This window comes from Primulina tabacum, chromosome 6, assembly GCF_025594145.1.
Source record: "Primulina tabacum isolate GXHZ01 chromosome 6, ASM2559414v2, whole genome shotgun sequence".
Classification (NCBI taxonomy): domain Eukaryota; kingdom Viridiplantae; phylum Streptophyta; class Magnoliopsida; order Lamiales; family Gesneriaceae; genus Primulina; species Primulina tabacum.
Window position 1 is genome coordinate 9,869,147 of NC_134555.1, and position 72,089 is coordinate 9,941,235.

Here is a 72,089-nt window from a genome sequence, read left to right on the forward strand (position 1 = left end):
AGCTCGACTTAAGGTCAGGCTACCACCAACTCAAGGTCAAGACGGACGATATTCCGAAGACAGCCTTCCGAACAAGGTATGGACATTATGAGCTCATGGTGATGCCGTTCGGATTGACAAATGCTCCGGCAGTATTCATGGATCTCATGAATAGAGTGTTTAAACCGTTTCTTGACAAGTTTGTTGTGGTATTCATCGACGACATTCTGGTATACTCGTCAAGTGAGGAATACCACAAAGAACATCTTCGTCTCACCCTCCAGACACTGAGAGAAAAGGAACTGTACGCCAAGTTCAAGAAATGCGAATTTTGGCTAGAGAGCGTCACATTCTTGGGACACATAATATCAGCAGCAGGAGTATCTGTGGACCCTAAGAAAGTAGAGGCAATCTCAGATTGGCCTAGACCAAAGAATGTGACAGAAATACGAAGCTTCTTGGGACTAGCAGGCTATTATCGAAAATTTGTTGAAGGATTCTCTTCAATAGCCATACCCCTCACCAAGCTCACACAGAAGAACTCTAAGTTTCAATGGAGTGAAAAATGTGAGCAAAGCTTCGAGACTTTGAAGAAGAAGCTTACATCCACACCAGTACTGGTATTACCTATGGAAGGTAAGGACTACACCGTCTACAGTGATGCATCTAAAGAAGGTTTAGGATGTGTACTCATGCAAGAGGGAAGGGTGATAGCATACGCGTCGAGACAGTTGAAGCCGTATGAACAGAATTACCCAACACACGACCTCGAGCTAGCGGCAGTGGTATTCGCACTAAAAATTTGGAGACATTATCTTTATGGAGCCAAGTGCGAGATTTTTACCGATCATCAAAGTCTCAAATATTTGTTTTCTTCAAAAGAAACTAAATATGAGACAAAGACGGTGGATTGAACTCATGAAGGATTACGACTTGACGATAAGCTACCATCCAGGCAAAGCCAACAAGGTAGCAGATGCTTTAAGTCGAAAGAATGTGAGTAAGGTGATCCTGACATCACTTTCAGCACAACCATGTCTTCGAGAGACAATCAAGATAAGTCAGGATAGAGATTCGCTTTGGTGAAACTAAAAGAGCAAGTTAAAGAAGGAAAATCACCAGATTTCGAGACAGATAACAAAGGAATCTTGTGGATGAAAGGACGATTGTACGTACCAGACATCGATAACATTCGACAAGAAGTAATGTCTGAGGCACATAAGTCAAAATTTTCAGTCCATCCTGGCAGTACCAAGATGTACAGAGATTTGAAGAAAAATTTGTGGTGGAATGGAATGAAGAAAGACGTGGCAATGTTTGTTTCCAAGTGTCACGTGTGCCAGCAAGTCAAGGCAGAGCACCAAAGACCTGGAGGACTTCTTCAACCATTAGAAATCCCGGAATGGAAATGGGAACATATTTCCATGGATTTTGTAGTTGGTTTACCCAAGTCGAGACAAGGTCATGATGGCATATGGGTAATCGTAGATAGACTCACGAAATATGCGCATTTCTTACCTGTTCGCATGAACTATAATTTGGACAAGCTAGCCACACTGTGCATGAATGAGATCGTACGACTACATGGAGTTCCAGCTAGTATTCTATCAGACAGAGATCCAAGGTTTACATCCCGATTTTGGAAGAGCTTTCAACAAGCTATGGGGACTAAGGTTACTCTTAGTACGGCTTATCACCCTCAAACTGATGGCCAAACTGAGAGGACAATTCAAACTCTAGAAGATATGCTGAGAGCATGTGCTCTAGACTTCAGTGGTAATTGGAGCGAACATCTGTCCTTAATCGAGTTCGCTTACAATAATAGTTACCACAGTAGTATTGGAATGGCACTATACGAAGCTCTGTATGGACGAAAATGTCGATTATCACTGTATTAGGATGAAGTAGGGGAAAAAGCCATTGTTGGACCCGAACTAATCCAAGAAACAGTGGATAAAGTTGCTGTGATTAAGAAGAGATTGAAAACTGCACAAGATCGACAGAAAAGCTGGACTGACTTGAAAAGAAGACCCGTGGAATTTGTAGTTGGCGAAAAGGCATATGTAAAAGTGTCACCCATGAAGGGTGTTATCCGATTCAATAAGGCTGGGAAACTGAATCCCTGATACGTCGGACCATTTGAAATTCTTGAGAAAGTAGGAACACTTGCTTATAGATTAGCACTTCCACCCGACATGTCAAGAATTCACAATGTATTCCACGTCTCGCAGCTGAGGAGATATATTTCTGATCCAAGTCACATTCTGGAAGCTGGACCACTTCTGGTTGAGAGCAATCTAAATGAAGAGCTGAATTATGAAGAAATTCCGATTCGAATTGTAGATTTCAAAGACCAAGTACTGAGGCGACGAACTATTCCATATGTCAAAGTACAATGGTCCAACCATACCGAAAGAGAAGCTACTTGGGAGTTGGAAGAAAAGATGCGAGCACAATACCCTTATCTCTTTGAAGATCATGTATAGCCAAGTTTCGAGGACGAAACTTCTCATAAGGAGGGAGGGATGTGAGAACCTGAAATTTCAGTATTACTTAGCAATTTGCAGCAGCTAGTAATATTCAGCAGCAGTGCTAAATTTTCAGCAGAAGCTAATAATTCAGAAGCTGGTATTTTCCAGCAGATTAGAATCTAGCAGCAGACAACAGATAAAATCAAGCAGCAGCAGCACGAAATTCCAACAGACAGTTACTAATTCCAGCATTTAACACGGAATAAAGATTGTTAATGGCAGATTATGGCCATTAATTGTGAGGCTAACAGTCAGAATTTTGGCTATATATAACACCCTCAAACCTCTGAATTGGTGTTACACAAATCTTGAGTTATCACTTGAAATATTTGAGATAAGAGAGTGCTTATTTTCGGGCAGTAGAAACCAGTAGCGAGAGCAAGCCTATTTCCAGACTTCAACCGAAACTCTCCAGCAAATTACAGTAAGTGGACTTATATATAAATATCTTGAAACCCGTTTGATGATTTCTGTTTTAAAGCAAAGTATATTCTTGATTTCTGATATCTGATTTTGAAACACTGAAACTTAGTGAACTAATGGTAGGAATATATATTTTGATTATTACTGATTACTGATTACTGGCCTCACCCCTTAGAGGAGAGAACATATAGGGGACTGATATCAGTTTAGCCATGAAATTCACGAACGTGCTCAGTGCTTACTTGTCCAATTTCTGATTACTGAATACTGAATATTGAATACTGACTTCTGTTATGAAAATAAGAATTTCTGTATATTATTCGTATTACTGTTTCTATATGAAAATGATTTCGAAAACTGGGAGTTATTTCCGCCCCCGCTTACTGAGTGACAATCATATCACTCACCCACCAAACTCATCTCAGATAAGAACGAGGAAGAGTTGTTAGAGGAAGAGGAGCAACTTCAGTTTCGGGGCTGGTGATGAAGATCGTTGTTCGTAGTTCTGATTTATATTTTATATTCCACTGCGTCTGTTCAGACTATCGTATTTTTTGGTTTTACATTTCCGCTGTAAAACATTTGTATTAGACAACGATCATTATGAATAAAAGACTGGTTTCTGAATTTTGTACTTCTGAGGCTTGTTGTTTTCGAATGTAAATTTGAGAGCAACGTCGGTGTCAACCAACCCCCGTTCCGGGGCGTGACAACCGTTGTCGATTAGCATGAGTATAGACAAAACACAACAGTATTTAGCGACGGGTTTGCTACAACCGTCGCTAGTGTTAGCGAAGGGTATAGAGTAACCGTCGCTCATTTAACATTAGCGACGGGTTATTTACAACCATCGCTGAAGTTAGCTACGGATTAAAATAACATCATCGCTAATTTAAAAGTAGCGACGGTTTTTCTATAACTGTCGCAACAATTAGCGACGGTTTTAGTAAACTCGTCGGTAATTTCAAAAATTCGACACTTTTGAAAATACCGCCTAAAATTCGCTCCATTTTCTTCCACCCACTCTCTATAAATACCAGCAAATTCGCTCCATTTTCTTCCACCCACTTCACAACACATAAAATTGTTCTCTCTTACACAATTTTACAAATTCACAACACTTAAAATTTTTATCTTTTACACGATTTTACCACTTCACAACAATTAAAATTTTTATCTCTTACACGATTTTATCACTTCACAACACTTAAAATTTTTATCTATTTTACCAATTCCAACATAGATTTATTAAATTATTAAAATTATTTTTTTTATTTTACCTAAAATATTAGCGACTGAATTCATGCAAGCGACGGTTTTTGCATGACGTCTGTCGCTAATGTTAGCGACGGGTTTTGATAAACCGTCTCTAAATTTAGCGACGGTTATGTAGAAACCGTCGCTAAGTAGCGACGGTTTTAAAAAATCCGTCGCGTATTGTCGTAGGGTATTTTTCTTGTAGTGCTTATTCAATACATGATCTCGAATGAAATGACGATGGATGTCAGTATGCTTAGTCCGATAGTATAAAACCAGATTGTATGTGATGACTATTGAACTTGTATTGTCGCAGAAAATTGATAACTCTTTGGCATTAATTTCATAGTCTTTCAGTTATTGTTGAATCGATAGCAGTTGGGCACAACAGCTTCTAGCAACTAGGTATTCAGCTTATGCAGTAGAAGTAGCAATTGATTTTTGCTTCTTACTGAACAAAGAAATCAGTCAATCTCCAAGAAACTGACATGATCCGCTTGTACTATTCCTATCAAGCTTATACATTGCATAGTCTACATCAGAATATCCAATTAAATTGAACGATTAGTCTTTATCATACCAAAATCAAACATTTTGAGTTCTTAATATATTTAAGAATTTTTTTCAGCTGAGTAATTAGATTGTTTTGGATCTGACTGAAAACGTGAACATATACAAATTACAAACAAGATATCAGATCGACGAAAAGTTAGCTACAATAGAGAGCTTATCAAACCTCGATACGATATTACCTCAATTGATATTCCTCCTTCATCTTTATCAATCTTAACTGATGAGTTCATGGAGATTGTTGCTGCTGAGCAAGACTCTATTATGAATTTCTTAATTATTTTTTGGTGTACTTTGTTTGACTGACAAAGATTTCAATATCCAACTTCTTAACTTGCAATTTGAGAAAGAAATTAAGTTTACCTATTGTGCTTATATCGAACTTATCTTGCATAAGAATAGCAAATTTCTAGTAGATTTTTGAGTTAGTGGATCCGAATATAATATCATCAACATAAATATGAACTAACAAAGTATTATCATTTTTAGTAAATGTGAATAAAGTCTTATCACTGAGCCTATTATAAAATCATGATTAACTAAGAATTGTGAAATAGTGTCATACCAGGCATGTGGTGCTTGTTTTAATCATTCCAAGACTTTGTTTAATTTAAACATTGGGTAAAATATGATTAATAAAACCTGGAGGTTATTCCACATATACTTTCTCCTGCAATAGTTCATTCAGGAAGACACTCTTCACATCCATCTGAATACTTTAAAGTTTATATGTGCAAAATAAGCAAGAAAAATTCGAATAGCTTCTAATCTTGCCATTGGTCTAAAGATTTCGTCATAATCAATTATGTCTTCTTGTTTGAAACCTTGTGCAACCAGCCTTGCTTTATTCATGATAACAATACCATTTTCATCAAGTTTATTCCTGTAAACCCACCGGGTTCCAATTAATATCTGATGAGATGGTCTGGGTACCAAGTACCAAGTGATAGGATCAGTTTTAACACCAACAGGGATGTTTCAAACACAATATCCTCAATGAGCTACAATAGCTTATGTTCTAAAATATTAACACCGATGAATCAAATCGAGTTTGTTTTTACACCAAGCAAAAAATACTCGAAATTATCCTTTGTGAAGAAGAATGAAATAATGCAAGGATCAGTTTGAGCTTGTATCAGTTCAGTTATAATGAGAACTGAAATGATATCAGTTCAATTGATCAAATCAGTTTTAAAATAGATACAATGCAAAACAAGCAAAAAGGACATAATTTTTTTATGGATGTTCAGAGATGAATCTCCTATGTCACTCATTCTACCTCGCGAGTAGGATACACTAGAAAACTTTGATTTATACAACTCTTTGTATAAACCCACTCAACTTAGGACTTACCCTACTGCCTAACTGAACTCCTAGCACTCAACTAGACTGAAGGCACCACCTCTCAGCCTGCACAAGTTTAACATCTTTGTGCGAAGACTACAAACACATTGTCTGACGTCTTTGTGTCAAGACTCACTCAACTAAACTTTAAGGATCAACTCTTTGGATTATGTGAGTTATTGTGTGTACATGTGTGAGAACTGATCTATGAATACAACACGAATTTGTTCACACACACTGAGGTATTTGTACTTCTAATCTAAGCTGATAACACATTGAAGTGGTCTCTCAAATCTGGGCTGGCTACTTCTTGTAAGCTGATGTGAGTTATGTGTGTCATGTCTTCTTCCTTTTACACACTTTTATTCTTGATGGTTTTCTTCTTGTATTTATAGATGCGAACGTGATCGTACATCAAGACTCATCAATTATGTCTGTTGCAATTTGAATTTGTTTCCTGAAAATGTGTCTTCACTTCTTGACAGTCATTCTGGAAACTTTTCATTTTAAACTCTGTTGCAATGTTCATTATTGTAGTTTGATCGTACAATTGTTTGAATCTTTATACAAAGCTGGATTCCACCTAAAAAGCTAGATGCGATCTGCGAACTAGTCTGCTCCAAACTGATGCTCTGAACTGGTTAGCTAAACTAATCTTCGAACTGGTCTTGAACTGGTTCTCCGAACTGGTCAGCAACTGATTTTTGAATTGGTCTGGTGAAATCAGTTGGCTCGTTACCTGGACTAATGTCATTGATTCAGTTGAACCGGTCTTTGATATATCGTTTGACTGGTTCAGTTTGGGCAATTAGTTGGCACTTTCAATTTGAATCTCGATAGCTTCAGTTTTGGTTCGGTAACTGATCAGTTCGAAGCCTTATCAGTTTCGACTTTATGCGCACTTATGTAAACTTATTAGAAACAAAATATCAAGTTTTGTTAACATCAAAATCAAGATTGAGAACATGAAATATCCTGACAATCTCTCATTTTTTTTATAATCACAAAACTTGAGCAGCTAAAACATCTAACACATTGCAATATCATAAAACTTGTAAAACCACACCTACTACTTTAATTCAATTTAAACAAAAAGAATAAAGAAAATACGAGTGAATTACATTTCTAACATATTTGTTACTTTGAATTTGATTGCTTCTTCTCAGACCCCACATCTCCAATTTCGTCATTTTGAAACTCATGTACAGATAATAATGTTCAAGACATCATCGTCATTATTCAAAGTCACATACATCTTCTCATGAGTAGCTATGTATTGCAAAAAAAACATCTCTGGATTAATCTCCGAACACTTTGTTGACAGCCTAAAAAATAACTCCAGTAAACTAGCATAATCGTTTAACGATGAATGTTTATAGTAGTGACAGCTGCCACAGATCTCTTCGCTCGAAGAACTACCTCCCGAACCCTTCTATGTTGTGCTTCTACAATCCCTTCAAATCCATACAACTTTTAAAGAAAATCATACAACTTTCAAAGCAAAATGTGTTGATGTCCTCAACTAATCTATGTTAACCAAGATACGAGGTGGGAGGGTAAGAATTACGAACATCGAGTAGTATACAAATTGAACTAATGCGAAAGATAAATCAACCCTTGCACAAACATAAATATTGAGCCAAAATCTAAAAAAAAATCGAACCTTTCGAAAAATATACATCAACATCACACACAAAATGCATACTACTGTCAAATCCTCAAAACCAAACCCCCGAAATAATTTTATGGGTTTAGGGTGCAACTAGATCTGGGAAAAGTAAAAATAAAAATAAAAAATAAAAATAAAAATAATCTGGGAAAAAATAGGCTCGAACAACCTGAAAAATGAAAAATTAACTCAAATATGCACATAGATTAGCTTAAATCACGAATATTAAAAACACATTGCTTCCAAGAATGTGTTCGGCGTTGAACAAAACCGTCGATACCAAAGGTCGTTGGTGTGGACAGCGTCGGAAAGCAGCTATGACCAAAGGAGAAAATTTGTCGGAGGGGTATTGGAACATCGAGGTTGGGAGGATGGAGGGAGAAAGATGATTGTTACACACTTAATTAAAGTAAATTATTATGTTTTAAACTTAGAAGCTTAAAATTGTAGGGTCATCGTTTTTCTCGTGTCCAAAACGCAGCGGAAGTTTAAAAATTTTTATTTGACATTATAAATAATTTTGGACACTCGTATGGTTTAAATGATATAATCATTCATATGGAGTTGAGTAATATACCTTTAGTGAGTTTTTCACTTGGCACCAGCTACTCTGATATTAGCGGACGTAGCTCTTGTTGTAAATCTCTACGAACATTTTTCGATCTCCGAATCAGGTCCATGACCAGATTATTGTTCTTCTTCTAACTTACACTATAAAATTATAAGATATTTTACATAGAGATCATGTAATGTACCGTATTTTTTGAAAAACTTTAAAATTTGAGGAAAAATAAAAATTTTCTTAAATACAAAATAAACTTTCAAATCGTGTTAAAATAACCTACTCGTCTAAAAACATTTGAAATAAACAACTACAACCCAGTTTGTCAAAAGTAGTAGTCGTTTAAACGTCGTAAACCACTTCATAAAAATCACAGTATTTGAAACAACGTGCATAAAAAAATATTCTTAAAAACATGGGCTGTCCTCGGGTTTAGCCTCCTGCACAGACCGAGTTGGCTCACTGATCCCCACCCCTCGTCTCCTCATGCTTGTCCTCATCTGCATCGATCAAGTCTAGTGAGTCTAAAAACTCAACATGTATAAACTGGAGATAACGAGTAATACGTAATAAAACCACATGCAACTTAAAAGTAGAACGTACATACATAAACTTGAACGTAATAACATAAACATAGACGTGCCATCATCATAAAACTTTTCTTAAACATTCTCGGATCATACATACTTGAACACGCATAACTTCATCATTTTGTGTAGAGATAAGTTTCAAAGCAAGTGACCCGTACATAAATGCGCCTGATCAGACTAAACCATAGTACTGGGCTGGCAGAGATGTCCACTACCACAAGCATAAGATCCCCGGTCATACTTTACCGGGTGGATTGGTCCATGGTCATACTTTACCGGTTTCCAATCCTGATCAAACTCGGTCATACTTTACCGGGGTGGAGAGGTCCTCGGCCACGTTCACCGACTTCCAAACCCGTTCATATTTGGTCAAAAGTCATTTAGCATACTAAAAAATAAAATATTTTCTTTTGCACGTCGAACATACTTAAAAACGTCGAAGGCTTCAAGAACGCATTTTCATAAAATCGCAGTTTGAGCAGTCCCATGAAAACGATCATAACTCACTCATTTCTTATCCAAAAATTACGAATTTACTGTCAAATCGAAGATATCAAAAAGTCATTTTATATGTCGAAATTTTTTCCAGAAAATCGACTTAAAAGTCGCAGTATTTAAAATGACAGAAATTTCGAGTTTTGAGATCCAAAAATCATTTCAAAAGCGATCCAAACATTTTTGTTCAAATTTTTGCATAACATACATATGTTTTTCATACAATATACATCAAAATTATTACTATGACAAGATCGATACAAAAACGAAATAATATACATGCCTTGATGATTAAAACTCATGAAATGATGATAGTGACGCGGTGAGGATGCGAGGGCGATCCGGAATGACTTGCGGCACTTTTCTTTCAACAAAAATGATCGAGACTTGCTGAAATGATGAAGGGGAAAGGGTGGTGCTGCTACTCTCCAAGAACCCTACTCGTATTCTTAAAAAGATGAAAATGAAGAATGTGTGTGTGCAAATGAAATGTGTGTGACTTATGGGTGTGGTGTGTGTGAGGGGGGGTGGGATGTCGAAACGTGTAGGTAGGGGTGTCAATCGGGTGGGTTGGGTCGGGTTTCGGGTCAACCCACGAAATTTTTTTTTATTTTCTTTCAACCCGAACCCGAAGCAACCCGAAAACCCCCAACCCGAACACGAACCCGTATAACTCGACTCAACCCGTCTAACCCGCCTAACCCGAATTTTATTTATTTTTTTAAAAAAAATTAATGAAAAAATTCAAAAAAATAAAAAAAATAATACTATTATTTTAATTTAAACACATAATAACAAAATTTCCGATTTAAATTTGAAATTTTAACCGTAGAAAATTAAAAGTATATTTAATAAATCAAATAAAAAATTGTTAAAAAAATAAAAATATGCAAAATAAATATTAGATGATGAAAATTTATCATATAAATATACAATAAATTTTGTTCAAACATACAATATATAAAAAAATAGGTAATATTTTAAAAAAAAAAGTTCGCGGGTCAACCCGCGACCCAATCCGAAACCCGCCTAACATGGCACTAACCCGAATCAACCCAACCCGAACCCGAAAAACCCCAACCCGAACCTGATTTTTTTCGTGTTGGGTCGTGTCGGATTGTCGGGTCGTGTCGCATTTTGACACCCCTACGTGTAGGGGTGTGTGTGTGTTGATTAGGTTTTAATTAGGAGAGTTAATTAGGGAGGGTAGTTAATTAGGAGTTAATTAGGTTAAAAAAATACTAATAACTAATTAACATGCTAAATAAAATGCTAATCTCCCACTAATTTAGTAGCACCCCTAATTTAAAATAAAATATACAAGTGTCAAATTTTCAAGATTTAAAATCCCCAACTAATCAAATTAGTATTTTTGAAAAGGTTAAAATCTTAAAATCACCTAATAATTAAATCAGGCTTTAAAAATGCTAAAACTTAATAAATCGTTTAAATGACATTTTCTTGACTTTAAATAAAATATCACATTCTCAAATCGCCTAAATCGTCGTCGGTCTCATTTCCTCGATCCCGCCTCGAAAAATCGCCTGAAACATAAAACTCAAGGAAAGCATTTTAACGTGGATCAACTAAACATATTATAATTTAAAATAATTTAAATTCATAAATCATAAATTAAAACCCAAATTAATGAAATAGCCATGCATTAAAACCATTTAATACAATACACAAGGAATTTAATAACTTGCATGCATGTGGTTCACATTGACTTCAACTTTTCGGGTCGTCACAATCTATCCCCCTTAAATCGAATTTCGTCACCGAAATTCGTTTATCCTCGATAATCCAAAATTTTAGATTCTTAATTCTAGTATCCCAATAATCTATGTTTCCGCTGCGCTACTCTGATAAAAATTTAAGTCCTAAGCTGTCCTTACGTCTCTTCAATCATAATTAAATTGCCTATCAAAAACCTCGTTTGCGAATCACAACTTAAAGCGACTTATGGCGTCTTAGTTTTACTTTACTGCGACCTCGAGTTCTGACTTTCTCACAATTCCTAATATTAGAAATGGAGGTTCAAACTTATAGTATCTCACTTTCCTTATACTATACCCATAACGTTCATCGATCTATTACATTAGCATTTATGCAGTTCAACCTAAGAAATTTTAGCACCAAAAGTTACTGATCAACTTCTATCCTTGGTACTACACTCAAAAGTTAAATCTTATCTTTACCCCATGATAATATTGACCTATGATCCTTGAATCGAATCTTTACCTTACGACATCAAACTTACATAACTTAGCTATTTTCAAGTACATCCCAAATATAAAATTGTTGCTAATCTTAAATTTCGAGTAACATTAATCCATAAAACCCCAAAATATACAATATCGATCTTCTGCTTAAATAATAAAATCTTTCTAGCATCAAACACATGCTTAAACTATTTTATTCTCAATTACATTATAGTTGAGGTCTAAGATACTTGGACCTTCCTCATTGGAACGAATGTCACACTTTGACGTATCCTCAATACTTAATTCACTCTAACGTATAAAACTTAATAAGTTTCCCCTGTTAATGATGGACTAACTCTAATAAATCAACTTCACTTATAACCCATAGAATTCTAGAATCCTCATATAAAGCTTTTAGATTTCTTACTCGATAAAAAAATCTTAATATTCGTCTATTGATAACCTATGTTGAATACAACTAATTTCCTTTTGTTTTTATTTCACCCAATATCCCCGTATGAACACCTATTTCATAAACTTGAAATTCAAACTTACACAACCCAAGTAGTCTTATATAACCTAATTCCAGTACTCATATCCACTTAATTCTAAGTTTCTTAATGACTTATAAAGATTCCTCAAGACAAAGTATCTGTCTCACTTCATACATGTGTTTAAAAAGTAATATAACCAACAATCATATGCAACTTTCTAGAAAAATTTAACCATAACAAAGGTATAACTTTAACTGTTAAGATCATGATTAAAAGTTATGTTACATCAAACCTTAAGCTCCCAAAAATAAGTTAACTTACTGTCTAATCTTGTAACTTAACTAATTGATCAACTTTCTCTTAAATTGTTATCACTCTAAATTCTTAATTTGCCAATGTATTATTCCACTAACACTTAGATTTTTAAGTCCAATATTGATTCATCCTACAATGCCCTTGATTACCATTCCTTAAAACATTATAACCAAGATATTTCAAAGTTAAATCGGCGAAAACTCCTATCATTCAAACCATTCAATTCTCACTTATTATTAAACTAGTCCCCAAATTCCTTAACAATTGCAAAAATAAATTCCTAATTTCCTCGATAATACCCAACTTTGTACATAATTTTGAAAATCCTACAATTACCCATAAGTTATTGGCGTTCCTACTTCCATTTTATAGGTTTTCCGCATCATAAGTTCAATAATCTTAAGCTTATTAAATCTAAAATAAATTCTTATAACCAATCTTACATTTTCATCAATACTTAAAATCCCAAAATACACAATTTTTTTTATACTGCTAAAGGTCGTCGCAGATTTCGAGTCATTATTCCTTATATGAAATTTTCAAAAGTTAACTCAACTAGTAACCACGAATCATCAGTATTTTAAAAATCTACGTCCTGAAAGCATTCAGAATTTTTCATTATTAACTTATGACTAAGGGAGTAGAACATCAGTACTTACTAACCAAAAATCGATATGCTCAAATCATTAATAGCAATTCGTAACGCCCAATATTCGAATTCTGAAGCATGTCCAATACCACAAAGCCAGCATGCATGAAAGTTATATAATTTCGCATTTCATGTCGTAACATGCATAAAAACTTTAAAGATCCAATCTCGGTAAACATGTACTCTATAATTTCGCATTTCATGTCGTAACATGCATAAAAACTTTAAAGATCCAATCTCGGTAAACATGTACTCTAAAATGTATGTCATGTAAACATACAAGTGATAGCATTAAAACATGCACATGCTGAAATCATGACTTGATGCTTACTACTTAAAAGACTTTAAAACTTACAGACTTGAGGTGTGACTTCGTGAGCTTCTCGCCACTGGCAGTAGGCATAACCCTTTACAAGAACACCGCTCTGATACCAACTGTAATGTATCGTATTTTTTGAACAACTTTAGAATTTGAGGAAAAATAAAAATTTTATTAAATACAAAATAAACTTTCAAATCGCGTTAAAATAACCTACTCGTCTAGAAACATTTGAAATAAACAACTACAACCCAGTTTGTCAAAAGTAGTAATCGTTTAAACGTCGTAAACCACTTCATAAAAATCCGAGTATTTGAAACAACATGCAAAAAAAAATATTCTTAAAAACATGGGCGGTCATCGGGTTTAGCCCCTTGCACAGACCGAGTTGGCTCACTGATCCCCACCCCTCGTCTCCTCATGCTTGTCCTCATCTGCATCGATCAAGTCTAGTGAGTCTAAAGACTCAACATGTATAAATTAGAGATAACGAGTAATACGTAATAAAACTACATGCAACTTAAAAGTAGAACGTACATACATAAACTTGAACGTAATAACATAAAGATAGACGTGCCATCATCATAAAACTTTTCTTGAACATTCTTGAATCATACATACTTGAACATGCATAACTTCATCATTTTGTGTAGAGATATGTTTCAAAGCAAGTGACCCATACATAAATGCGTCTGATCAGACTAAACCACAGTACTGGGGTGGCAGGGATGTCTACTACCACATGCATAAGATCCCCGGTCATACTTTACCGAGTGGATTGGTCCCTGGTCATACTTTACCGGTTTCCAATCCTGATCAAACCCGGTCATACTTTACCGGGGTGGAGAGGTCCTCGGCCACGTTCACCGACTTCCAAACCCGTTGATATTTGGTCAAAAGTCATTTATCATATCTCAAAAATAAACATTTTTTTTGCACGTCGAATATATTTAAAAACGTCGAGGGCTTCAAGAATGCATTTTCATAAAATCGCAGTTTGAGCAGTCCCACGAAAATGATCATAACTCACTCATTTATTATCCAAAAATTACGAATTTATTGTCAAATCGAAGATATCAAAAAGTTATACGTTTTATATGTTGAAATTTTTTTCCAGAAAATCGACCTAAAAGTCGCAGTATTTAAAATGACAGAAATTTTGAGTTTTGAGATCCAAAAATCATTTCAAAAGCGATCCAAACATTTTTGCTCAAACTTTTGCATAACATACATATGTTTTTCATACAATATACATCAAAATTATTACTATGATAAGATCGATACAAAAACGAAATAATATACATGTCTTGATGATTAAAACTCACGAAATGACGATACTGACGCGGCGAGGATGCGAGGGCGATCTGGAACGACTTGCGGCACTTTTCTTACAACAAAAATGATCGAGACTTGCTGAAATGATGAAGGGGAAAGGGTGGTGCTGCTACTCTCCAAGAACCCTACTCCTTTTCTTAAAAAGATGAAAATGAAGAATGTATGTGTGCAAATGAAATGTGTGTGACTTATGGGTGTGGTGTGTGTGAGGGGGGGATGTAGAAACGTGTAGGTGTGTGTGTGAGGGGGTTTTAATTAGGGGAGTTAATTAGGAGTTAATTAGGGTAGTTAATTAGGAGTTAATTAGGTTAATAAAAATACTAATAACTAATTAACATGCTAAATAAAATGCTAATCTCCCACTAATTTAGTAGCACCCCTAATTTAAAATAAAATGTACAAGTTTCAAATTTTCTAGATTTAAAATCCCCAACTAATCAAATTAGTATTTTTGAAAAGCTTAAAATCTTAAAATCACCTAATAATTAAATCAGGCTTTAAAAATGCTAAGACTTAATAAATCGTTTAAATGACATTTTCTTGACTTTAAATAAAATACCCCATTTTAAAATCGCCTAAATCGTCGTCGGTCTCATTTCCTCGATCCCGCCTCGAATAATCGCCTGAAACATAAAACTCAAGGAAAACGTTTTAACGTGGATCAACTAAACATATTATAATTTAAAATAATGTAAATTCATAAATCATGCATTAAAACCCAAATTAATGAAATAGCCATGCATTAAAACCATTTAATACAATACACGAGGAATTTAATAACTTGCATGCATATGGTTCACGTGGACTTCAAATTTTCGTGACGTCACAGATCAAGAAAACAAAATGGTTCAAAAATCCTTTTGAGAGCAAAAACTTTTCCTGCAAATTCTAGGATTTTGAGAGCAGCACCCGAAATTGGGAAGCGCCAATGTATATCCTTTTTTTTCAAAAGCTTTCGGTTGCTAATCTTTTAAAATAAGAACCAAAATCATTATTTTATTTCTAATCCTTAATTTACTTAATTAGATTAATTAAGTTAATTAAAGATATATTAATTAAGTTAATTAAATATTCTAAAATGGATGCCAACTTTCTGCCAATCTCGATTAAAACTATCGAATGCATGCCGTTCAATTAGAATAAAAAATATTCTAATTATATTTCTAACCTTTCTTTTTATTTAATTAATCTAATTAATTAAATTAACTAAAGATTCTAAATCCATGCCATATTAAATGAAATCTCAAATATTAATACATATATTTTGAGAATATCATCCATTAATATTATTTTGCTTTGTATGCAAGTTTCTAAAATTATGGTATCATGAATATTTTCATATTACATAAATCAATGTCATATTTTATTAAAATTTAATGGGCTATATTTTAACTTATTAAAATATAATTTAATTATTAAAGCTCATCTAAACTTTAATAAATTTGCATGATTGGCTTATACTCTTGCAAGCCCACGATCCATGCCTACATTATATTAATCTCATCATAATCTCGATCGACGATCTAATATCATCGATGTGACAATTTCAACTTGTTCGTTATTATGTTGCACACTTTAATTTCAAGATCACCAATATCTAAATAAGGCAGGTACTCTCCCTTTGACTGTTTTAGCAGTCATACTCTCAAAATTTCTATAAGCTTTTATAAACTTTATTTATAAGCTTATCGATTGATCATATCAAACTTATTTCTCATAAATTCAACTCATTAAATTTATTATCTCAACGGTACAAGTAAATCAGTTCTTGTGTAACCATCAATGATTCAGAGATACAGCTAGCCATGTTCTAACAACTCTTTGTGATCCAGGACAATTTTCTTTATTCAGGCTTACCCTAATTTGCCCACATTCCATGCACCAACATTTGATCATGAGAATGTCAGAAATCAATTTCTGATTAAACTCATCGAATCATGGTAAGAGCGTCTAGTAGCATCGCCCCATGATTCCCTAGGTATCACTGGTAGTGGCTGCAAGAACCAGTCGATTATGATTAACGTACAGTACGGTCCTTTCATCTCATATATCCCGATCGAATCTGCAATCATTAGTTCATCGAGGGTTGCAAATTAATTCGATAGCTATGTGATACAATCATGAAATATTCATAGTGTCATCGCATGCACAACTAGGGAACTCTTTCCCTAATGTACATCTCACACTTTGGCCAGAGATTTCAGGCACTATTATTTTGTTAGATCATATGATATCCACACCCGTAGGTGAGCGGTGAATTCTCGACTACAATGCACCGGCTTCTACACATTTCACAATTACACCCAACCTCGCCACCTTGTGACCCTCGCGGAGTCGGCAAACGAGTCAAAGAACAATCCTAGTATGTAGAGTTTCAGTGTTGTCCCGACTCATAAGGACTAATCATGTACAATCACAATCACGGACTTATCCTCTCGATGAATGATAACCACTTGGAACGTCCGATGGAGGGTTGTTCGGTACAATCATCGTATGATTACACATCTGCATGATTGGACATCTCTATGCCCTTACCATGAAACACGGTACACAACATCATAGATGTTAGTGTCAAGCTCAAGCGGCCTTTATCCTTATTTTTAAGCGGCTGAATCGACTAGGAACGAATTTAAAATATAAAATTCTTACAAATGAATTTCAAGATCGAATTACGATTCATTTGTATTAAAGTATAATTAAGGACTTTATCTATGTTGATTGCATGGATATACAGATAAAATAAAATGAAACCATAAGAAGGTTAAATTATATTAAAATAAAGATTGTTTATTACACTTGAGTTAATAAATTCCCTAGCCAACTATTAACTTGCAGGACATCTACTCTAACAAAAATGTAACGTTTAATTGTATTGGAGAGCTAGAAATAAAACTTTTTGACAATAGGGAGTCCTTAATAAATAAATATAAAAAAAAAAAAGTAATAACCCGAGACGGATTCATAAATTGAAACTATTGGTGGAGATTTTAGACTAATTTACCAATTTTTAACACAAGTACCTAATCCAAAATTTAAATAAGAAATTGTCCCAACTATTATTTTTATTCGACAAAATGAATGAATACCAATTCAACTTTCCAGATTTTTATTGTCGTTGGCATATCAATAAATTTGAGCACAAGACAAAATAGAGTTAGTCTTTGCTACACCAAAAACAAAAATATTTCTCTTCTTATATCAATACTATTATATAATGTGTGTCTATCATATTTTTAAGAAATTCAAAATATATGTTGATGATCTAAGAGTTAACATTTGATCACATCATTGAAGAATAATTATTCTAGGTGTAACATAGAATATTCCGGGAAAACAATCATTTAAAATATCTATTATAATAATAAATAAGACAAAACTAAGCTAGTTGTGAATGAATATAATGCATGCGCATATGAAATTAATGCTGCTCATTCCTTTGAAAATTGAAACTAAATATTATTGTTGAAAAAATGGACAAATCTTGGAGAGTCGGTGGACATGATCTTGTTTTTGTGTGCGAATAGATGCCTATTTAATTATTTTGACTAAAATGAATAAGGTGTATGATAAAAATTCACGTGCAATGTATTAAAAAACTGAAAAATTAGAAGACATAAAATCTAAGAAAATATGTTGTAAATGTAATTTTCTTCGTTAGATCTTCGCTTTCGGAGTCGCGTTAGACCGAGATCTTTGCGAATTTCACCAACAAATATTGTTGAATTAATTCATTTTTGAACAATATATAAATCATTTCAACACTAATTTTTATTTTCGTGGGGAAAAAAACAAATTATTGGGGATAAAATGAAGCTAAGATTTGGATCCAATATTGTTGTTGACTATGGTTTTCGGCTGCAAACAAAATTAGAAATAATGAAGACAAGCAAACAAGGTGTTCGTCGGCTGGTCGCCTCATGTGATTTAGCTTCTCTGCACCTTTTTTGTCCTAAAATGAGTTGGCAAATATCTTTATTGACAAATTTTCGGTAAATTACAAAACAAAAAACAAATATTCTATGCAGAGACATCAATTTAATTTGATCCATTCCGCTAGAATAAAAATAAAACATGGAATTTGAGATTTGCGTGAATTTTTATTGTGATACTTCAGAAGATCCCGTTGTTATTGATACGAGATCGGTTCAATTGATGACTGCAATTTAATGGATCTATCGCTCAACGGTCATCGATTCACTTAGGAAAGAAGCAGAGGTACTGATGACTTCGTGAAAGAAAGGATTGACCGAGCAATGGGTACATCGACGTGGGCGGATAAATTTCCAATGGCAAGACTCCGCAATTGTAATGCCCGAGATTTTATTTTGTTAATCCGAGATTATTAATTGATGAATTAATGTGATTATAGAATGACCACTCTGAGCAAGGAATTGAGAAAGCTTGAGTATTGCATGGGCGAGGACAGAAGGCCTCGCGCATATGCGCGGAGACGAGGCGCGCATATGCGCGAGCTGCTATATGCCAAGACAGTAAGTCTCGCGCATATGCGAGAGACGGGGCGTGCATATGCGCGAGCAAGATGTATGTACAAGCGCAGAGACAGTAGGTCTCGCACATATGCGCGAGACAAGGCGCGCATATGCGCGAGCATGTAAAATATCAAAGTGCCGAGATAGTAGGTCTCGCGCATATGCGCGAGCAGTTGAATTGTTATGCGTGGACGCGCATATGCGCGAGACGTCGAAACGTATTTCCGGTATCTCGAGATTGTGCTGTTATGCCGTCGAAACGTAATTAGATTGAGAATTCTTGCCTTGGGTTGTATATTGATATTGTACTTCTCGAATATGGCATTCTAGAGTTGGTATTGAAGGCTTCGAAGAACGATCAGAGCCAGATTGATATTTGATTTCGTTGACCAGACTGATCTACGAAAAAAAAGGTATAAATCAATGTTAAACCGGAAAGATAGAACTCGAGTAAGAGATAATTTGAGTTTCCCAAAACCACATACTTTATTGTAATTGCTTTTATGTATTTGCAATTCTTGAGATTGATATGCTTAGTCTATAGAGTTATAGCAGTATGCATTGAGTCTTTGGCAGAGGTGTCAGGTCACTGGACGTTGGTGTATATCGATGTGCTTAGGAGTAGATCGACTCCTATTGTAGAGATTCGATATAGAAGGCCAATGTCTGGGAATAAGAACGTACCACCATCTAGCTGGGAAGAGTAGGTGGGAGACTTGTTGCGTTCTTATTCAACCGGGATCTCTAGATAAGAGTCGAGTCAAGATTATGAGTAAAGAGTTTGATTTATTACTTGTATCGATTTATGCTTTCGTAGACTACAATGCATATTGTTTTCCATACGTTATATGCTTTTGTATATGTTTATATGAAATGCATGTATACGTTGTTTATACTGGGAATATATTTCTCACCGGAGTTATCCGGCTGTTGTTTTGTTTGTATGTGTGCATGACAACAGGTGGGACAGGATCAGGGTCGAGAAGAGGATGAGCAATCGAGATTAGAGTGGAGATCCGGGCTTAGAAGTAGATTGGGCTTCCAACACTTGATATGTAGTCGTTGAACCCTAGTTTGTAGTGATTGTATATTGTACAAGACTTGTACTTTTGATATTGTTGTAGATATTACACTTGACTTGGTAATTCAATAAGATCATGCATAACTTGTTGAAGTACTTTGTACACTTGATTATAAAGTGTTCAACTTTAAAAAAAAATATTTCGACCTAGTTTAGTAATTGATCCACTTAATCCCAAAGAAGATTGAAGAAATGAATTAGTGTCCGGGTCCCCACAACAGGTGGTATCAAAGCCGTATGTTACTTAGACTGGGAGACAAGCGAGTGAGCGGGGTAGATTGAGTTTTCTTTCTTGCTTTTGTAATGCTAGCATTTTTTATTCGCTCTTGAAAATACATGTTTACCTGATTATCTGATATGATTGGAAACGTGTATTATTGAGAAATGAATCAGAACCGATTCTTGATCAGAGGTATGATGATCAGAGGAGGACTGAGACATATCTGTTATATTTGGTTACTAACCTTTTTGATAATCAGATATGCCTCCTCGAAGAATCCTAGAACAGGGTAATACTTCTACAAATCCGATGGATGTTACAGCGACACCCATGGAAACATTGCTGAAGAGATTTCAGTCATTTAAACCGCCGACCTTGAAGGGCACTGAAAATTCTATTGATTGTGAGAGTTGGCTTGATGATATTGAGATGTTGTTTTATTCCCTTGACTACACAGATGAGCGAAGAGTTAGACTGATTGGGCATCAATTGCATGATGTTGCAAAAAGCTGGTGGCTCACGACTAAGAGAGCGTTGGAGCATCGAGGTACAGTTATTACTTGGAAGATTTTTAAAGCAGAATTCTATCAACTATTCTTCTCAGTATCGTACAGAAAAGACAAGGATGCGGAGTTTGCTAATCTGAGACAGGGTCATCTGAATATTGAAGAATATGTGGCCAAATTCTCTACCTTGCTACGATTTGCTCCTCATGTTGTTGAGAATGATGAAGCAGTGGCTGATCAGTTTATTAATAGATTGAATCCCGAGATCTTTACACTGGTAAATGCAGGGAGACCGAATAATTTTGCTGATGCTTTGAATAGAGCAAAAGGAGCGGAAGCGGCCTGATCAGGCAGAAAGGAGCTTCGTATGTTGCTCCAGCACCGAAACAGCAACAACCCTCAGCTCAGTTCCACCAACCCCTCCCAAATTTGATAGTGGTGGTAGCAGCAGTGGAAAGAAAGATAATTTGAAAGCCCGAGGGAAACAATTTAAGAAGTCTGGTAGTAGTTCATCTAGCTCCAGTGGTTCACCGACAGAACCAGAGTTACATAGGAGTCTATTGCAGAACTTGTGGAGGAAGACATCCCACATAGCAATGCCAAGGAGTGTTTGGTAGTTGCAATATCTGTCGACAGCAAGGACATTTTGCCAGAGTCTGTCCACAGCGAGGTTCTCAACGATCCCAGGAAGCAGAATCATCTGGATCAGTGGTTCAGGCTGATAAACGATCATCTGTTGTTCACTCTTTCCGGCCACCCACTACTCAGTACCAGCCGAGGCCAGGAGGAAGCCAGACTGTTAGCCAGCCTCCGAGACAACAGGTCAGAGTGTTTGCATTGACTGAAAAATAGGCACAAAAAGCACCTGATGATGTTGTTGCAGGTAACTGTTCTCTTTGTGGTTACTCTGCTTAAGTATTGATTGATACGGGTACATCCCATACTTTTATATCTGAGCGATTTGCATTGACACATGATTTGCCTGTTGAGTCATTATCTGCTGTGGTATCTGTCTCTTCACCTTTGGGGAGAGGTCTTATATCAGTGAAGTCTGTTAAACATTGTATACTGCAGTATTGTGGGAATGAAATTGAGTTAGATTGTATTGTACTCGATTTGTCTGATATTGACTGCATTATCGGTATTGATATGCTGACCAAGTATAGAGCTACCGTAGATTGTTTCCAGAAAATTGTAAAATTCAGACCTGAGATGGCTGATGAATGGAAATTTTACAGTAAGGGTTCCAGAGCTCGAATTCCTGATATCTGCTTTGTCTATGACTCGATTATTACAGAAAGGAGCAGAAGGATTCCTGGTGTATTCAGTAAATGTAATGAAATCGAGCCCGTCATTGGCAGATTCGCTAGTTGTATGTGAGTTTGCTGATGTCTTTCCAGATGAGATTCCGGGTTTGCCTCCAATCCGAGAAATAGACTTCAGTATTGAATTGATACTAAGTACAGTACCTATTTCTAAAACTCCATACAGAATGGCACCGATTGAATTGAAAGAGCAGCTAGAAGATTTACTAGCCAAGGGTTACATCGGACCGAGTGTTTCTCCTTGGGGTGTTCCAGTATTATTTGTCAGAAAGAAAGACTGTTCTATGAGACTCTGCATTGACTATCGGCAATTGAACAAGGCTACGATAAAGAATAAATATCATTTGCCTCGTATTGATGATTTATTTGATCAGTTGCAGGGTTCTTCTGTTTATCGCAAGATCGATCTGAGATCTGGATATCATCAGCTGAGAGTCAGAGATTCTGATATAAAGAAGACAACTTTCAGAACCAGGTATGGCCACTATGAGTTTATAGTCATGCCATTTGGTTTAACAAATGCTCCAGCTGTATTTATGGGTTTGATGAACCGTATATTTCAGAGATATCTTGATGATTTTGTGATTATCTTTATTGATGATATTCTGATTTATTCAAAGAATATGTTGGATCATGCTGAGCATTCGAGAACTGTATTGAAAATTCTGAGAACTGAGAAATTGTATGCAAAGTTGTCTAAATGTGAGTTTCGGCTGAAACAAGTGATATTTTTGGGACACATTATATCTGGAGATGGTATTTCTGTTGATCCTAGCAAAGTTGAGGCTAGGCCGACATCAGTGTTGATCCTAGCAAAGTTGAGGCTGAAACAAGTGATATTTTTGGGGACACATTATGCTTTCGTAGACTACAATGCATATTGTTTTCCATACGTTATATGCTTTTGTATATGTTTATATGAAATGCATGTATACGTTGTTTATACTGGGAATATATTTCTCACCGGAGTTATCCGGCTATTGTGTTTGTATGTGTGCATGACAACAGGTGGGACAGGATCAGGGTCGAGAAGAGGATGAGCAATCGATATTAGAGTGGAGATCCGGGCTTAGAAGTAGATTGGGCTTCCAACACTTGATATGTAGTCGTTGAACCCTAATTTGTAGTGATTGTATATTGTACAAGACTTGTACTTTTGATCTTATTGTAGATATTACACTTGACTTGGTAATTCAATAAGATCATGCATAACTTGTTGTAGTACTTTGTACACTTGATTACAAAGTGTCAACTTTTAAAAAAAAATTTCGACCTAGTTTAGTAATTGATCCACTTAATTCCAAAGAAGATTGAAGAAATTAATTAGCGTCCGAGTCCCCACAGCAATCTTAGTGGCACTGGTGTCGTGAGATTTTGCTAGAAACAGAGGTCAAGGAAATAGCTGTCATAAGCACCATTTCTGTTTTGAAAACTTCTGCACCAAAAAATTTTTTACAATTGAATTTATATAATAATTTTTACAACACAACAAATTCAATACAAAAATTCTATTTATCAAAATCTCACGACATTAGTGCACGGAGTCTTGCCATTGGAAATTTATCCGCCCACATCGATGTACCCATCGCTCGGTCAATCCTTTCTTCCACGAAGTCATCAGTACCTCTGCTTCTTTGTGAATCGATGACCGTTGAGCGAGAGATCCATTAAATTGCAGTCATCAATTGAACCGATCTCGTATCAATAACAAAGGGATCTTCTGAAGTATCACAATAAAAATTCACGCAAAATCTCAAATTCCATGTTTTATTAACTTTGGCCTTTCTTTTTTTTGGGATTATTTGATTCTCTGGTGAGATGAGGATTTATACCAGCACAAAGATTTTGATTATTCTTTAAATTTCAAATAGAAACAAAATGGCTTTATAAAAATTAAGATTTTGATGAGAACTCAATAGATTCCTTACAAAGTTCAAAATTATATTTTTCTCATTTCCTTCTCTCAAAAAATTTTAAAAATATGAAAGATTGAAATACAAGAAATATATAACAATATTTGAACTTGTAAAACCCTGAGTTAAACGCGAGAATTTTGTATTAAAAACACCATCATTCATGCATGTACGTAAAAAATGATATAAAAGTAACATGTTAATTAGAATATATTAAAATGAATCGAAAGCCTAGAAAATCCGACAACAAAGAAACAGAAAAAATACTTTATCTTTCCCGAAAACAATAATATTATTAAATTTAAGTTGTAATAAAGAACATTGAGATCGAGATTCATATGAAGTAATGTACATGAGGTTCGATCAAATCTCTCCACATTTAAGCTCGTGTTTCATCTCATATCTATGTAAATGAAGCATGAGATGAATCAGCGATAGTTCATTTACTCGACGATGCCAATAATAGAAAAAAGGTGGAGATTCTACCTCATCGGCACAACTTTCTCAAGCCTTTCTTTTACTTTCTAATGGGGGGAAAAATTAATCTGTCAACCTATTTGATTCAGAAACCAAAGGGCGATTTTCTCCGGCTTCCTCCTTCACCATACCGGTCATTCCATTTTCGTAGCTCATTCATGCTTGCTGCATCGTATGCGACTGATGGTCCCACCTGAAAAGGTTATCATATTGATCAATGTAACAAGTGGTAGTAAATCAGAACACATTGATAGCTAAATACATTGTGGGTAACCCATATGCAAGAATTTCGAGCTTTTGCTAGTGGCTTGGCTCAAGAATTTCGAGCAATTTACCTTCGCTTTGGAATGAATAAAATCATCCAAATTTAGTGGTCGTAACACGGCAATTTCATCTATTCTGTAACCCTGTAAAAAAAAATGAGTAACAATCAGTCATGAATGAAGAAAGATTGATAAAAAGAGAACTACAGTCACGATGATGACATCAAATGTAATGGAAAAGGGTTTTCGGAGAATAGTTCCTCATTTGCTTGTGTATCAAAAAATTGTTCTGGGATATGTAGTTCACGATGATGACAGAAAATGTAATGGAAAAGGGTTTTCGGAGTAAATAGTTCGTCATTTGCTTATATATTAACAATTGTTCTGGGATATGGAAGAAACAGGATCAGAGGAGAAAGCAGTTTCAATAGTTGGATCAAGAACAATATTAAGTTTTGAAACTTGGTGTGGAGAAGGTTTGCAATGAAACGACTGCAAAGTGTGTTTTCTCTAATTCATCATCACCACCGTCACGTTCGGCGAGTAATGCATTTTGAAGAAATATAGCGGCAGGCTTGTAAGCAAATGATTTCAGTTAGAGATGTCAAAACGTCAGTCCCACCCAACTACGCCTCAGCCCGCCGCCATCAATTGTCCGGCTCAGCAATTTTACGGATAGGGCCCAACCCGCCAAAAAATGGGGAAAAAATAACGAAAAAAAACCAATTATATCCATATTTTATAATACATATATCAGTCATTACATTTATTCAAAAAATTCAATTAATATCATTAGCATAAGAAATCAAGAGTGCTTAAAAATTTGATAAAATGACAATAAATTAACATATCAACAAAGTAGAGAACATAAAAGTCGGGCTAACCCCACCCAACTCATAACCCAAACAAACCAACCCATTTTGACCCACTTCTAAATAGGTTGCTAAAACCTTAACCAATCTTCTGATGACATTTTTATTCACAACTATGTTTCTTGGAGACTATTCTAAGGATTCAAAAGAGATTGATGGCCTTGCTTCAGCTTGATGAACATGAGCTCTCGTATTTTTCAGATCCTAATTGACGATTTTGCTTCATGATATTTCAGTTTAGCCATCTTTTTACATTTTTGAATACTTGGAACCATCCACTGTAGGGATTTACCAGCAACACCCAACCCCCCTTCTCTCTCTCTCTCTCTCTCTCTCTCAACCCCCCCCCCCCCCCCCCCCCCCCACCCCAAAAAAAAAAACAGAATGGCTTCATATATATAGAAAACAGACACCCAACAATGAAGCTAATCATGTGGGACTGGAAAATTTCGTCGCTAATATAACAATCTGGTAGAATTTACCTTGATTTCATGTTCTAGTAATTCTTGCACAGGTCTGTATGCTGCAGCAACGCAAAGGTTCTGCAAAGATAAAATTTTCACAAAAGTTCAGCACCATACCTAAATAGGCACGAGTAGCAACAGTACAATTTAGCCCATTCCGGAATTCCACAAATTACCTTTAGATCACTCCCTGAATAACCTTCAGTAGCATTTGCAAGTTGATCAAAAGAAAATCCAGATTCCAAATTTTCTCGAGCTAGAATTATATTGAGTATTTTCAAACGATTTTCAGCATCTGGCAGATCCACATAAATTCTAAAAGAAAAAATATATTCTTTTAGAAGTTGAACTTTAAGCATAACCTATTTGTTTGTACTCAGATAGTATCAACTTGAACGACAGTAAAAGTTACCTTCCCTTCCAAAAAAAAATTTACCTTCTTGGCAGTCGACGAATGACTGCATCATCAAGGTCAAACGGCCTATTTGTGGCACCAAGGATAAGGATCCTCTGGCTGTCTTTTGACCTCAGTCCATCCCAAGCTGCCATAAACTCATTTCGCATTCTTCTCGTGGCCTCGTGCTCGAAAGAACCACCGCGAGCACCAAGCAAGCTGTCAACCTGCATGCACAGCCATGCTGTAATATCTAAAAATGGGAATGCCAGCTAACAAATGAGATTTAACAAAATAGTAACAAGATAACAAGGGACCTTAACACCAACACAAAGCCAGTACATAAAGGTGAAAATAAAGACTGAAAGTCAAGAAAGTAGCAATTTAGAATTGCATGGATGTAGCTTAGTTGCATGGTAATTATCATAATTGGTCTCCATGTGAAGATGAAACTCTAGGGAATCCACAATGTTAAAATTATCAAGTTTCAATATAGCATCTATGTTAATCCTGGAAACCGCTAAAATAGCAGATGAGATAAATCGCAAACCATCTCAACGTCATTATATCAAACATAGCCTAAGTATCCTAACATGTGGAACAATTACGCAGCATTTGAGATGATTTAAATTTAGTCATTCCATCCAAAAATTCGGAGTCATCCATAAATTCTTAAGGTTTTGACCAAAGCAATCATTTACTGATACTACATAAAATGGAATTCTGCGCGCGAAGCTTTAAAAAAAACAGCACATGCATATAAAAATAACAGGACTTGCATGTGACAGGGGATGAAGTTGTGATTAAAATATAAACAGTTCACACAATTTTTCTTTTGTAACATCAAAACTTTAAAATTTTTGCAATGAAGTCCTACATAGAATAAAATTATTTGTTTCCACTTTTTTTTAAAATTTTGAAAAATGGTATAAAAATGTGCCAGTTATATGAACTAAAAAAAGCATACCGAATCAGTACTATATTTCATAAGCCACTTGCTACCTGATAATTTGCAAGCTATCACCAACGTGATATGATTAACAACATATATACACTATATTCTCAATTGAGCACTCTGGGCAAAGAGGGATTAGAGCTATTGACCCTTTCCACACATCAGTCGGCAGGAATAACATAGCAGGTCTCACCTCATCAATAAAAATAATTACAGGCGCAAGCTTGCTAGCAAAGGAGAAGAGAGCCCTCGTAAGTTTTTCAGCATCCCCAAACCACTACATGAAAAAAAGCAACCAATTCATAATGTCAGTTAAAATTAACAAAGGAATTTTTCAAAGAACAAAAAAAAACTGATGGTAATCCAATTTCTTGAAATAAATTCGGACTTGCAAGTAACGTAATTCATCTTCTTTTTCAGTCTGTTCAGCTGTAATGAATCCATGCAACTATGTACATCACAAGGGTGGCTGTATCATAAAAACATACTGATAGGTCATGTTACTGAAATCCCAATTTATGAGGTTAAACTTAACGTGTGTACAAAGATAGTTAAGTATAAACTCAATATTTCCATGCCTACTTGCACTATGGTCTGTATTTTATCTTTTGAAATTTCAGCAGTAGACAACAAGACTTCCCCTATGGTGCTCTGATATAAAGTTAAATTTCTTGTTGAGCATTAAAAAAAATAGAATCATAGTCTTCAATTGAAAAAAACTTGACCAACAGTTCTCGAGTAAACAGCATCAAGTGTAAGGCTCCATATCTTTTCCCTTTCTACCATGCTTGCATCCATTCATTTAATTAAGCAAGCAAATTATTGTTGACCCCAAGAGAGCCCTCAAACAAACAGATAATATTTTACGGGAAGTGACCCATGAGCAACCATCGTTGAAAACTTGGTCCACTCTTAAGTCAGAATGTGAAGTAGATAACACAACAAATACCCAATACTACTGTTTCTTTTACCTTAGATGTTAGTGTTGAACCAGTAATGCTGATGAAATTAGCTCCCGCTTCTGTTGCAAGAGCTTTTGCAATCAGGGTTTTTCCTGTTCCAGGAGGCCCAAAAAGTAATATCCCTTTGCATGGCTGACAAAAGGTATAACCTTTTTAGAGGCTGAAAGACCATAAAATCGAAAAATTGCACATTATATATCTCAAGTTGAGTTACCCGCAGCAAATTTCCATGGGAAAAAAGTTCAGGCCTCTGCATTGGGAGGATCACTAGTTCATTCAATGCCCTTTTCACATCTTCAAGGGCACCAACATCATCAAATTTGACACCAATCTCACCTGGGGGAACTACTGCTGAAACAAAATTGGTCTCGTACTCATCTTTAGCAAGATTCTACAAGCAGTTTTTCATGTCAGCCAATGGACAAAGATGTGAACGGAGTGTTTATACTCTGGATGAGAGAGAGAGAGAGAGAGAGAGAGAGAGAGAACCTTCAAATTTTGAGAAGGCTTCTTGGATGCTGTTTCCTGCTCCTTTAACCTCAAAATTGCTAGTTCAAGGCTACACATGACAACTGACAGCCGTCACCTTAAAGAAGATAAAAGATGATTCGGAGATAAACACATATAAAGATAATTACCTCTCACAAGGCACATGCAACCGATCCCCCTTAACAGAAGGACTAAGGCATGAGGAAAGGTAGTGATTTTTAGCCCAGCCAACTACTTTCTCAGCTTCTGTAGCCCATCAACAAAATAGTATTATACATATTTTAATCACAAGAATGATGAAAAACACAACAGAATTTTTGGGAAGTTGTCACTGCCACTATAATTAGAAATATTTAGATACCACCCATGTGAAATATCGAAAAAACACAAACTCCTCATACAAAATTAAAGGTCATTTCAAACCATATGATTAAAAAATTAGGCATATTTACTACCATTTATAGGAGCTTTAAGCCTAATTTTAAAAAACACAGGGTTTTAAATATCAATAATTTCACGTAGGGGTTGCACAGTTCAAAAATAAAAGTAAATATTGGCATATTTTGAAGTGGATTTCAGGGAGTTTATGCCATTTGTTTCTTGTGATATTGTTATCAACATTTGAAACATTATTATTAAGTTGAATCTCTCTTTTTGGCTTAAGTTGGTAACTTAAAAGAACCGAGTAAATATTCTTTCAGGTAGAGAACAGAATTCTAATTCTGTAAACTTGCTAAATAAATTCTTCCAAACTCCAAATCTTAATGGAAACACTAAATCCAAACTTCTTCATTAGTACGCGTGGCTATGCTATTAAGACAACATGCAACTAAGCTTGATATGTAGCAATTATGAATAGCTATGCAATTAAGTTTACTATGCACCTAGCTTTTTATAAGTAGTACAGGATAAAAAGCAGAACTATATGATACTGAGTCCTCAACTAACAGACACAACTAGGAAGCTTAAATAAAACAGGTAAGAAGATGTTAGATTTTCTTCCGTCAGGGGTTAAAATGCATCTTTATTTATCAATTCTGGTGAGTTGCTAGGAATAAATACAAAGATAAAAGATATATACTTACCTTTTAAATAATTTCTGAATCCAAATGACAAAAAATAAAAATAAATTAGAAATATTACAACAGGCAACATCTAGTTTTCTGTTCAGATAGAAAGCATATAAAATCCTTCATCTTTTAATAAAAGTTCAATTGTCTGGAGAAATCCTCTCAATTGGAAAATAAAAGTGTCCAAAATTATCGACCATCATACTCCAGCTACTACAATTAAATACTGCAATCTTGCAGTAGATGGTGTAAGGTGTTAAAAGTGCCCTATCAAAGAAATATGTGCCCTGGCAATACCATTGATGCAATAAATTTTATATATATAGTCACTGTAGAGGAGAAGTGACTTTGAACACGAACAAAGATCAGCTTCTATCAAAGAATGATTGACTTCATAATGTTTTATATATAAAGTTGTTTAATGAGTGTGGCTGACATGATTATAGAAATGAGTACATTCTTACTCCGCTTTGTCAATATCACACCATCAGTGTTCACATACAACAGATCCATGCATGATAATCCATGTTCCTCGAGAACCTGAAAAGAATAATAACCATTTTCAGTAGATGCACAATGAGAAATTTATTCCTCTGAACTAAGTAACACAAGAGCTGGCTACATGACTGCAAAGAAAATTGGCTAGCTAGAAATCAAATTGAAAAAGAAAAAAATCCCACGAACATACCATATGCATTTCATTTAAATTACTTCGAGATATCACTATTCTTCTGTCTTCTTCAATCTGTTTGGTGAATATCCGAAGAAGATCTTCCTCCTGCAATAGTCAAGTAATCTTGCTGAGTCGCATTATTCCACCAGCTCAGGGCGTAATAACATGTATATGTAATTAGTGCTACCGAAGGTTTTCAGGTTATGTAAACTGTTCATGTCTATTGATTATAAATACTCCACTGATTCAAGATTCAACGTATTCCAGATTGTAAAGAAAGATAGGTAACATTTTTGTCCAGTTTTTAACACGGCTTATCAAGCAGTACCAGATGTTAAAAATCTTTGCCTGAACAATACTGGAACGTGGTCAACATAAGTTTTGCAGTCCTAATAACTCAAGAATAAAACATTTTCTATGCGGCTAATTCGTCCATGGAGATGGAAACATGTTTGATGCAAAAACGGAAAACAACGATCTTGAAAATAGAAATAAAGTATCAATGTTGAATAAGAATCTTGTAATATCTTGAACTAGGTAATAACAGAAAAAATACCTTTGGAGGAGATATGCACATCACATTAGTGAATAGAGTACAGATTTCATCGTCTTCAGATTGCTTAGCAGGCTTTAATCCTTCCGTGAGTCGCTTCAGGGGAAGAGGCTGAAAAAGAAACGTCCAGATATAAAAAAGGCTAATCTTTCCTATGGTTATGCATGACCGAATGTCCAGAGCTGAAGAAGATTATTAAACGCAAACTTAGAGTATAATAAAAGTGGTGAGTTATATATTTCTTTCCATTTTTTATCTTCCAGAGACACACTCGTTTGATTCCGAACTTCGGAGCCATTATCAAGGATTCAGTGCACTTAACATACATATCCTCAACATAAATGTTTCTGCCATATATAACAAGACAATTTTTCCAATAGCTATATTAGTTTACAGACCTTTCTGCAAAGGGTTATATTTCTGATGCATAAGTTATAAACCATTATCATGAGTGCAACTCTCGTTTGGAAAACATCAAAAGAAACAGTGAGCTACTAGAAGAGGAGGGAAATTTACTCAATTACTATATCACGTACAAGCCAGAGAAAGGATAACTTTCAAAAAACAATAGCATAAAACTTACCAACTTAGCAAGCCGGCCCAGATTGGGAAGTATCATGGTCTGTTGAAAAGAAAAGGAAAAGTTCATCCATACACTCAGAAGTGGCACCCACTGATGGGATCAGAGAAAGGGAGGCATGAACATTTTTAATGGACAATGGTTAGCTCAAACTTACAAATTTCTCCTTCTCTTTTGATCCAGTTTCCACTTTGTTTTGCCCACAAATTAAAACTACAGGTCCAGCTAATTGGTCAAACAACTCTCGCATCTTGCAGATAAACTCTTTCCGATTTGATTTTGGAACTGCCCTGGATAACCACAGAGAAGAATCGGGAAAATAGACTACGAGTGGTTGTTGAGACTCCAAGACCTGCAGTTATATGGGGGAAATTCAGTAAGCGAGAACATAAACTCGTTAATGAAGTCGTGTCATCGTCATCTGAAACAGATACCTCACATAGCGCTTCCATTGCAACATAGCAGTCGTGAACTTGGGCATCCAGATCACGCTCAATATCCTTAACTACAATATAAAATCAGAATAGGTAGGTAATAAACAGGACATGAAAGGTTTTAAGATGTTTTTAAGCCCATCAGATACAAGATTTAGCACTCTTCGACGATGAGGAATACAGCTCAAATAACCAAATTGAATTATAGGATAAACAAATATCAAAAGGCTTATTAGGATTCTGATTTAATGTTGGAAGGAAGACAAAGTATTTACTTTTTTCTCCCTCCCAACAAGCATCACAAAGAGATACCATAACTGCCCAGCCCATGAACACAGCTCTAAGGATAAGTCCTCCAAAGAATCTCTAGATGACGTCAACAAAATCACAACCAAATAATGAGTGAATTTTTTTTAAGCTAAACTCACGATTAATCACTTGGTACAATTCCGAACATCAAAAGATAGCAAGTCCATAGTCCAGCAGTTTCTGTAAATCAAACTTTGAATCTCAGCTATTACTTTTGAAATCACCCTCCACAATGTTGATGCCAAAGTTCATGATTATTGCCAAAGAAATAATAAAAAAAGATTAAAAATGCTCCAATTCTGCTCTTCAAACACCAATTCAACATTTTGCTACTACAAGCCATAATGACAATTTGTGTGGCCTCCCCTTTCCACTTGGACTATTGATAATTACTATTCAATCATCACATTATTCAAATATAAAAATTGGCTGAATCGCATTATGGTCATTGACATTACTACTTACAAGACACCGATCTTCCTCTAATTTACATATATTCACAATAACAATCTTTAAAAACACTCCAAGCAATCAGTACAAGATCGCATATAAACACTCGCAAGTAATCAGTAATTACTATTAAATCTTAAAAAGATTCTAAGCAAATATCAATCTTCACATTATTCAAATATCAAAAATTGGCAAAATTGCCTTATAATAATTGAAATCAATGTTTTCATAACCAGACCAGTGATCGAAACGGTTTACCTTATAAAAATGGTTCAACCGGTCGGAAAGTTCAATCTGACAGTCGGATTAGAAAATTATTATATTATATAAAATAATAATATAATATAGTAAATAATATATTTTAAATTCTAAAAATCTTAAATATATATAAATAATAAAAAAATATTTATCAAAGTTTAAAATCAAAACAACATACATATAATCAAATATAATTATATCCAAATTTTTTAGACAAAAAAATAAATCAAAATAAGCTCTAATACTGCTAAAATAATATTTTTAACAAAGTTCAAAATCCAAGTAATCATATATATAACTAATATTAAAAATATAAGAAATATTTTTTTAAAAAATATATATATTAGAAAATAATCAAATTCTAAAACAAAATTAAAAAATTAAAAAAAGTAGTGAACCGGTAGGACTGATTTTTAACCGGTTCACCATTTCATGACCGGTCCGACCAGTTCTTGACCGATTTGACCGTTAAAACGGTTTATAGAGTTGGTCCAGACCAGACTAGTGGCCGTTTCTCGGTCATACCGGCCAGTCCGGTCCGATTTTAAAAACAATAATTGAAATTACTCCTTAGAAGACACTAATCTTTGTTTAATTTATACTAACAAAAACCATCTTTAAAAACAATCCAAGCAATCAGTAAAAGATGGCATGTTAACTGGCGCATTGTCTGATGTCTAAGTATAAGCACCAAAATTACATGGAAAGCCTCAGTAAGAGCACTAATAAAAACCATAATTCGAATTTGAATATAAGATTAGGAAATATGAAGAAGAAGAAGAAGAAGAAGAAGGATAAATTAAAATGTCACCCTTTCAAAATTATGAATAAGCACGGGGTAACCTTTATAAACTTATAACTACCCTTTTATAATTAAAAAAATCAGAGCACATCAACAAAAGATTGAATTAGCATGAACAATACATGAAAATCAACCAAGTTCATAAATGAATTCAATCCAAAGTTTTGTAGTATTTCCAATTTCCAAGTGATGAGCATATACCATGAATCCAACAAACAGATGGTTGGGCAGCAGGCTCTGATCCTTTCTCATCCTGTTGCACTTCCTTTGTCGAATGGCCAAAAGTATCAAAAACAACAGCTATGTCATCACCATTGACCTCATACACCTCCCCTCTTTGACCGCTACACAGAGTCCTGCAAAGATATAGCAGTCACTCAGTAACTGGTTGATAGTCTCAACAAAGGTACAAGGATTTAGAAAATTAAGTAAATATCAGCCAACTCAACACATAGGAAAATAGAACGCAATTCAAGACAAGGCAACAAAATGGAGATGTAGAGTGTCAGGAAGAGTTAAAATAGTCAGTAAATTTATCAAATTTATGTTCCGGAGATTCAACTAAAAAGCCTTTTAGAGCACGCTTAGCACGAAGATGACTACCAGGGATAAAAGAAACACAGCAACAGGGTTTTTCCATGCATCTAAACGACTTACCAACCCACCTGCGACGGATAACAGTATAAGCATTTGTTGGACCATCAGGTGTTGGTATCTGCCCCAATACAATCCTGTGCCGAATTCGATATGTCAAAGATCAGGTGCAGAAAGTTCAAAGTTAGGACCAATTTACTCTTATGATGGTCTTTTCAAGATAGTTGAGAAATGTTCCCCATGACCCACACCCACAGAGGGTGACGGTGAGAAGAATGAAAAGTGTATCAAGATTACCAATTTTACATATCCCACATATAAGTACAAACGTGTATATATGTAGCTTAAAAAGGAAAAGGAATGCCAAAAAATAAAGTGAGTGTTGACCATAAATTCTATCCCACCGGCATTTGTACTGATAGCCTATACGTACAAGTACAAGCCATGAGACGCTTAAAAAATATTGAGGAGATTTGGAAATCAAAATTTATTCTCCCTTCAGATATTAAGTATAAAAAAAGGAGCAAAAAACATTTTACAACAGGAAAATGCTCAAAATTATTTTAAAAAATGTGACAAGCTATATTGTCTAAAGGTTCCCCATGACCCACACCCACAGAGGGTGACGGTGAGAAGAATGAAAAGTGTATCAAGATCCCCAACTATACATATCCCATATACAAGAACAAATGTGGACATATGTAACTTAAGAAGGAAAAAGGACAAAAATAAAGGGAGTGATGACCATAAATTCTAGCCCACCGGCATGTATACTGATGGCCTATTTTAATTAAAACAAGAAATGAGATACTTAAAAATATTAAGGAGATTACGAAATCAAAACTCATTATCCCTTCAGAAATCAAGTAAGAAAAGAAGAAAAAAAAAACATTTTACAGAAGGAAAATGCACAAAATCATTTTTTGTGACAAGCTATGTTGTCTGAAGGTGAAGAATCCCTCCATATTCTTTTTAATATAGGGTGCTTAAGCCTTCTATGCATTAGCAAGAAAAAATATGTAAAGCATTTAACAAGTGTTACAAATTTGAAGAATTTGTCGATTAGACGAATTAGAAATATAGAATAAACTTCATCCGCAAAAACCAGAGGAATTATTTTCTTCAGTTTCTTTACTGGAAAAAAAAATTAAGGAAATTTCCCTCATCGTGACCACAGATTCTATTGATTCAACACATCCAATTGTCTGTAGTAATTGTTTTTTGCATATTGTTACTAAAAAAGAAGGAAATAACAACAATTTTATAACCCCGTCACCATATATTTTCAAATAGGTAGCAATCGTATTTTAACTGGGTAGCCAACCAATAAAAAAGAAAGAAGAAATGCTAGGGGAAAAAAAAGAAAGGTAGTAATTCACAAGCGATATCAACATTTAACGGAAAGAAAAAACAACGCAGTAGTTTCATATTTAAATTCACATTGGTAGCACCACCTTTGTGTTGCGCAAACAAGTGTGAGCCAACTAACATAACATATCTTTACAACGACAATTTGAGAAACAACTACAAGAAACAAAAAAACTAGAAACGAAACAGATAATCAAATTCCTGGGAGAACAAATAGGAATTTGCAAACATGGGCAAACTACATAAAAGATCACCACACCAAATTAGCAATTAAAAAAATGCACATAAATACAGCAATACTCAACATTAAAAAAATATGAATGAACCATGCGCATCAAGGCACATACATTTGCATCAATGAAAATTAATTTCTTAAAGATGGTTACACCATGAACAAATTTAAGTTGAATGGTTCACTAGGCAAAGAAAAATTCACAAGCAATCAAGAATCTCCGGCACAATGTAGAAAATGCTAACGGACTGCAGGCATATAATTGGAGCGAGAGCATTTAGCGTTCTGCCACACTAATAATATTGTCATGCCCATGATTGTATCAATGGTTAAACTTTCAAAAAAAAAATTGACAAACTTCACAACGACTGCCAAATGAAAGCAGCAACCTTTTATTTGCTTCAATGCTGATGGAGGGTCCAATGTACTTCACCCGATCCCCTGAAAGACAGTATAGTGAGATATAACTTGAAAATACTTGCAAAAAATTAAATAATATATTCAATCATGGACAAAACTGAAGAGCATCTATTTTTAAAACCATCATCTAACAAAAGAGGCTTGTCAATGTTATGTTTTTGGAACATGATCCCTGGGTTTCTAAAAAAGAAAGGATGTCAGGCCATTGATTTATCAAACTAGGTGATGAGAGGGTAAAATTTAAAGCTTTGATTAGCTAGGTCTGGTGGAAGGGAAGAAGACAAAAGCTACTTCTCTTTGTTCCTACATACAAGAAAGTAGAAGGGAGACAAATTTGTGTTTTAAGGTCATTCCCTACAATTTCTAGATGTTACGAGGGATAAAATGTTGAATTTGTGGATGGGCTGCAATATCTTTAGTCTTTACTCTCTCTCCCTCTCCATCTTTCCATCCTACCAAACAAAAGGGAAAGTGTGCAACACTCAGCCGCACATCCTCCACTCCACCGACCAATATCTCCTATACCATATATAGCATATTTAACTGGCTGCTGATATTTCAATATAGTCCCTGTAAAACATATGCCTAGTTTTCTCCATAAAACATCGTAACCTTTAAGAATAATGCAGAAAATAATACAGGACTATGGAGCCTTACCCAAAATCCAATCAGAACTAGAAGCTAAATCATGAACCTTGTAAAACAAGTTTACAAGTAAGCAACATTACCTTTTTTTAACGGCTGGTTAGCTTGATCCGAAGGCTCGTCAGCCTCCGGTTTTGAAGATCCTGAGGAGCTTTCTACGTCTCCGGAAACACTCTGCCATAACAAATGTTATTTTACGAGTGCATTCAACGAAAAAATAATGCAATTCCAAGCTCTTTGAAGTACTTCCAGTTACCCAGTACCCTCAAAAAGAAAATATTAATTTGAAAATGATTATCCCAGATTGCATTATGGCCAACAATTCCATGTGTGTTGAGATTTTAATTCAAACATAACTTAGACCTATACTATCATAGCTTATGCATATCAGACACTTGTGCCACAAAACAAAGTGCTCCGCACAAATGCAGTAGGTATTCTAAAATTAGCTCCTCGATGATTGGAACATAATCGCATTAATAACATTTATACACTTGTTCTCTCTTTTCATTCTCAGATTCAAGACGTTATTGTTTGAGATTTTACAAAAATGTTACCTTCTCAAACTCTTCAAGGTTGTAATGGGCAAGCTTTTTCAAAGCTTCAGCTGTAGCGTTTACATCAACTTCATCATCACTACCACCTGTTCTTCCATCACCACTGGTATAATCTTCCTCATTACTGGCCTCATTTTCATCCTCGCTTTCAGACTCTGATGTGCATTCTTCAACTGATTCTGCGTTGTCCTCATCTGATTCATTTTCAGATGAACAATCTTCAGTAGAATCCTGAATAATCACCCACAAAAGAGTATTGTCAAAATCTGGACCATTTCGCCAACTAATAAAACAAGAGAGACATAAAAATAGAAACATCAGAAAGTAAGTATCACCGAGCATGAAATAAAGGGGGAATATACACATCTTGGAATATAGTGTATACAGCAAACAATTAGGGCAGGTAAAACCTCATTTTACTTTTTGAAGATGTAGCATTGAAGATGACGCATTTATAAGGAGTTAAATAAAAACTTGTAAACTCTTGCTGAGGGGAAGAGCAGAGGCAGGCTCATCAAATAGGGGCAAAGAACTTCCAAGCTTACATATGGAGCCAAAATGCTGCTATCGAGCACTAATAGCGGAACTTGTAAGTCCCTTGCAAGTGCTCTGACCAATCTTTCCCGGTAAAGCTCTGTACCTTCAGAACAAGAACTTATTCTCAACAAAAATGTATCCTAGAATAACAACAATTTCTTAATAAAATTTGAAGCTGTATAGGTAAAAGATCTACCTGGAATGCTCTGCAGCAATATTCTCCCACTCGAAGAACTCAAACGACCACCGTAAGTAGTTGTAAACTTCTTGTGCTTCAAATGGGACGCTACACATTCCACCAGAAGGTTTTTAGAGTGTTCACTGCAAGAGTAATATCTTTGAGTCCCAACAAGCAATTGACTGAAGCAAGTGAAGATAGCAAAATCTGGGATAGCACATACTGAATATAATAAGGAAAAGTATCCCATGAGAGAGAGATTTTCTCCCATGGCACAATCCTTCGCAAAAATTCATTTCTAAATCTTTCTCGCCGGGGTAGAAAAGGGGATTCCTTCTTTTTATTCTCCATGGCAAGCTTTTCGTTTTTCAGCCACTCCATTTGATCTTCCACCCCAAGTCGTCCATGTGCATCACAATGCCTTACATTTTCAGACTTTTCTTCCTTGTGAACCTTTTTCTCATCACAACCAGCCACATCTTTGGCCTGTACGCACTTATCCTCACTTGCATTCCTTCCATTGCCTTCAGAACTATAAAATCTTAGTAGACAACTTCTCCAACTAATATCGAACCTCCCATGAACACTTGTGCGCCTTCTCTCATGAACAAGTCCTGATGACCACCGAGAATTTGACAGATATCTCTCTGTCAAACTATCCCGAGACTTGTGATTCTCAGCTTGTGGTGCAGATCTCAAACATTGCTCACCAGAATAATACCGGCAATTAGTATTAACAAAGTATTTTCCGCGTAGAACTACGTGATTCCATTTTTTATTTCTGTACGCTATTTTCATTGCATACATCGGAACTTGTTAACTGAAAAGAATAAACCCATGGCGCCAGAAAAGTTCACTTAGTTAACAACACAACATATTAATCATTTTGCAAATATTAAGGCACTTAAAGAAAGCAATGGTTCAGATTTATGTTCAACCTATTCCCACGTGCAATGAATAACTGCCGAGAAATTCAAGCTTACTACAAACTGGAAAAGAATGACTCCCCAATAAAAATTTTGAAATACATTGGTAGCTACCCATAAACATCTATTAATTTGAGAAAATCAAAAACCATGTTTGAATCCAACCAGCAGTGTCCATCAAAACAAATCAAGAAAGAACAACGAAAAATGTGGCATTCATACCGATGCAATTGCATAACAAAAGCAAATATGGCTTTGTCAGATTTCGAAACTATACAGCATCCGGATTTGCATAATTGAGGAAAAATTGTGATAAAGAACGCAATCACAACTCACATGAATACAAAAATTGAATCAGCGAAATTTGAAAACCATGTGCTTCTAAATACGAACTTGCGTGCCAGAAGTTCAAGAAACAAAATTTAATCCCATCCAGCTATGACCATGCAAAGACATCAAAAATAAACCAATAAAGCTACAATCTTTCTAGCTAAACAAGCAGAAACTTTCGTAATTCGATTAAATTCCAGCTAAAAAATGTCGTGACTTACATAAAAGCTAAAAAAACAATAAATTAAATTAAATTGGATAAACAAGAAACCCTTTTTTCCTCAACAAATCAGAAAAAAAAAAAAACCTTCACTACATTATTAAAAAAAAAAGTATTCATTCTTTAACAGCAATCTTCTGCATCAAAATTCAATTCATTGAAGATTAGTAGATTTAAATTTCTCAAAGAAAGAAACTGACCTTTTTCACTTAGTTATATCAATATTTTTTTCAAGAAACCAAGAGCCCATAATAGTATACAACACGAAGCGAGTGAAGAAGAAGAAGAAAGGACAAGGGCGGGCGCCCACTAATAGGGGAAGCGTGAGGAGAAGATGAATGCGTGCTATTTCCTTTTTTCTGTTTTAATAATAATAATATTTTTCCATGGGAAGGGGCGAGCGACTCCTTTAACAATGGTTTAGGGTAATTTTCATTTTTAAATTAAATTTTTTAAAATTATTTATTTTTGCTCTGTAATTCCTTATTTTAACAAAGAAACGACCTAATAAGAGTCTGAATAAAAAAATTATTATTATACATAAATATATATATATATATTATATATCGTAAATATAACTAAATTTAATATTAAACTCAATGTTGGTTACATTTGGTGTCATTTCTAGCCCAGTGGGCCGAATTAATCTGTGTCATTTCTAGCTTAGTGGGCCGAATTAAGCTGGATTTCGATCCCATTTTTGAGCCCAACTCTATTAGCACGAAGTAATCCGCCCATGAAAAATTTGTTCCATGGGTTTTTAGTGCTTGGAAGTGGCAACAATTGGTCAGCAAACTGACTCGACCTAATTGCTTCTTTAATAAGTCTTGTTGTTCAGGATAAATATATATGTGTACATATATATTAGATTTATTTGTATTTATGGTATTTTAGAACATTGTTATATTATTAAATCATCATATTTATTCAGCACAAAAATTCCTATGAGACCGTCTTATGGACTAACTTTATGAGACGGATTTCTGACCAGACTCGTAAAAAATATTACTTTATATGTCCAAAATATTATTTTTTACTACAAAATATCATATTTTTGTTAGTTATTTATAAAGAAATATTGTGTAATATATTCTGATTTGGGTGAAAAGTATAACTTTTTGTGTCAAAAATATGTTGTGTAATATATTTATTGCTTTGAATGAAAAATATTTTTTTTATGTCAAAAGTATTATTTTTTTTCATAGGTATGGACATGATTGATCCATTTCAAGGATATAAATCCGTGAGACAGATGGCAGAATTAACTTTTCTTATACTGTACCCAGTCTGTATTTTGGCTTCTCCGAAAAGTAGAATACAAGTAGAATTCCAAGTAGGCGATAGGCCAACTTTTATCCTTGCCATATATAAACAAATAATTGAAATTGAAAATACGTATAAAACTAAAACTCTGTTTCTACATGTATCACACACGTAACTTCCTAGTTGATCCTACTCTTAATTACATGGATAATTAATGAATTACGTTAGGTTCCTTGCAACCAAAGGCCAAAAACTTTGACAGCAAGGGGGCCAAAATTAATGTGCTAGCTATTTTGGATAATCACAAAAACTCTTCTGAAAGAGTCTCGTAGATTAGTTTTATGATACGAATTTTCAACCGACTCGATTCATGAAAAGTATTACATTTTTTACCAAAAATATTACTTTTCGTTATAAATATGAATCTCGTCTCAATAAAAATAAATCCGTAAGACCGACTCGTGGGAGACTTCACGTTTGGTAATTTATGTTTATGTTAACAATGTATGTATTTGGTAATTGAGTGTATAAGTTTCTTTCTACTCAACGGGTGTTCAATTAAATATATATATAAAGAGTTCGTATCCTTATATATACAATAGTTTGTTTTAGGGATCTATAACTTTGGTACCTTAATTTCAAAACAAACTATTATTAAAAAAAATAATCAAATTAAATTTTTTTTTTATGTTTAGTGTTAAATGCTAACATCTAAGTTATTAAATGGTCTATATATTTAAAAATTCCCTAATTTTTTTTTTGTTGGAATTAATTTTAAGTTGTGTTTTCACCTTTTTAAATGCTCAAATTTGTGATTCATTTTATTTCCATTAAATTTATTTTTGTTTCCGAGTGACGTCAAATTTAATTTTTTTCATGCAAAGACTGACATTGAAACTTCATTGGTAAATAGACCGGTCAAGGGGTGAAAGAGTAATACTACATGCGCCACGTAACCTATAAAACAGTCGGCTTGAAATGGCCAGCTTTTAATTAGCCAAATCCCCACACGCATTCACCTGCCCACAAGAATCCTTGAGGCGGTGTTTTCCGTTTGGACATACAATTTATATAGGCCGCCTTTTATAAGCCGTCTTTGTACAGTAGTTTTTACTAATTGGTTTCTTCTTCAAGGATAAATACGGTTTTGCGATGTTTGAATCTCTGATTTACTTCGATCGTGCAGTATAATATACTGATTCTTGAATGCATATATGCTCCCTTTGAATTAGTGGCCAAGTTTTTATCTTTCTTCTTTGCATATATTCGTTGATTTGTTCTTTTTTGATTGAGACCATTGATCATCTTCATATGTTATGGAGTTGATTTTTCAAAGACCCGATTCTGTAGTATAGCTTTTTAGGTGTCTTTGTAAAGAATCTGTTAATGGTTCTCTGTGTGTTTTTTTTTTTTTTTGTTAGACTAAGTAATTAGAACAGGAAAGATTGTTACGTTTTCTTTTTCCCTTTTTCACCGTCCAAATTCTGTAGTTTTTCGTTATGCCGAACCCGTTTTAATTTTTTTCTTCCGTGCGAAGTTTTTTGATGGGAGACCAAGCTAGCTTTTCTTGCAAGTTTCTGAATATCTTCTAAGTCGGTCGCCTGTTCAGCAAGAAATAAGAGTTTTAACTTGTTTTCTCATTCAGCAAGATCAATGGGTGAATATTCTGAAAGATGGAAGGTTTTGGCTCAGAATACGGCCACACCACCTGCCATCATTGTTCCTTATCATTCAAATGCGGGAAACACGAACACTGGTAGTAATCTTGATGAGCAAGATCAGGATGATTATGCACCTTCTGATTGCGAGAGCGGGATTTCCGCGACCCAAAATGTTCACGAATTTCGGTTTTCTTGCAAGGGATTGTTTAGAATGGATGAAGGTGATCAGATTTACGAGACTATCAAGAAAAAGGTGGTTACGACTCTGAGTGCTTGTGGTTTCAATGCTCAAGTTGAGACCATCCAGAGGAAGGATTATTCTGGCATCATGAGTCGAGCAAGGCACTTATCTTTCGGTATATATGAAAAGGCCACGGAAAGGAAGTGTAATGGTAATGCCAATGTGAAGTATGCTTGGTATGGCGCTCCAAAGCATGAGATTGACAATATTCTTTCCCATGGCTTCGGCCTTCCTGCTAGCTCTGGGGCTCATGGTCGCGGCGTTTATCTGTTTCCGGTTGATCATATTGTTGAAAGGTAGAATGATCAGAACCTTGCTCAATCTTTGTATGTCGTTATGATTGAAGGCTTTCTTTGGGTTTGTTCCTTCTTCAATATCTTGATTGATTTAATTGACTTGTGATCCAGTATGCAATCATTGGTTGCTGATGAAGATGGGCTGAAGCATGTGTTACTTTGCCGGGTAATATTGGGAAGGATGGAGGCTGTTCCGGTCGGATCGTGCATGTATAATCCGAGTTCAGAAGAATTTGATTCTGGGGTCGATAATTTGTTGTCTCCAAGGAAGTATATAGTTTGGAGTTCGAGCATGAACACGCGTATTTTGCCAGATTTTATGGTCAGTTTCAGGACATCCTATAGCTACGGCGGTGAGGATTCAATCCCAAGTTTTAGCACTAATTTTAATTATTTACCATCTTATCTTGAATGTCCGTTCGTAATATGATGCACGGAAGTTAATTAGTTTGATTGCAACAACTTTGTCCTTGCAGGATTTCAAGGGATCCCACAAACATGTAAACGACCAAATTCAGATTGGATGCCATTCGCAACACTAATACACGCACTCTCCAAGTTCTTGCCGCCTGATGCCATAAAGTTAATCACTAAGCATCACAGTGAACACAAGGTAAGTGCTTCTGCAAATCATTCTTATATAGGAAAAGGGCACTAGAGAATTTTTCGTGGACGAATGTAATTCTGTTACATTTTCTCGTGAAACAGAAGCAGAAGATAACTAGACATGAAATGATTCAACGAGTCAGACATATAGCCGGAGACAAGTTACTGATCATGGTATTAAAATCATATCGAGAGAAGGTACGGCTTATTATTCCATCTTGGTGGTTGAATTTTTTTCTTGTTTTCTGATTTTGTTTCCGAAATAAGAGTGCGATGTGTTTTCTCTGTTCTGGGAGGAGAGGTGGCACTTACTCTAGCACGATTTAAGAAAGAAATATCTTGGTTTTAGCATTCACGTTTCCATTACACTGATACATGAGTTTTTGTGGAAAATCACGTTTCCATTACACTGATACATGAGTTTTTGTGGAAAGTCACCTCAGCTCTGCCAGCATTTTGACCAAGTAACGCTACTTTAATTAATATCCTCCAATCGGGTAATCATATAGTTGAATAGAGTTCGCTTATATGATTCCGAACATGTCCAACTGTGCAAGATCATGTTCGGACCTTTAGTTCGTTCATGAGTAGCCCTTGTGCGCTCCTGTCTGTTCCCAAGTAATTCCGGTGCTGGCTTTTAATGGGTTTCTTTCTTGAAATTCAGCCTTGTTTAATTTGAGATTTGTGTTGTTGATGCACAGATCAAACCATCCCATAGCAGCATCATACAGCAATTGAACAGAAGCAATTGAGCTCTCTCGAAGAACAGAGATTATTGATGATCGATCTTGATGGAGGTTGGCAATCCCCCCCACTCTGTGGAATATAAATGAACTTCACCGAATACACACCAAAGGTTACGTGACATTGTATTTCTTATCCCCCTTGCTTGTTTTTCGTAACGCATCCCTTTACTTGGTCCAAGATGGTGCAACACTCGCAGATCAATAGAACTTTCGTACTTTAAGACGCGGCTGTCTATCATATCATAGCCTTGAGTATTCCAGTATGATGAGATTTGTAATTTTATCTTGACGAATTTGGCTTGCTAATGAGATTGAGATTTGTTGCTGAACTTTGATGAAATGTATCGGGGTAGTGGTTTTAGTCTTGAGCATCATCATCCAATCACTACAAAAAAAAATTTGGCAACCGTCGCTAAAACATTCGCTAATCAAATTAGCGACGGACCTTAAAACCGTCCGAAGGTCACTGTCGCATTCTATTATGACGGTTTTTCAAAACTCGTCGCTAATTAGCGACGGTTTTGAGCAGATAATCCGTCGTTAATTAGCGACGGTTTTTGAGATAACCGCAGGTATTTTATTATTATTTTTAAAAAAATTAGTTTTATAATTTAATAAAAAAATATTGAGTTTTATAATTAACTGTACATATTTTCAACTAATCTTCTCAACTCATCTAAATTAATTTTTTCAAATTTGTAAATAAACGATTAAACCTTGCGATAAAATAAGCGAACAACAAAATTAAATAATGTCATAAAACTGAAAAAATATATCGTTCAATAAGTCTCAATAAATACATGCATAGATATAATAAAAACTAAGGAGAATGAGTTTCACTAAGGAGACTGAGTTTCATCATCATCGTATGCATCGTCGCTATGCCATCACCGTCGTCGTGACCAAAGTCTTGTGATGGTGCAATGTACTTAGGCGAGTACCTCAGGACCTTGCCCGAACGTCGATGATGTGATGATCCAACTGTGTATGGATCATCAAAATGTGATGGCCCTGCTAAAGCGCGTCCTCTGCTAGATGAGCCTCGACCATACAGAAATCTTTGGGATGTATGCGACTGTGGATGTGGTTGTGGCTACGGTAATCCAGCGACGAGTCGACAGGACGTGGTCCTCCAGAATCGTCATCCTATCCTTCAACGAAGCATTCTCATGCTGGGTCGCCTCCAAAGTGGTCTGTGTCGCCTTCAAGTTAGATTGTGTCGCCTACAGGTCGATACGGAGATGCTCATTAACGTTTTTTGTGCCTCCCACTCTGCTCGCATCCTCTCTGTATCATGCGACCCTCTGCTGGAACTACTCGAACCTCCACGTGGACATCGAGCCATCTCATCCAGATAGATCGTGGAGGCCATGGAACCACAGCCATACATTCGTCCATTTTTCGGTCCACCGACGACCATGCTGAACATGTTCTTCACCTCTCCTGAAGTAGGCAGACTAGGAATCGTCCCATCGTCGAGAGGTATCAAAGACTCATTCATGTAAGCCTGCATGGCTTGCTGTTTCAGAAAAAAAGATGTTATAAAGAAACAATATTTCCTAACACATTTTAAAATGATATAATTATAATTAAACATAATACTTACATCAACAAGTCAAGAATTCATACACATCCAAGGTAGTAAACTGTATGGAGTAACAATAATAGGCCATGACGAATATTGCTGGCCACTTTGTCCAAACGGTTGAAATTCATCTGTTGATAGTTCTAATCTCACATTTTGGATTTCCGATGAAAAAGATGAATGCAAAGCGTCAAAATGACGCCACGCTGCACAATCAGAAGGATGTGTCATAGTGTCACTGTCAAAATGATGATCATTATGCCAACACATATGTGACGTTGTATCTTTCGAAGCATACAACCTTTGCAAACGTAGAGTGATCGGAAAATAATACATCAACTTGTATGGAATTCCATTCTTCTCAGGATTTTGAGATCGACGTCTACTACGTTTGTACCGAGGATGTTCACATATCTTACACTCTTTAAAATATCGTCAACACCCAAGTATATAATGCAATTATTCTTGCATGCATCAATCTTTTCAATTGGAATCCCTAGATCTTTGATAAGTTTTTTGGTCGCGTAAAAACTCTCAGGAACATAGTTATTAGACAGACATAACTCAGTCATGACTTGACACATGTCATTGTAATTTCGCTCGGACATGTTGTGTTCATGTTTCATCTTCAGCAACCGAGCGAGCACAGACAACACAGAATGACCGTGTGGATTTTCATCCCAAATTTCTTTCTCGGCTGATTTAATGATTTCATACAATGATTTAATATGACTGTTTGGACTTTCAGAAACTTCGGAAACAGTATTTATTGTAGGATTTTCTTCACCAAAATTCTCATTCTCATTTTCAGGGTTCTCTTCAAAGTTAACATTTTCTTCAATAGTATCAAAAAAATCCGGAAATGTAGTTTGAGCAATTCGTGGTGCAACACGATACGAAGATGACGAAGGAGCCTCCGTATTAAGATTATGATAGAACGGATCAATGTATTCCTCTCCATGAAAAACCAATTGTAGTAATTCGGTACAAATCCATAACGACCGAAATGTACCTTAACGGTATTTTCATCTAAATATATCTTGTTCTGACATTTTTTTTTAATTCTAAGGACAACATATATTCTCATTTAATATACACTCATGATGACTAAGTTCAAATGTACAAACGACTCTACACCAACACAATATTCATTCGTTAGAAATTCATTCTCCAACCGACAATACATCCAGTTTCCATCGTTATCCATTTTATCCTACAAAATAATAAATAAGATGTATTTTACGGAATCGATATTATATATTCATTAATTTAAAAATTAATATATGAACTCCTTAGTTCTCATTTAACAACATAAATAGGCAAATTTAATAATTTTAATGTTGACAGTTAATTGAACATTTAAATTATAAAATATTTTAATAAAACATGTAATATATATTATTTAATTTCTAAATAACATGCAATAAAACAAATTAAACTATGTATAAATCAACAACAAGCTTACAATCTCACCGTAGAAGACGTCAAAGCACTGTTCCCGTGCAAGAAATCAGCTGGAAAACGACCTGCACTACAAGCTAACAAAATTCATGATCTTAACCAACACTCACAAATCGACCAATAATTGAAGCTAAAAAACTTACTTCAAATCGAAACTAAAGTCGCCCAAAAAAAATGTATCACAGTTGTGAAGCGATGCGGAGAAAAATGGGCCGAATACGCCAATATTTATAGGCAATCGGTTTTAAAATAGCGACGGTTTATGTACCGTCACTAATTATAGCAACCATCGCTAATTAGCGACGGTTTAAGCAAAGAGATGGTCACTAAAACCATCGCTAATTCGCTTGTGGCAATTAGCGACGATTTTTTAATCCGTAACTAAACTTTTTAGATTGGGGCGGTTTTGATCAAAATTTTCACCTTTCTTTTTTGCAGTGAATACTGCAACGCTAGGCTATGTTTCCGGTCTGCATGGTAATATTTTTAAATCACCTTCTTTTAAAAGTATACTCAAATACAAGATTGATTATTATCAATTACTAAAATTTGTATTCACGTTTTTCATAACTAAAAACATTTATGGCTCCATCTCCGCCCCGTGTTTACATAATTTTGTGTGACCCCCAAATAATTTAATGACTAATACTCCAATTTGTTAAACAATGGAGCGACAGAGCGTGTGGCGGAAGGCTGCGCATCTAACATTTAAGGCTTTTTTATTCATTTTTTGGTCACCAAAATCGATCTTTTTAGCTGCTTTATTAAAGCTTAAACACTGCAAGTTTTCAATTTGAGGAGAGATATTTTTATTGGATTAAACATGCACGACTGAGAGTGGCATTAAGATCTTGGGAAGTTCTAAGTTGTGCCGTTTGATCTAGTTGACTATTTGGACCGTAAAGCTGATCAAAAAGATACGAGACAACATCAGCAGATAAACACCCTTTCTCGGACTCGTGAATCTAATAGTCCGACCCATTAACACTAAAATAAGTGTCTTCTGTGCTGTCACAAATATAAAGAAATAAAATTGCTCTCTGACTCTACCGTCATAGTTTTTAGCTACTTATAAACACTTGGTCCTAACACCTTTTATATTTGTTATAAAAGAGTGTCACTCAAATAGAATTTATTCGTTTTCACTTCTTCGATTTTTACCTAAGGTAGTTTAATTACTTAACGCTTGCGTTATGCCAAGGATCTAACCAAAATCTTTATTATTGTCAAAAAAAAAATTTATTCATCCCGGTTGGGCCACGAGACACCGACATGTGATGTCCATTTTGTCACCAAAATGAGTATCAAGTTGCATAAATCTCGAAAGAAAATGACTCCGAATATCCAATGAGGACATTTTCCACACGCCTTTGTTGTTTTCTAACAACTTTACCTTAAAATTGTTTCTCGAAAAAAACTTGACTTAATACTAAACGAGATTATGATTATATTTACTCCCCACTTGCTTTCAAATTATACTTTTTATCTTCAATTATCTCAAATTAAAAAAATTCAGATTTCACCTACTAGAAGACCTTTAGTCCGACCCAATGAACGACAATCGGAAAATTGACGTGAAAACTATCTATCTAAATAACATTGAAATTAGTAAATTGATAATTCAAGAAACACTCGAATGATGGATTCTCAACCAAAACAATGGATTGTTGACTACTTAAAACTTGAGGCCCGTCGAATCTCAAACGCCTTGCGGCATGGATCGCTTATCTATGAAATCGGATTGAGATTGAAACCAACTCGAGCTATCGCGAACTCATTACCGAGTTCGAGATTTGATCGTCTGGAAGCAAATTTGGTTAAGATGGCCAGTTTAAAAATACGATCCGGTTAAAATTTTGAAGAATACTCTGATAATTGTTTTTTCTTTTGTTTAAATTATGTGGAAGGCATGAATTGATAACGATGCTTGGTAAGATAGTTATCTAAAAAACAGATTTGTAAACTTTGGTGAAGGGTATTTTTATATATTGTATGTTTGAAAAAAAAATTATTATATATTAATATCATAAATTTTCATCCTTTGTTATGTATTTTGTACATTTTTTTTATTTTTTAAACAAATTTTTTATTTGATTTAGTAAATTTAAATATACTTTTAATTTTCGATGATCATACTTTCAAATTTAAATTATATAGAAGCGAGATTTTGTTATTGTGTGTTTTAATTAATTTTTTTTTGAATTTTTATCAATTTTTTTTTTAAAAAAATCTGGTTGGACCGGGTTGATCAAGTTAGTCTTGTTCGGGTTCAAATTGGTTGTTTTAGAGTTGGTTCGGGTTCGGATAAAACAATTTTTTTATTATTGTCACGCGTCTGCAATTTACACACCTAGACTGTAAATTAAGTTGATATAGAGATCGTCATATATTTAAGCGCAGAATTGTTATTCCTTGGTAACTTGACACACAATAATGTTGTTGATTTCTTTGTAGGCAAGTTACATTTTACTCTATTTATAATTATTTATTCATAAAATTAATTGAATTATTCGAGAAAATTGTGTGTGTAAATGTCAAGTATTAATTTATTAATTATAGTCACATTTGTTTAGTGAATGGAATAGTTCTGATTGAAATATGAAAGGCAAAATTATCTTAACAAAATATATTATTATACAATCCAACTCTAAATAAGTATTGTCTAATTCTAAATAACCCGTGTCTCTAAAAATCCTATTAAAAAAAAACCCAACCCTAAAATGTAATATTATATATATATATATATATATATATATATATATATATATATAATATATATATATATAATATTACGTCACCCCTTCTATATATATATATATATTTATTTATATATATTACTTGTATTAATACTTGCAAACAATATGCCTAAATGATCCTCTTTTTTTTTTTTTATTTTTTACAGAGAATTTTTCCCTTGGGTTTCATCATCATGAAATTTCAACTATATATAAAAGATATAGAATATTTTATATCTTTTAAACACCGTATAAACACAAATTTACTAACTTAAATATATCTGAAAATGTTAGGATCGACTGTGTGGGGACCCGGACGCTAATCAATTCTTAATCGTCATTGAGATCAATTTACTAATCGCTAATCAATTATTAATCGTCATCACGATCAATTTGCTAATCAAGTAATTAGGGTCATAAAATTTTTTTCTTTTTAATGCGGAAAGTAGTGAGATCAAACTAATATACAACTCAATATAAAATAAAGTACAAGTCATGTACCGTCTACAAATCAGTAAAGACTAAGGTTCGACATCTAAATATCAAGTGTCAAAACTCTATATACATCAAAGTCCGAAGTCTCCACTCTATCACGATCTCTCCTCATCTCCTGGACCCTGATCCTGTCCCACCTGTTGTCATGTACACATACAAACAAGACAACAACCGGATAATTCCGGTGAGAATATAATCCCAGTATAAATCAACGAAACATGCAATCATATGATAAACATAGAAGCATGGATAGATAACAGCAATATATATCAAAAGCTGAAACATAATCAATATCAAACTGTCGACAATGCTCGTGACTCCACGACTCAGACTAGACTCAATCCTAGTCTAGGGATCCCGGTTTCCAGATGTGGCATTCCTATATCGACCAACGGTAATAGAAAAGACTCCAGTTCTATCCACGTCGATATAACCAAACATCCAGTGTCCTGACCTAACCGTCATGGACTGTGGTCTTATCACCAATACACTATCTTGTGACATCGTGCAATGTGCCCGTGGCTATCCCGCCACTATCAGGTACTTGTGTCACAAGATTACTCCTCTAATGCGTGCTTCTATAACTCCATAGAACAAGCATTTAATCAAATCAATAATCACAATCATAAAACATAATAATAAGTATGTGATTTAGGGAAACTCAAGTACATCATACTTGAGTCGATGTCCCAATACCACATTGACTTATACCTTTCGTTTGTGGTCTCGATCTGACGCAATCTCAGTTCTGAACTCAAGACTATCTCTGTAAATCTGAAACGACACGTCGAGAATCATAATATCAATATTATATTCTCAATTCAACACTGAATCTGATTAATCTGGATTTAATTCAAAATCAACGGCATAGTGGTACCGTCTCAGTATCCCCGTCAATACAACATCACCAGATAACAGTTACACTCCATAACCCATATCCAATACATTCTATAATCATCTATAATTCAGATCTGTCCAATTTCAAATTAATATAATCAGAAAATCATAACAATTCCATCATCAGTCCGTTTCTTAATCTGACTTCGATTATATGATGTTTAACATATCAAGAACATCATATATGACTCATATTCAATTCTGACAATGACATAATTTCAAAGCATGTCAAAACGTAGCAAAACTTACGTCAAGTTGAAGCCTGCGTTGATATAAACACAGTACCGAAGTCGGATTCACAATCGGACGGATGGATCGAAATATAAAGGCGTAATGATTTTTCTTAAGAATTCTCTGAAGCTTCTCCTCGATTTCTTGCCGGATGAAATGAAGGAATCGCTTTTATATATATCAATTGCATGTAATGATACGTGACATCATTTTTCACAACCTTCAGGCGGCGCTCGGGCGGTCTAGAATTACCGCTCGGGCGCTCGCCCGGCGCTCGGGCGGTTAAAACTTACCGCCCGGGCGCGGGAGGTTCTGTCCTCCACAATCACCATTGGCGCTCGGGCGGTCAAAAACTACCGCCCGGGCGCCACATCTTCTGTCCGCAGCATATTTTGTTGAACATTGGCGCTCGGGCGATCACTTTCTACCGCTCGGGCGCCAATAGTTCTGTCCAAAACTTGTACAATTCATATGCTTTGCCCAATCTGGTTTTCGAAATGGCCCGGCTATAATCACATTAGTTCATAATCAATAATCTCAGATTAATAGAATCAAAATCTCGGGCATTACATTTCTCCCCCCCTAAGATATGATTTCGTCCTCGAAATCACAGATTGTCAAATCATATCATTAAGAATGAATGTAATTAAAGTCGAATAAAAATTTACATCAGTGAAACAATGCTGGGAATTCTTGTCTCATATCTGATTCAGTCTCCCAAGTGGCTTCTTCAATGCCATGACGAGTCCATTGAACTTTCACAAGAGGAATCGTCTTTGTTCTGAGCTGTTTTTCTTTACGATCGATAATCCGAATTGGTTTTTCGACATAACTCAATGTCTCATCCAGCTCGGTCTCGTCTGGCTGCATAATATGAGAATCATCGGGGAGATACTTCCGCAGCATAGATACATGAAAAACATCATGTATTCCTGATAATGAAGGCGGCAATGCGAGTCGATAGGCACGATCTCCTACCTTTTCGAGAATCTCATATGGACCAACGTATCGTGAAGACAATTTTCCTTTCTTGCCAAATCTGACAACACCTCTGAAAGGAGAAATCTTCAAAAATACTCTGTCTCCTGTCTCAAATACCAACGGTCGTCGTCTAATGTTGGCATATTTGGCCTGTCGGTCCTGAGCTGCCTTCATTCTCTTCTGAATTAGTTTTACTTTTTCAGTCATATCTCTGATCATGTCAGGTCCAATCTCAGGAACTTCAGAGATATCATCCCAATAAAGAGGGGATCTGCATTTCTTTCCGTACAACGCTTCAAAAGGAGCCATCTCAATACTCGTCTGATAGTTATTGTTGTACGAAAACTCACAAAGAGGCAATGCATCTTGCCAATTAGTGCTAAAGTCAAGCACTACAGCTCTCAGCATATCTTCCAATGTCTGGATCGTACGCTCTGACTGTCCGTCAGTCTGTGGATGATATGCGGTACTCAGCTGTAACTTCGTACCTATAGCTTGCTGCAAACTCTGTCAGAAGTGTGAAGTAAACCGAGGATCACGGTCTGAGACAATCGACTTCGGCACTCCGTGCAATCTGACCACCTCACGCACATAAATATCGGCCATCTGGTCATATCGGTAGGTCATTTTGTATGGAATAAAACATGCAGATTTGGTCAGTCGATCAATCACGACCCAAATCGCATCATAACCTCGGGAGGATCTTGGCAACTGTGTCACAAAATCCATGGAAATGTGATCCCATTTCCATTCAGGAATCGACAAACTCTGTAACAGTCCTCCTGGTTTCTTTCTTTCAGCCTTCACCTGTTGGCAATTCAGACACTTGGCTACAAATTCAGTAACATCAGATTTCATTTGTTTCCACCAATACTGTGTCCTCAAATCATTATACATTTTCCTGCAACCAGGATGAATGCTAAAACGACTGTTGTGCGCTTTTGTCAGTATTTGCTGTCTTAACTCCGAAACATTCGGCACAACAAGACGATTATTCACATAAAAAATACCATTTTGAACCTGATATTTTGAACGATGTCCAGCTCTGACCATAGCAATCGAATTTTGTACGTTCTGATCACCTTTCTGTGCCTCTTTGATTTTCAATATCAATGCCGGTTCAGCTCGAATCGCACATAATCTCAGAGGCTGACGATCTGTTTCAAAAGCTAATCCAGACAAACAGCAGTCTTCAATCAAATTCGAAACACCCATAGTCGATAAGGATAGAGAGCATACCTTTCGACTTAGTGCATCAGCAGCTGCATTGGACTTTCCTGGATAGTATTTAATCTCACAATCAAAGTCCTTCAATAAATCCAGCCATCTTCGCTGTCTCATATTCAACTCCGATTGTGAAAACAAATACTTCAAGCTCTTGTGATCAGAATATATCTCAAATTTCTCACCGTACAGATAATGTCGCTATATCTTTAATGCAAAGACAATGGCTGCCAATTCAAGATCATGAATTGGATAACGAGATTCATGGGGTTTCAGCTTTCTCGAGGCATAAGCAATCACATGCCCCCGCTGCATCAAAACACAACCCAATCCACGGTGAGATGCATCACAATAAACAACAAAATCACCAGTACCTGACGGGATAGTCAACACCGGAGCACTGGTCAGTCTTTTCTTCAGCTCTACAAAGCTGGACTCACACTCCTCAGACCAAACAAATGGAGCATTCTTCTGAGTCAACTGTGTAATAGGTTTAGCAATACTGGAGAAATTTTTAATGAATCGTCGATAATATCCTGCTAAACCCATAAAGCTGCGTATCTCGGGTACTGATGTCAGTCTCGGCCAAGAAATCACTGCCTCAACCTTACTGGGATCAACGGATATCCCGTCTCCGGATATAATATGTCCCAGAAATACCACCTGTTTCAACCAAAACTCGCATTTCGACAGTTTAGCATACAGTTTCTCCGCCCTCAAAGTTCTTAACACAGTTCTTAAATGCTCAGCATGCTCCATCACATTCTTTGAATAGATCAAAATATCATCGATGAAAATAATCACAAAATCATCGAGATATTTCTGAAAGACACGGTTCATTAATCCCATAAATACCGCTGGTGCATTCGTCAAACCAAATGGTATGGCAATAAATTCATAGTGTCCATACCTTGTTCTGAATGCTGTCTTTGAGATATCAGAATCCTTAACTCTGAGTTGATGGTATCCAGATCTCAGATCGATCTTGGAATACACCGAAGAACCCTGCAACTGATCAAACAGATCATCAATGCGAGGCAATGGATATTTATTCTTTACCGTTGCCTTGTTCAGTTGCAGGTAGTCGATACAAAGTCTCATCGACCCATCCTTCTTCCTCACGAACAGTACTGGAGCGCCCCAAGGAGAAACACTCGGTCTGATATATCCCTTGGCCAGTAAATCCTCCAGCTGTTCTTTCAATTCTCTCAATTCGATCGGTGCCATCCTGTACGGAGCCCTCGAAATCGGAACGGTTCCTGGCATCAACTCAATGCTGAAGTCTATCTCTCGAATCGGAGGCAACCCAGGAATCTCATCTGGAAAGACATCAGCAAACTCACACACCACTGGCAAGTCCGCCAATGATGGGCTTGACTTCAGTAAATCAACTGAATATACCAGGAATCCATCCGCTCCTTTCTGCAATAATCGAGTCATATTTATCGCAGATATCAAAGGAATTCTAGCTCGAGAACCCTTACCGTAAAATTTCCACTCCTCAGCCATCTCAGGTCTGAATCTCACTATCTTGTGGAAACAATCGACTGTAGCCCTGTACTTGGTCAACATATCGATACCGATAATACAATCAAAGTCAGACAATCCAAGTACAATACAATCTAAATCAATCTCATGCCCGTCATACTGTAGCATACAATGTTTCACAGAATTCACTGATATCAAACATGTCCCCAAAGGAGAAGAGAAAGACACTACAGCAGATAAAGACTCAACAGGCAATGCATGACTCAATGCAAATCTCTCCGAAATAAATGTATGAGAAGCACCTGCATCCTGTGCCTGCTCCTCAGTCAATGCAAACACTCGGGCCTGCTGTCTCGAAGGTTGGCTCACTGTCTGGCTTCCTCCCGGCCTCTGCTGTGACTGAGTAGGCGGTGCTGGTTGAAAAGAATGAACAGCAGATGGTCGTATCCCTGTCTGAGCCACTGATCCATATGACTCTGCTGCCTGGGATCCCTGGGCACTTCTCTGTGGACACACTCGAGCAAAGTGTCCCTGTTGTTTGCAGATACAGCATCTGCCAAATACTCCTCGGCACTGCTCAGTGGGATGCTTCCCTCCACAAGTATTGCAAATAGGTCTAGTATAGCTCTGGCTTTGTCGAGGACTCCCAGAGCTAGAAGAACTGCTTCCGGATTTCTTGAACTGCTTCCCTCTAGCCTTCAAGAAATCCTTTTTCTTGCTACTGCTGCTGCCACCTTCAAATCGAGGAGGTGGTTGTTGTGATCCCGGTGCTGGAAGCACAAACGAAGCTCCTCTCTGTCACATCAGACCGGCTTCGGCTCCTTTGGCTCTGTTCAAGGTGTCGGTAAAGTTGTTCGGTCTCCCAGTGTTTACCAACGTAAATATTTCCGGATTCAGGCTGTTAATAAATTGGTCAGCAACGGCCTCATCATGTTCAGCCACGTGTGGAGCAAACCGCAACAGTGAAGAGAACTTGACCACATATTCCTCAATGTTTAGCTGGCCCTGTCTCAAGTTTGCGAACTCGGCTCCCTTGTCCTTCCTGTAAGACACTGGAAAGAACCTCTGATAAAATTCAGTTCTAAACACATTCCAGGTAATGGTCGTACCTCGGTGTTCCAATGCCCTCTTCGTTGTGATCCACCAGTTCTTAGCAACGTCGTGTAACTGGTGTCCTATCAATTTCACTCTCCTCTCATCCGTATATTCCAAGGATTCGAACATCATCTCAATATCATCCAGCCAACTCTCACACTCCACGGAATTCTCCGTACCCTTCAAAGTCGGTGGATGGAAGGACTAAAACCTTTTTAACAATGTCTCCATTGGAGTGGCTGTAACGTCCATTGGAGGATTTGAAGTACTACCCTGTTCAGGTACTATTCTCGAGGCATATCTGATAATTAATTGGATTAATAACCCAAGTACAACAGATCAGTTTCAATCCTCCTCGGATCATCTTACAGCTGATCCATTCCAGATAATACACAATACCATATCAAAATCAGATATTTCAGGTAAACATGTATTATAAAGCAGTAAATCGTGCTAGCAATCAAAAGCAGGAAAGAAAACTCAATCTACCCCGCTCACTAGCTTCTATCTCATTCTAAAGGATCTATCGCTCTAATACCACCTGTTGTAGGGACCCGGACGCTAATCAATTCTTAATCGTCATCAGGATCAATTTACTAATCGCTAATCAATTCTTAATCGTCATCAGATCAATTTGCTAATCAAGTAATTAGGGTCATAAAATTTTTTTCTTTTTAATGCGGAAAGTAGTGAGATCAAACTAATATACAACTCAATATAAAATAAAGTACAAGTCCTGTACCGTCTACAAATCAGTAAAGACTAAGGTTCGACATCTAAATATCAAGTGTCAAAACTCTATATACATCAAAGTCCGAAGTCTCCACTCTATCACGATCTCTCCTCATCTCCTGGACCCTGATCCTGTCCCACCTGTTGTCATGTACACATACAAACAAGACAACAACCGGATAATTCCGGTGAGAATATAATCCCAGTATAAATCAACGAAACATGCAATCATATGATAAACATAGAAGCATGGATAGATAACAGCAATATATATCAAAAGCTGAAACATAATCAATATCAAACTGTCGACAATGCTCGTGACTCCACGACTCAGACTAGACTCAATCCTAGTCTAGGGATCCCGGTTTCCAGATGTGGCATTCCTATATCGACCAACGGTAATAGAAAAGACTCCAGTTCTATCCACGTCGATATAACCAAACATCCAGTGTCCTGACCTAACCGTCATGGACTGTGGTCTTATCACCAATACACTATCTTGTGACATCGTGCAATGTGCCCGTGGCTATCCCGCCACTATCAGGTACTTGTGTCACAAGATTACTCCTCTAATGCGTGCTTCTATAACTCCATAGAACAAGCATTTAATCAAATCAATAATCACAATCATAAAACATAATAATAAGTATGTGATTTAGGGAAACTCAAGTACATCCTACTTGAGTCGATGTCCCAATACCACATTGACTTATACCTTTCGTTTGTGGTCTCGATCTGACGCAATCTCAGTTCTGAACTCAAGACTATCTCTGTAAATCTGAAACGACACGTCGAGAATCATAATATCAATATTATATTCTCAATTCAACACTGAATCTGATTAATCTGGATTTAATTCAAAATCAACGGCATAGTGGTACCATCTCAGTATCCCCGTCAATACAACATCACCAGATAACAGTTACACTCCATAACCCATATGCAATACATTCTATAATCATCTATAATTCAGATCTGTCCAATTTCAAATTAATATAATCAGAAAATCATAACAATTCCATCATCAGTCCGTTTCTTAATCTGACTTCGATTATATGATGTTTAACATATCAAGAACATCATATATGACTCATATTCAATTATGACAATGACATAATTTCAAAGCATGTCAAAACGTAGCAAAACTTACGTCAAGTTGAAGCCTGCGTTGATAGAAACACAGTACCGAAGTCGGATTCACAATCGGACGGACGGATAGAAATATAAAGGCGTAATGATTTTTCTTAAGAATTCTCTGAAGCTTCTCCTCGATTTCTTGCCGGAGGAAATGAAGGAATCGCTTTTATATATATCAATTGCATGTAATGATACGTGGCATCATTTTTCACAACCTTCAGGCGGCGCTCGGGCGGTCTAGAATTACCGCTCGGGCGCTAGCCCGGCGCTCGGGCGGTTAAAACTTACCGCCCGGGCGCGGGAGGTTCTGTCCTCCACAATCACCATTGGCGCTCGGGCGGTCAAAAACTACCGCCCGGGCGCCACATCTTCTGTCCGCAGCATATTTTGTTGAACATTGGCGCTCGGGCGGTCACTTTCTACCGCTCGGGCGCCAATAGTTATGTCCAAAACTTGTACAATTCATATGCTTTGCCCAATCTGGTTTTCGAAATGGCCCGGCTATAATCACATTAGTTCATAATCAATAATCTCGGATTAATAGAATCAAAATCTCGGGCATTACAGACTGGGTGTGATAAAGTGTTTAGAAAGGAGGTTAAATAAACACTTGATAATTTTCACAACTTTTCAAAGGATGAATCATTTTAGTGATAAACTGAATTCTCGAATCTTGTTGTCAATTTCAATCAATTAATTAATGAAATTGCGGAAATAAACTGAATGACAGATATAATAAAACTTAAAATAAAGAACGCAAGATTTGTGGATGTTCAGAGACTTCAAATGCTCTTACGTCGCCCCTTCTATCTCGAGGATATGATGTTAACTAAAATGCTTTGATCTATACCACATTTTGTACAAACCCACTTCAGTTTGGACTTAACAATGCCAAAATTGAAATTCTTAGTATCAATACAATTTTAACAGTACTCAAATGATGTAATTTCTAAGCACAACTGATCTCTAAAAGATCGAATATTACAACAATGAATGTTTGTGCTTAAGCTCAAAATATAGCCTGAGAGCTATGAATAAATCTGATGAGTGTGAGCTTCTTGTAACTAATATTTACAAATTGTTTAACTCAAGAATAAATGTAAGTGCTTCTAGAGTTTTTCTCGTCTGATCTTCTCGGCTATTTATAGGCTTTGCTCTCCAACGGTAACAATGAATGCGTTTGAATAGTTATATCCGTTAGACACGTCAACATTCTTCTGACAATCGTACATTGTAAATTTTCTGAAATGGGGAGTTTCTACTATAAGTTGCAGTCTGCTCTTGTACAATTTGTCGGTTGTTGGCTACGGACTTTAACTGATGACGTGTCAAGCTGATTTATCAGTTGACTCTTTATAGCTAATAGGATTAAATGATTGATGTGTAACTGATCAGTCTTAACTGATCGTCCAGTTGACTACACAGCTTCAGTTAGATTTGAACAGTTCAGTTGCACATTAATCTTCAGTTCGGGCAACTATCAGTTACACATATTCAGTTCAGTTATCTTCAGTTGTCTTGATCAGTTCTTCAATCTTTTCACGCTCAATTTGTCAAATTTTGAAATTATAGTTCCAACAGAAGATAAACTTCACAAACGAATAATCTCTTTTGTAAAAAATCATTTACGGTTAAAACATGTGAATTAGTATAATTTTGTTGAAATAATATTTTAAAGAAATAAATTAATAACAATTTGGTTTATCAAATCATTGATATAAAATTAAGAAAACTATAATTTTTAATCTTGTATATTTGTCTATCTACTTTTTAGTAATCTAGATTTTATTTCTCTATCTTTGATTGTTTGGTGTTGCACTTTTAGTCCATTTTATGTGACATTGATATGACGTTGTAATGGTACCAAAATGACTTTGACGCGTGCAGTGTCATCATGTCAGCACTTTGGGAAAAAAATTTAACTTAAATTTTTTTAAATTAAAGATAAAGTACCAAAATTGAAATTTAACTATGTAAAAGACAAAAATCGTAAATATACAAATATACATGACCAAATACAATTTTCCCGTAAATTTATGGAAAAAATACGAGCTGCGTAAAATTTTAACTCTAAGCATCACATCTCTTGTTGACTGATTGATCGAGTTTTTTTAACTGAAAAATCAACAAAATAATTTTAACTTTGTTGCTCGAAATAATCGCAATTGCACGAGTCAAGTTATAGAATATTGTAGAAAGTACGGATATTGTCCCATAAAGATTGTATTTCCTAATTATTATTTTTAGAAATTAAACTTTAGCTAAATGTAAATGACTATTGATGTAAATTTATCTGCTTAAAATTTGAAGACAAATATAATGCAATATGACAAAAAAACATTTTGATAAAATCTTAAATCGGATGATAATGAATTTGTCGGAAATTTCAGTTCACATACTCCTTGTTTTTTCAAATAACTAATCTTGACTATTATCATGATTTTGACAAAATTCCATAATTTATTAACACGGTGTCTCAAGTTATGTTAAACTAATTCAACATAATTAAATAATTAAATGTCTTTTATTATTTATCAAAAGTGATTGCATGCAAGATTTATGGAATCTCTTAATTTTTGACCTATTGGACTTTCACTATCACGTGTATTCAATTTCATATGTCTATGTAAATTATAAATCTACAGACTATATTATTCTTTCTTACTGTAAACTATTATTTTGAGCTCACTTGCAATATCAAAATATCATGAAATTTAGTTCCACATTAATAATTCTGCGAAAAACAGTAATATAATCAAACATAAAACCAAAGTCAATAATCAAATTAATCAAAACAATGTTTCGGGTATGATCCACTTAAATCCCAATAAATAAAAAAATTTAGCTACTACACGCATATTAATTTTATCAAAACGAAGTTTTAAAACTAAAATTACTAAAAGAAGTGAAGAACAAAAGAAATGTTGCGTAGAAATCCTCGAGTTTTTCTTGTTCCCTCGACTCTCATCTTTTCTCTTGCGTCCTGCTTCTCTATCAAAAGTCTCAATGACTCACTCAAAAACAGCGTATTAGGCTTTCCATGTAGGCGAGGATCTAGAAAAGTGGAAACAATCGAGCGCCATATTTTTTCCTCAACAGATTGTGCTAGGACGGTCAAATTCACCCGCCTCAGCGCAAGCTGCTATAATTTTAAGGTCCAAAATACGATGATGTAACCTAACTGCATGCAAATCTTTAGAAAATGGAAAATGACTAATTAAATTGTTATAATTGCATAAATTTAATGGGTGTGCATGTTTGCATGTTTAAAATGTACCTTTCTAGATGAATACATAAAACTGTGTTTTAAAAGCTATTCAAGTTGCGATCGAGGAACGAAGACCGGGGACCATATGAGAGAAAATATTTTATTAAATAATAATTTTTAATTGTTTAATGTCTGGTGTATTTTAAATGAAATTTTCGAAAATGAGGTGTTTTTACACGCCGAGTCATATTTTTAAACGGTATGAATTTTTCGAAAACTCGGCTTATATTTTCACAGTCTTTCCTAAACAAAATATTTTAAATATTAACTAATGGGCCTAATGGACATATTATACTAGGTTAATGGATCTAAAATTATACCATGTGTTTTAATTAAAATAAAAGGCCCTAAAACCCTTCCCAAACCCTCACAACTCACGCCCCACCCCTCCAATCATACTAGGACTCTCCCTCACACATCACATGGCCACATACCACACGAATTGGAGAAGAAAACTCACGTTTTGAAGGGATATTCAGCAAGGGTCCATCTCCATCGACGTTTCTCGCATCGCAAGCCATATTTCGAACGTAATATACGCAAAGATACGCCTCAATCTCTTTTTTCTCATATATCACACGATATTATGTGTTTGATTTATTTGCATGAAAAATATGTTGCATTGTATTTATTTTAGTTTTTATGCGATATTATGTTTAGAACATGTGTTTTTACAATTCAAAACTCTTGTTAATATTGCACCAAGGGGGCTGCCATGGTAGGGACGTTAAAAGGGGTCAAATTCACAATGTTTAGGGGCTTTAAGAGTAACGGTTCAAGGCTGGAACGAGGGAGGCTAAGGGCTGCACGACTCGAGGGTTTAAGGATGGCAAGGGCTCGGTTTTGGGTGATTTAGGAAGGACGTCCGCGCGAGGTGCCGTCCAGGAAAATTCGAATGCAAATGTTATTGGAACAAAATGGATCTTCAAAAATAAAATAGATGAATCCGGTAACATCATTCGAAACAAGGCTCGGTTTGTAGCTCAAGGATATGCAGAGATTGAGGGGGTGGATTTCGATGAAACATTCGCTCCTGTAGCCCGAATTCAGTCAATACGACTGTTTCTTGCCATAGCATGCCATATGCCCATAAAATTGTATCAAATGGATGTAAAGAGTGCTTTTTTAATGGAATTTTAAATGAGGAAGCATATTTAAGTCAACTAAAAGAATATCCATATTGGATGTACCATATGTACAAGCTGAAGAAGGCTCTATATAGACTGAAACATGCTCTATGAGTATGGTATGATAGGTTGGCTGATTATTTGATCAACTTGGGCATTAAATGAGGTGAGGTCGATAAAACTCTCTTTATTCAAAAATTGAAGCATGATATTTTGATTTGCCAAGTTTATGTAGATGACATTATCTTTGGTGCTTCATAAAAAAAACTTGTTGATAACTTTGTTAAGTGCATGTTATCGCAATTTGAAATGAGCATTGTAGGGAGTTGAATTTCTTCCTTGGATTGCAAGTTAAAAAAACTGCATGATGATATATTTCTGTGTCATTCCAAGTATGCTAAGAATCTGGTTAAAAAGTTCTCTAATGATAGTTCTAAATATATGAAAACTCTCATGGGGTCAAGTGAAAAATTGTCTGAAGATGATGTTGCCGACGATGTTGACAACACCATATACCACATCATCATCGGTAGTGTTTTGTACTTAACTGCTACATGCCACGATATTATGTTTAGTGTCTGTTTGTGTGATGGGTACCAAGTAAATTCAAAATTAATCTCTTTTTTTATTTATTTTCACCCCTAAAAACTGTGAAACACTTACTTAGATACATTGCAGGTATGCTAGAGTCACGTCTGTGGTACACACAAGAGACAAACACAAATTTGGCAGGTTTTTCTGATGCTGACTAGGCCAGAGACCTATATGATAGAAAGAGCACATCGGGTGGGTGTTTCTACCTAGGGAATAACCTTGTGTCTTGGTACAGCAAGAAGCAAAATTGTGTGTCTCTATCCACCATTGATTCTGAGTATGTAGCAGCTGTTAATTTCTGTTTACAAGGATTTTACCGCTCGAGCGCGAAGTGTTCTGCCTTCCTCTTCATTTAACACTCGCACAACGATCCTATGGCCCCCAAGCTCATTTTCATGCATCTTCAAGGCTTGGAACCTTGCTTGCAAGCTCTTTTCGATTGCTCATGAGTTGACGCGATGCCTCCTTGAACCTCCGTCCAGTCATTTGCACGCCATGTCTGGCCAGATTCATATCATAGGGATACTGCATAATCATAATCATCATATTTAAGTGTGTAATGTGTACAGTGAAGGCAATCTCCTAGTGTGCACCCTGACGGAGATCAATCTTCCAATCTAGTTTTGTAGGTGTTTTATGCTCGATCTCAATCATCAAATAATTGAGAAATCTGATCATGTCCAATATGAAAATGGTGACTTGAAAAACTTGAGCAGTTTGGTGAGAAACAGAAAAGATGAAGAAAATAAAAATAATCAGATTAGAAGAAAATGGAAAAAGCTACCTAGATGAGTCATTTGAATATTGTTATTCTAGTGTGAGAGCTACCATTTCTAAGTCAAAATAGATATTCACAAAGCTACCTAGAGGAGTCCTTTGAAGACCGTTCTTCTAGTGTAGGAGCTACCATGTCTAAACCAAAATATTTTGTGGAATTATTGACTCATAACCAGTGGTGTTGCACGGTGGTGTTCCCAACACCAATTTCCGACACAGAACAACTTAGTTTCGATAATTCATCGTATTGAAGGCATATTTAGGACACACATATTGATTTTTGTTCTGTGAATTCATCATGTGCAGTGACATGTCATATCTGACCTATGACAGTTGATAAAAACCTTGATTACCTAGATTTTGGATTTTTGCGATTGCTTGTGTCAGTGGGTTATACTCAACGTGGGTTTTAACTGGATAATCTTCTGGAATCGTTGCAATACAACAATTTTACCGTTTGATTTAGGGGTAAAACTGTGATTAGTGTTTTGGGTGAATTATCATAAATATTACGATTGGGCTCGGGGGCGTCTGTTACGGGAGTGTGATAATTACGTTTTTTTATCGTTGCACTATGTGATTATTTATGCTGAAAGTGCTTGCATTAAAATTATTTTACTGATACAGCATTTGTCTCTTATCCCTTTCGCATAATCGCACTCTCCTTACAATTCTTTCGTGTTAACTCCCTTTTGTTCTTGCTGAATCTTACAGATGACTGACAATCAATCCGACCCATTGGATACAAGAAGTGAGATGGCTGACATCCGTAGTGTTCCACCCGGTGTGAAAACACCGCCCTCAACACCACCAACAGTACTCCCCACTAAGAATCTGCTACAGATGGTTGTTGCTGCTCCAGAGGCCATCCCACTAGAAACCATCGCTCCAGGAGAACTGGGTAATGTAATTGATATAGAAAATCCACTGGATTATGAAGCTGTGCGGAGGGCGTTTCCCCTGCAGCCTGTACCAAGCGCTCTAAACGACAATCAGGTTATGGCCCTGATTTTACTCCAGCATAGAAACCACCGGTCTCCTCTTTCATTACAAATGTTCTAGACCCCGATTTCTCTTCGGGATGATTCTAATGATGAAAATTTTGAAATGGTGGCTCGCTCGAAACCAATTGTTGCTGAGATGCTCTCAAGTTCATTTCCCACAGGGCCAAGTAACGTGTCTGCCTCCGCTGATGATGAACAAACACTAGCTGACATCCTCGAAAGGTTAAAGGAGGAAAGAATCGGAAAGAAAGTAGAGCAGAAGTCTGATGATGAGCCTGACCAGGAAATGGCTCAAGAATTTGAAGAGAATCATCCAGGTTCTGCCTCTAGTTCCTCCCCTGCCTCTGATTTTGAGAGTGAATAATTCATTGAAGCAGAGTCCTCTAATGAAGACTCTAAACCAGCCGTAGAAAAGACTGATGCTGCTGCTGATGTTGTCGCTGGTGTTGGCAACATCATGGACGACACCATCATGGAATATTATGATCTATCTACCACCTTCTCCAATGTCTTTTACTCTGAAGCTGCTATAGCCAGATGGCATCTCTATGTACGCAGAGAGTTTTTCGATGAGAGGAATATCGATACCGATGACTATGAACGGAAAAATCTGATCGCCTTCCTCACAACTCGAGGATTGCTCGCAACGGTGACCTGTGTCATGCCCTACCCAAAGAGGCCCTTGTGAGAATTTTTCTACAATCTCACTGCTGCTATCGTAGATGTGAACTATGTCCAGTTCAGACGAGTGTTTGTTTGAGATGCTATCTACCAGTTCTCGCCTGATATTATCAATGAATACTACTGGACGCTTTCGGTTGCTACGGACCTTCCTCCTGCTGATATTGATGCCATCACGACTGTGCTAACTGGTGGTGTCATATCCAAATTTCCAATCCGACCTCACCGACTTGCTGCTACAAATTTAACTTCCTTTTACTCCGTTCTCCACAAGAAGGTGATTAGAAATTGGACACCGTCGTCCAATACGATAGTGGTGACACGACCACAAGCTTTATCTTTTATGCCATTGGAACAAGTGGCAGATTAAATTTTGGCCATCTTATGTTCTAGACTGTCTAGCAGTTTGCCGAAGGTGGACTGAAGTCCACTCGACTCCCATTCTCATATCTCATCTATGGAATTCTAGAATTGCAAGGCTTTTTCAAAGAAGATGATGAACACCTGATAGATATAGGGGAGTCGCTGAAATTTGCCCTAGCTTATTTCAAGGAAAATTGCAAATTAGATCTTCCTTGGTTTGCAGCTGGTGTTGCCATTGATATTGGCAACATTGCTTCCTCCTCCACCACAACACCGCAGGGTTATCTTTTGGTGTCTCCATGTGTTTTGCAGGCTCAAATAGACTTTGGATTGAAGCTGATCCAAAATGCTAAGAATTTTATCGCCCACTATATATGAAGACCAGATTGCCGAGTACAGGTTGCTCCTGGATGTGGCAGTCATTCTGAACACAAATTAGGAGTAACAAAAACAACCGATGTTGATGAAGATAAATATGATGATGCAGAAGCTGCAGCAGAGGATACCGATGAGATTGATGGCTGATTAGTTTTGTTTTGTCATGGATGTTTTTTTGGATGTTATGGTCCAAGTGTTATAAAATTCTTTTTTAATTCTGTGTTTTGCACTCGTGTTGACAACACTGTCAACAACACCTATCTCACAAACTATGTTAACTTGCTTAATTCAGGAAGAGAATTTAAAATGAATCATTTATTTATAAGGAGATACTCTTTTGCTAAGGGGGAGCTAGACTGAATGCGAAGATGATCATTTTTGTCGTTTTTGTGATATTGTGTCCAGAAATGCAAAAGCGAGCGATTGAAAAAAATATTTTATTCCTAATTAATCTGTCTTTTATATAATTTGAAATATAAATATTTTGCATTTCTAGACTTGTTTGACCTAATCTAATCTTGGTATTTTTCCTACATAATTTGTTTTTGGTATTTATCCCTAACATATCGTACCTTAGATTTGAATAGAGTTTTATTCCTGATAGACTCTTGTTTCCATATTTGTAGGATTGGTTTTATGAGAAGATAATTAGGTCAAGATATTGTGGAAGTATATATACGAAATATTCAGAAAAAAAGAGTACATAGTTTTTCTGAACACACATAAAGTTCGGAGTTGAAGATTTTCATATGACGAGTTTGTGTCATTGATTCACATACTTACCGTGTTGCTAATTGGTGTTGGCGACACTCGAAGAACAACATTGCGTGAATTATTGGGTGAATAGTGGTTTCGTTTGATTTTAAGCAATACCTTTTTTTTATATTCATCTAGTATTTGGTTTGAGTTTTTTATGCATTTTAATTCCTTGGAGTGTCAAGGAATTTAATTTTGTTAATCTCACTACTATTGGTTTGTGTAAACGATTTACATATTTTTCTAGTGAATTTTTGTCATTAGACATTGTACAAGTATTCGTACTTGTGCATAATTTAATCTGACTCGTTCTGACTAGTAAATTTTACATGTGTTAAATAATTAAATTTCCATTGCATGTTGTGTACTGGTATTGACAACACCTGAACAAAGCGCTAACTTCCGATACACAAATCATAATTTATTTCTTGTTTGTTTAAGATCAACAACATCATTTCAATGATTTTATAGAAAATAATTATTTTTTACTCTTATAAAGTAGGAGAAGAAATGTAAAAATAACGAGTGTATTATAGGTATAGCAAAATATATTTTATCTTAAACACCAAAATTGGTTACTTTGTGTTTTATTTTGATGGATGAATTTGAAGCTAATTATTTTAAATTCATAATAATGTGTGGAATTTGAAATAAAATCAACTCAAATCATTCGGTTCAAACATAACCTAATTGATTTATTTGGATCATTTCAAATTGTTTTTTCAAATACTCCATTAGATAGATACAAATCATTGCATCCAAACGCAACTAGGGCCTCTCGCTTAATTTTAATCACTGGTAATAGATATGATAAATCAAAATTTACTTAATTTTGGAAATAATTATTCCTTTCCTGCATTATTTATGGCGACGAACTGAAAACCAGAAACTCAAACAACATTTTCATCCAATTATATAAGATTAATTATATATGTACGACCAAATTAATTTGTACAACAATTGTTAAAACACAAAAAATTCAATTTATCAAAATCTCGTGATTAATTCAATACAAAATCTCAGGAAATAATGACAAAATTACACTATAAATTAGCAAAATCTCACGATATAATTGTTTATTAATGTATATTTCCCTCTCCGACATTCACGACTTTGATAAGAGAATTCTCTAATCTATTTATCAACTCAAAACCACTTTTAAAGAATGAATTATTTTGTCTATTTGTTAGGGCAAAAAATCTAGTCGGTGAGTTGTCCAAACAATGGGTAGTTTAATGATTTTCATAATTATTTATTAAGCTAGTTGGCCATATTCAGAAGCAAAAATAATTGCTTACTTTCTAATGTATACCCATTCAAATCAATTATTATATGAATAGGTCTTTTGTGAGACAGTTTCACGAATCTTTATCTGTGAGACGGGTCAATCCTACCGATATTTACAATAAAAAATAATACTTTTAACATAAAAAGTAATATTTTTCATTGATAACTCAAATAAGAGATCCGTCTCACAAAATACGACCCGTGATACCGTCTCACACAAGTTTTTGTCTTATCATATATAAATTTTATTATTATTTTAGTGACGATTTGTTAATTCACTGAAAAAATTTGTTAGTTGTTTTATTTAGAAATATCCATTTTCCTCATGGAATTCAATGTTACCATCATATTTATCGTTTTGCAGAATGCAATGCATAAATAGATGCAGTACAATGAGTCGGAGACGACCTAATAAACTAATTTCAATGTTTATGCTTTCTAAATGTAAACCAAAACTTTTCGGTAGCTGACTTATTCCAATGAAAATCGTTGTTTCCAAGCATGTTTGGACAAAGATAAGGGCAAACTCTTTCTAGAAAACTAACTATATTATGAATTAGTTAATGTTTCTAGATCAATGATTTCGTTTTTATGTCTTTTTCTTGTTAATTTCAACAAAGCTACGAAATCCAATCACGTTTGTTTTTCTTCCACCACTCATTTTCTTTCTTGGAAAATATAATCAATGTTTGGTCGTGTCTTCCATTTTTCTTTGTCCCAAGTATATTTGAATGAAAAGATTGATTATTTTATTCAATGCATTCACATCTATTAATTTGGGAGACTTTCGATTCAATACCCGAATCTTTACAACTTTCTTTCCACTCCCTAATTATCCAAAATACTCCTCAACCTTATAATTTAATAATTGATTTTCTTTTGTAATAAAAGACCCATCATGCTTCCGTAAAGTAAATTAAATCTTTTACCTCTTTGACCGGAGTACCACTGGGTTATATCCACCGTATTTTACAAACTGCTCCTCACAGTCCAACCACGCGATCGCAACCGATAGTTACTGATGTAGATTCCTTCAGCAGAACTTGGCACAACCCTAATTCATTTCCTACCTTAGGGTATACAATAAAAGATAAAATTTTGAAAATAATTCATGAGAGGGGCTAGAGCAAATATTTTCTTTATTCAAACACAAATATTTATTTATTACATTGAAACCTCCTGTAGAGGAGGAGAGACTGGTTTAGCTACTTATAGTAGCCAAACTTGAAAAACACATAGACTTGAAAGAAAATATTACAATTTATTCGTAGAAAGAAGATGAGGAAATGTTCGATGATCCCATTTTCATTCTTCCTTCCTTATTTATAGAAGGTTTCTTCGGATTTGAAACTCGGATTCCAAATCTTGATAAGCCTTTACAGCTTGCCTCGGGACCCTTTAGTGGTTGAGTGGTCCTTTGAGATGGTCCCTCCACTTTCTTGAAATGTCTTTTTCTAGATTATTAATCTAGAAATCAACTTTTCTTCTTCCTTTATCTCTCCACATATCCAGTAGAGATGAGCTTGTAAGATGTCTGCTGAAATCTCATTTTCTTTTTCTTTAAAATGTTGAATTAATCATCTAAGAGCTTCCGGTTGATCTCTGTTTTTCTTGATTTTTCTTTTCAAAACTTTCAAATATGTAAAATACATCTTTGAGTTTTGTTCTGGTGTGATTTACTAGTTCCCATTTGATCTTATTTATAGATATGATTGGGTCCAGTTTTCTTGTTTATTATTGGATTTTCTTTTTTAAAGATAGGGAATCCAATGGTCCTTTGTCCTTTTTCCACCGATTATTGGTGGTCCTTGCATTCCACTCACATGGTGTTTCACATGGTGGTCCTTCTTTTTATTAGTGGGTTGATCACATGTCCACTTTTAGCTTTGTCGAGGAATTTTTGGCTTTCTGTGTCCCCGAGGAAAACGTGATTGTGGTCCTTCCCCACTTGTACTTGTTTCGGTAAAGTGTTTCCGATCAGATCTCGGCTTGAACCCTTTACCAAACTCCGGCTCTTTCTGGTTCTGGCATTCTGCACAGATGTTCTTCGACCAACTTCCTACATGTGTCATATTACAGAATTTTCGGCGTGTCTCTTTATTTGCCGACAACTTGCTGTTCCACAGAAGATTCTTTTTTTCTTTTCGAACAAGTCTTCTGCAAAGCTTGTTGTTTTCCTGTCATCGTATTTAACAGGAAAGATCCATTTACAGAATTTTGATAGAATTTAAATGGATACTTGACTTTGTCCATCTCTGTTAGACAGACCCAAACTCCTCATGCTCTCCTGGTAGATATGTCATCTAATTGAATGAAGAGACCAGGGGTGTTTCATTTGTAGGAGGATCTTTGATGAATCTCTGAGCATTCGTATCTGGCCTCCTTAACTTGATGAAATGAAAGGCTTCGTGTGAACCTTTCCCTGCTGGTTGTGGTGTTGTACTGAAAAAATACAGTTCCAGAATATCTCCTCTGGACAAATGATCATTGTTTGTCCAAGTTTCATGTACCGCTTCCTGTATCCACTTTGGTAAGGCTGAAATCTCCGGGAAGCTAGGTGAGGCAGTATAAACTGAGGCAAGATCCCCAAATTCATACCAGGCTTTAACCTCCTTGGGATATAAATTTTGTTTCATCCATACCCTAGGATATTTTCCTGCAACATCAACTCGAATCATAGCTGGGTTGATGCCAATT

General features: G+C 35.7%; 2 protein-coding genes across 5 annotated transcripts; one reads left to right on the forward strand and one right to left on the reverse strand.

Annotated features, from left to right (window-relative positions):
* Positions 1-24,583: 24,583 nt before the first annotated feature.
* LOC142549131 (uncharacterized) lies at positions 24,584-40,667 on the reverse strand. 3 transcript variants are annotated; one of them, XR_012821077.1, is made up of 26 exons: positions 40,484-40,667; positions 39,031-39,627; positions 38,826-38,950; positions 38,638-38,732; positions 38,093-38,323; positions 37,619-37,709; positions 36,860-36,911; positions 34,942-35,007; positions 34,478-34,632; positions 32,458-32,528; positions 32,181-32,375; positions 32,027-32,065; positions 31,447-31,554; positions 30,906-30,995; positions 30,682-30,757; positions 29,297-29,393; positions 29,148-29,217; positions 28,873-29,049; positions 28,668-28,790; positions 27,890-27,973; positions 26,784-26,968; positions 26,524-26,662; positions 26,366-26,425; positions 25,084-25,155; positions 24,758-24,941; positions 24,584-24,674 (listed from the first exon to the last, which is right to left on the reverse strand). XR_012821077.1 is itself a non-coding variant. In XM_075657920.1 (25 exons), the coding sequence occupies exons 2-25, from the start codon at positions 39,612-39,614 to the stop codon at positions 24,834-24,836; spliced, it is 3,093 nt and encodes a 1,030-aa protein (XP_075514035.1). In that variant the 5' UTR covers positions 39,615-39,627; positions 40,484-40,667; the 3' UTR covers positions 24,584-24,833. The 3 variants fall into 3 exon arrangements, 2 of the variants coding, with proteins under 2 accessions (XP_075514035.1, XP_075514036.1); XM_075657920.1 differs by having other exon boundaries at positions 24,584-24,941; XM_075657921.1 differs by lacking the exon at positions 34,942-35,007 and having other exon boundaries at positions 24,584-24,941; positions 40,484-40,666.
* A 1,931-nt stretch (positions 40,668-42,598) lies between these two features.
* LOC142549132 (putative inactive poly [ADP-ribose] polymerase SRO5) lies at positions 42,599-45,467 on the forward strand. 2 transcript variants are annotated; one of them, XM_075657922.1, is made up of 5 exons: positions 42,599-43,744; positions 43,856-44,115; positions 44,221-44,357; positions 44,453-44,548; positions 45,052-45,467. In XM_075657922.1, exons 1-5 carry the CDS (start codon positions 43,200-43,202, stop codon positions 45,100-45,102), a joined length of 1,089 nt encoding a protein of 362 aa, XP_075514037.1. In that variant the 5' UTR covers positions 42,599-43,199; the 3' UTR covers positions 45,103-45,467. The 2 variants fall into 2 exon arrangements, with proteins under 2 accessions (XP_075514037.1, XP_075514038.1); XM_075657923.1 differs by having other exon boundaries at positions 42,602-43,744; positions 43,856-44,097.
* Positions 45,468-72,089: the final 26,622 nt, after the last annotated feature.

What these genes read in the sequence shown, in the direction of transcription:
- LOC142549132 (XM_075657922.1), top strand. Translation starts at nt 43,200, where the DNA reads ATGGGTGAATATTCTGAAAGATGGAAGGTTTTGGCTCAGAATACGGCC. An exon ending in GTTGATCATATTGTTGAAAG is followed by an intron (nt 43,745 to 43,855) that starts GTAGAATGATCA and finishes CTTGTGATCCAG; the next exon opens with TATGCAATCATTGGTTGCTG. An exon ending in AGCATCACAGTGAACACAAG is followed by an intron (nt 44,358 to 44,452) that starts GTAAGTGCTTCT and finishes CTCGTGAAACAG; the next exon opens with AAGCAGAAGATAACTAGACA.
- LOC142549131 (XM_075657920.1), bottom strand. Translation starts at nt 39,614, where the DNA reads ATGTATGCAATGAAAATAGCGTACAGAAATAAAAAATGGAATCACGTA. An exon ending in CCCATGGAAATTTGCTGCGG is followed by an intron (nt 28,791 to 28,872) that starts GTAACTCAACTT and finishes ACCTTTTGTCAG; the next exon opens with CCATGCAAAGGGATATTACT. An exon ending in ATTCGTCGACTGCCAAGAAG is followed by an intron (nt 26,663 to 26,783) that starts GTAAATTTTTTT and finishes TTTTTCTTTTAG; the next exon opens with AATTTATGTGGATCTGCCAG.